Source organism: Tachysurus vachellii, chromosome 17 (assembly GCF_030014155.1).
Source record: "Tachysurus vachellii isolate PV-2020 chromosome 17, HZAU_Pvac_v1, whole genome shotgun sequence".
Classification (NCBI taxonomy): Eukaryota; Metazoa; Chordata; class Actinopteri; order Siluriformes; family Bagridae; genus Tachysurus; species Tachysurus vachellii.
The window spans coordinates 8,604,016-8,676,104 of NC_083476.1; the positions used below are offsets into that span (position 1 = coordinate 8,604,016).

Consider the following 72,089-nt stretch of genomic DNA (forward strand, 5'->3'; position numbering starts at 1 on the left):
TTGACAATTTAGTTTATAAACTTGAAAAGTGAAGACAAATTACTGTGGTGCTTAAAAGTTTGCAAATCCTTTAGATCTTTCAGCATTTCTGCATAAATATGACCCAAAACACCATCAGGTTCTGGCCTTAATCAAACAGAAATGCTGTGAAAGTACCTGAAGCAATCAGTTCATGCGTGGACTCACCAACATCCCAGCATTGAAGCTGTTCTGTACAGAAGAATGAGATAAACATTTTTCCAAGCCGTTATGCAGGACTGATCAACAGGTCCCGGAAACTTTACTTGCAGTTATTGCTGCACTGGTCACCCCGGATCCTTAAAACAAAGGTTCACATACTTTTGCCACATCGCAGATCTGTAATACTAGATCATTTTTCTGTTATATTTTTGTCACATTTGTTTAATTGGCTTCACTTTGTCTACTTTTGATGCTTGTGTGAAAATCTCCTGATGTTTTGGGTCATATTTATGATTGATGATATGATTTAAAAGTCAAGTCAAGTCAAGAAGCTTTTATTGTCATTTCAAACATGTATAGCTGTTGCAGTACACAGTGAAATGATACGTTTCTCCAGGATCACGGTGCTACATAAAATACATTTAATAAAAATGTAACTTCAATTTATGATTTTAATGTAACAATTTTTAGTGCAAATTTGAATGAGTTGCTTTCCTTTTTTCCTATTTTAGGATTTGAAAAGTAAGACATGAGACACATATTTAATCTGAATCGTATATGAAATGGAAATGAATTTATTTTACGTAAAATTGTTAAAAAAAAAAAGTGTTAGCTTAAGTATCCAGTCCAATCCCCCAGAACTATCCCTTTAAGAGCGCATTTTTCTTTAGACGGTCTAACCCCCCACCCTCACCCCCGCATAGATCAACCATCCCTTTAAAACACCATCGAATCACAACGAGGGAGGAAGAGAGAAGCCGTTGGTTTGTGTGTGTAACGGTAGGATATTCAGGCCTCGCGCACACTATTTCTCCAGCAGCCGACATTATAAATAGAAGCTCGGAGCGCGGACGCTTCATGAGACCTGAATGTGGCTCGATGCGGCACTATAATGAACGTATTTTAAACACAGGAAAAGCCTTTGTTTCATTCATAAAAAGAAACACACGTCGGCTCCGGACGCCCATTTGAGTGCTTATTGAACCTCGCTGTTGAAGACTCCCTTTTAATCCTGTCTTAATTGGCGGTTTGTAGGTCCGTTCGGTTTAAAAGGGAGAGAACGAAATGTCGGGTCGCAGCATCACGTATGGCGGTGAGAGGACGTGAGCAGCTCGAGGACACCGTCGAGAAGATGCCACGCGCCTTGCGCAAGCTCGTGCATCTCGTGCTACTGTGCCCGCTTCCCAAGGGCCTGCAGGTATGCTGCCTTTTTATCTTATCCCCCCCCCCCCCCCCCCCCCCCACACACACACCCACCCCTGTCTACCTTGGGCATGGGGAATTTCAATAGGAACATTTCTATTTGTTATACAATTACGTAATAAAATAAAAGAGATTTCCCATGAAGTTTAAACCATTTCTTTGGTGTTAATTAAAAGCAGCAACAGCTTATTATATTATTATTATTATTATTATTATTATTATTATTATTATTATTACTATTACTATTTATTATTGTAATTATAATAATAATTATTATTATAAGTATTATTTTTTATTATTATTATTTTTATTATTATTGTTATTATTATTATCATCATCGTCATCATCATCATTATTAGTATTATTATTATTATTATCATCATTATCATCATCATAATATTAATGATAATAATCATTATTATTATCAGTGTTATTATTATTATTATCACCATCATCATCATCATCATTATTATTATTATCATAATTATTATTATCATCATCATTATATTATTAACAGCAATGACTGAAATTTAAAAAAAATCACAATTGTTATGCTATTATTGAATAGTAATATCACATAATTTAAAGACTTGTCACCAAATGTAGCTTCTCTTAACAGTAAAAGTGCAAGTAAAACAATCATGGCACGTTACCTTTGGGTTTTTGTTTCATTTACATTTACAGCATTTAGCAGACACTCTTATCCAGAGTGACTTACATTTTTATTTCAGTTTATGCAATTGAGGGTTAAGGGCCTTGCTCAGGGGCCCTGCAGTGGCAACTTGGTGGACCTTGGATTCGAACCAGTGACCTTCAGATCAGTAGTCGAACGCCTTAACCACTGAGCTACCACATCCCCAATGTTTCCATTAACTATTTGAAAAAGAGTTCGTAAGAAATTATACACCTGTAAAAACATCTACACAGGTTTTAACAGGTAATATTGACAGTGTTCATTTAAAGTTATCATCTTTAAAGTTATCATTATATTGTCATTGATATTAATTGTTATATTGAAATTGTCATATTGCATTTAACTCTTATGCTGTTTAATGGATCCTCACAATAGTAAATTATTTGGGGTTGAACCTGAAGGAAACTTAAAGTTTGAGAGAAATAACGTATGAATGGAAACCAATTTATTATACAGACATAACTGCAGCTTTCAGGTGTGAAAATGTTCCCAATATGGACCTGTCTGGATCTCTATAGAATTTACAGATTCTTTGCTGCAAATTTAGGATACCTACTGTTTGTGCATAATTGTGTGGAGCTTACTAGTCTAGATATGTCTTTATGCAGTTATTATTATTAGATTATGCATATAGATGGATGTAAAAATGGTTTGTAGCCTATATTTAGTGAGGTCTGCTTTTAATTTAGCTTCGGAAGACACTGATTTAACCTGGTTAGGGTCACAGTGGATCTGGAACGTATCCTGGGCATGTGTGCGAGGGATAAACCCTGGATAGTATGCCAGTACAGTACAGATCACAATGTGCACATTTTACACACTCCTTCATACCTGGGCAATTTAGCATAGCCACTATAGCTTTTGGCATGCTTTTGGGAACCCATGCAGACATAAGAATAAGATACACAAAAACTCTACAAAGTCACTTTTTTATTCATGCAATTTGTTGCATTTTACAAACGTTTTTAATGGCCACACTCAGCTTATTGTGCAGAATGTGTGTCACATGCTACAAAGATTATTTAGATTTTCTGGTAAATGTTGTTGTCATTCATTCAGTTTGTGTGTATCAATCTGTGTGTTACCTGAGGGGGTGCTGGCAGGCGTTTAAGGTCATTTTTTCACCTGTTTCTCTTTATTCTGAATGTTTTGCTCTACTTATACCTGTCCCATTTTCTGTGAATTTATTTAATCAGTCTTTTTCTGTTTCTTTGTCACAATTTGCACAGTCCCGTATGCCTGCAGTGAAGGTGAAGTACCTGATGGTGGCATGGTTGGGTGTATTGGTGACCAGCTGGGTTGTCTACATACAGTACTCATCCTACTCTGAGCTGTGCAGGGGCCATGTCTGCACAATGCTCATTGTAAGCTACAGCACCACAGTTCCCAGAATATTTAACAAATTGGCTTATGTTATTCTTATGTTTAAAATATCATGTGCATAATACATAATTTCAGCTTCAGTGTGCTGACCAGACTGATGCTTTGGTTGCCCTGAAAGTGACTTGGCTAAAAAGTGATAACTGATGATATAAAAACATATGGCAAGTTAGGGCCTTTACACCGCACTTCATGTGTTTTCTCTGATCTGATAGCTATCTGATTTGTTAAAACTGTTCCATATACATTAGGCCACACTACTCCCACCCAAAATGCAAATATATTTTACCCCATTTCCGGGGTAATTGAAATGGAACAGGCTTTGGTGTATGTGGTTTTCAGAATGCGGTTATGCTACAAAAAACAGCATTTACTGTTTGCTGCATTTTCGCTGGCAGCAGCAGGTGCATTTTAAGACCCAGCGAGACACCTGGGTGAAAGATCGGAGCCAGCACTTGAGAGTGACGTACTTCTGTTTGGGAGGAGTAAAGCGCTGACGTTTGTGGCTTGAACAACCACATTTATTTACACTTGTCCAGTTTCATCTGAAACGCGTCCCAGACCTCCTCAAGTGGTTTGAACGATCGGATTTATATCCGTCTCGAAAATGTTTTGGGGGCATTTAGACCTGGTCTTTTTACAATTGGTTAGCTATCCGATCACAAAAAATGCATGAAGTGACCAGGTGTAAAAAGCCCCTTAGTTAGCAGCTAAAGTGCATTAACAGAAACTAAGATTCTATCAAGTCCTGGAAACATGATATGTGAATATGTCTGTAATACTTACATATTTGAGACAAGAAACTGGAGATTGTTGGATGACTGCTAACAAGATCTCACACATGATCAGGCTTTTACACATCGATTACAGGAACTCACATAGACATTGTATGTGTATTGTTTGTGTACATTGCGTTTACAGAGTAACAAGCATATTGCTTTATATTTAACATTTACATGTACTTACACATAATTTTACATACACTTTATTTATAACAGTAATTTATAAGTCATCCTATATTCCTACCATCTTATTTGATTAGTAACTATCATTTCATATGCTGCATTTTGACTGTATTTTGCACAACTATTTCCACTTATACACAAAAACACTCCTGTTTTATTCTTATGTTCTCATTTGATTTCATTCCATTTTGTTAAAATGTTCCATTTAAAACCTTTTCTATTTTCTTCTTCTTATTTTTTTTTTATAAACATAAAGCGATAAAAAAAGCATTTCACAGCATGCCATACCATGTATGGTTTTGTATATGAACACTAAAATTTGAATAAGATTTTGAATTACAATATGAAAACTTTGTTTTTTGTGTATGTATCAGTGCGAGCACTACCATAAGGGGATTATCTCTGGTTCTGTGTGTAAGTCTTTGTGTGAAGAGAAAACTCTAACTCTGCAACGCTGCCTCTCCACATCGCCTACACATCAGGTAAACATTCACAATCCCTATCACTCATTTAAATGGTAGTTTTGACTTAGTCATTGCAAAATACTACATACTACCTACTCATTTTAATATGCAATAAGGTACACAGTGTATGAGAGTTCCTTTAGACTGCTTCGACTGCTTTCAGTTACATTGACACAGAAAGTATTATTTTTGGTCATGTTTGGTTTGTATAAGGAGTGCAAGGAAACATAGCAGTGGCATATTTACTGTATGTTGCCAATAGCTGAGTTAAGGTACATTATATAGATATGTTTAAGAGTAAAACTTGGACAAGCTGATTGGAGCAAAGACAACTAAAGTACAAAATCAAATAATCGCATACCACACACTCACATATGCACTTAAACGTCTTTAGCTTTAATTTACTTAATTTTAAAAGTGCTGCAAAGTTTCCTGTTGGTTTAGTGCAGTTAACGTTAGTGTTAGATGTAGGCGCCATTATCAAGGATAGTAAGATAAACGTGTGTTTGTGTGTTTCAGGTATACAGTGCTGTGTGGAAAGAGAAAGCAGTTGTAGTAAAGTGTGGATTGCATGATGCTCAGCGTGATGCCAGTCTCTATGATAAACCCACACGTGGCACGTCCATGGATGAATTCCGAGAGATGCTGCACTCTTTTCTCAAGGTACTTCTGTTAATTGATTTTTTTACACAAATATTGGATTGTCATCTGCTTGCTATTGTCTACATCTATTATGCCCCCATCGCATTAAATTTAAAAATCATAAGAATGACAGCAATAGTGTGTAAACCTGCAAAAAACAAACAAAATCAAATACAAATTCAAGCAAGTAGAGCTTTTTATTTCTGAATCTTTTACCTAAAGTTCTCAAAACAATTGGTCTCTTAAATTTATTTAAAATCTATATTTTGTATTATATGATCCTTTTTTCAACAATTTTCAAATAAACAACTAATAGCTAAAAGCAAATTCTTTTATAGTCCATTTTAATAAAATTATCGACCGCCTGACAATACAGTTTTTGTTTTCCTTTTTATTTTATTGCCAAGAAAAATGCTGGTAAATGTACAGTAAAATGAAAAGAAAATTGAATAGTTGAAAATGTTTAATGTAAAGTTTTATGTATAATTTTGCAAGGCTCTAACTGAAAAACTAATCTTTCCTCTCTGTAGAACAGTCTGGGTGAACAGCTTTCTCTTGGCTCACTTGTCTTGCGTATTGTCTCACTGGCTGATGTCAACGCGGATGGCAAAGTATCTCTAGCAGAAGCAAAGTCAGTGTGGGCTCTACTGCGCATTAATGAGTTTGTCTTGACTCTGGTGCTACAGGATAAAGAGCATGCACCACGTCTACTGGGGTTCTGTGGCCAGCTTTACACCACAGAGCATGTGGCCCACAGCACCCTCTTCAGTGTAAACATACCATCCTGGCTCCAACCCCTTGTGCCCAAAGCTCTAAGCAGTTCGCTAAACCACTGGCTGGCTCCAGCCTGGCCACGCCGTGCACGAGTCGCAATTGGACTGCTAGAGATGGTCGAGGAACTCTTCCATGGTGCCTATGGCACATTCTACATGTGTGAAGCCACCCCCCAGCGAGTGGGCTACAGCACCAGCTACGACTGCAAGATGCCTGACCTGGGAGGTGTGGTACCGGAAGCAACCGTTCGGGCATTCATGAGAGGACGAGCTTGTCAAGTAAACACTGACTGCACATTTGGGAGTGACTGCACAGCCACTTGTGACCGCCTGGCTAAACAGTGCAACATGGAAGTGGTGCGACCAAATTTGGCTAAAGTTTGTGCCCTCCTGAGGGATTTCCTATTTTTTGGGACACCATCTGACTTACTGGATGACCTGGACAAGCAACTTCGCACCTGCATGACACTGAGTGGCCTGGCCTCGCAAATGGAGGTGCATCACTCACTTGTGTTAAACAACCTCAAAACACTGCTATGGAAGAAGATCTCAGACACCAAGTATTCTTGATCAAAAAATCTTGATAAGGTTGGTCAAAGCATGTACACAGAAACATGGAAGGAATTCAGTATACTGAAAGGAAACTCCAGTATATTGACCAGCAATCTATCATTCTAGAAGTGTATTTGAATGAACTAGTCTTGAGCCATAACCTTCAGTAAAGAAGCTTTAGTAAGATATCTTTAAAAGTGTGCCTCAGGAGATCTCTTTAATGAACCAGACATATAGAGAACAAATGGGCTTGTTTTCTTCCCATAATCCCAGATTTTACTACTTACTTCTGCAGACTTATATAAATACAAAATAATATGGGGTAGTTTTAGATGTTCTAAAAACTCTCTCTCAGATAGCCTGCATTTTTCCCCATTCATAGTTCCCAAAATATGTAGTTAATATTCCAACATTGGCTGTTTTTACCTTAATATCTATAAGAAACTGAGCATATTTGTCTTTGGCAAATGTTAAGAAACAAAATGTAGAAAAAAATAAATAAACACAAACATAAAAATAAGAAATCTAAATATTAAAAAGGGGTTACAAAAAACATATCTATAATTGGTGACCAGCCGTTGCCATTAAAAGGGGGTTAGTAAAACTCAGGTTTAATGTTGTGCAGTTTAATTGCTGTGAATTCTGCACATTCTCTCATTCTTTGGCTCTCAGTTGCTTTTGTCTCTCAGCTGTCTGTTATCCGAAATGTGGTCTTTTAATTATTTAAACAATTATTTAATTATTAATAATAGAATTATTTTAATTTAATACGTTATTTACTTAAGGCAATCAAAAATGACCTGTAAAATGACTTTTTTTGTGAAGTGAATATTTGAAAATCAAAAATTTACTCTTTTCTCCCTGTTGTCACATTTTGTAGATGGAGATGCAAATACAGCCTATTCGTTATCAAGTCAAACGAAAACAAAAGGAACAAAGTGGATGTAAGAACCTTGAACATGAATTAAGATTACAAGGCCAGAAACACAGACTAGAGACGATAATATTTCACACAAGATAAATGCTTTACAAAGAAAACACAAAAAATAGTGTTATTAATTACTGAAACAAGACACAGGAACAGATAATCATGCGGGCATACTTTATGATCAAGTCATGTGATGTGCTCGGGGTGATGAGAAATCTCTAGTTTCTGCCCCGTTGCTGGGGCTGACATGACACCTACACTCTAATGTAGAAGAGACAAAGAGAAAATTTTTAGTAAATGTTAGAATAGTCAAAGTGTTCATGAGTAGCTAATATTAGCAAAATATTCTCCAACAGTTTAAAACAAAAGAAGGCGGTTATAACACAAACTTTCCTCACAGGGCAGTATGCAAATATGCAAAGATACTTTCCAGGTCAAAGGTTTACATGGCAGATATTATATATTAATAAATATATTATCCAGTTAGACTGGACAGAAATTTTATTCCAGCTAGCTTCAGTGACTTGACTCTATTACAGTAGGTATACACAGGTATAGCTTTTATTCTGACTGATCTCAGTTAAAGAATTAGTGGATTATTGTGTTCCCTGCAACCTCCTGAACTCCGCCACCCCCTGCCTCTCTGCAGCACGTGTCAAAGTTTTACTGAAATACAGTTTGTGTTCTAGTTGAAATGTGGACCAGCAAAATAGTTCAGGAGCAGTGGACTTATTTGTATGGAAAAGCGACTCTGTGGTATTGTGCACATTAGAACAAATTTAATACTTAAAGATATTTCATACTTTTTTTTAATTAAGTTGTGAAACATAATTTGTGTTTGTGTGGCAGGCTGTCATTAGTATTTTCACTGCAACATATGCTGAGCTCCATGTCATTTTTGATTATACTAAGTGGTGAAGCAGAGTTTATAGTAGACTTACTTTATTATTTATTACTACTCTGTCTCTACTCTTTTGTGATTTCATTATGTAAGCCTCTGTATATTTGTAAATAAAATGTGGTTAAAATGCAACCAAATATTGTTCTTGTCCTTCAGCTGCTCTTTATTCAGGGTTGCTACAGCAGATCATATGATCCACACATTCTTTTGGCACAGGTTTTATCCCATTTTATCTGGGCCTGGGAACGGCACCCCTCACTGACTTCCCTGGTTCCCTGCCTAGTAATCAAACCCTGGCCATGGCTGTGCATTGTGCTGGAACAGTTTTTTTTAATGTCAGTGAATGTACAATAGCTAAAAAACACAGGGTGGGGGATAATGACAAATGACCAAAACAGTCTTAAGGAGTATGCCATCAGGCTTCCTTTTTGCTTAACCAATGCTGTATGGGATGGGACTTCACCCAATCTGTCAATGATTTCAGTGATTTTTGAGATTTGCCAACTTTTGTTGGTGTTTTATTAGAATCTAGAGAATTATGTCACAGCATCCATCACCTCATTAACTAGCCCTTTTATCAGCACACCTGAGTCAGAAAAAGCTTTCCAGGAGCTGTAACTTCACTTTTCCTTTGCTTCCATCCTGATCCACCTGGACACCGGGATCTATAATTTCCGAAGTGGAAGGGGAAACCTCGGATACAGAAATTGGTGATCTGGTCTCCTCCCAATGTTTGTCAGAGGGTAAGCTGCATTCCTGCACTTTTTACTCTCACTCTCACCTCTACAGAGGCCAGGTATGATGTGGGTGACCATGAGTTGTTGGCTGTTAAGAAAGCTCTGGACAAATGGTGACACTTGGTTGAAGGCTCCTTACATCCCTTCATTGTCTTTACCAATCACTGCATACTTGAATGCCTCTAACAGGGCAATTGTTTAAACCAATGTCCAGCTTGATTGCCTATGTTTTTAAGCCATTTTGACTGTACCTTTTCATATGACCCCAGTTCAAAAAACACTAAGCTAGATGCTCTCTCTAGATACCAGCTACCACCACAAACAGTTAGTGCACATTATCCTACCCAGCCAGAATGTGGCCCCCACTGGGGTAATCAAACCCTGGCCATGGCTTTAAATTGTGCTGGAACAGTTTTTTTAATCTCAGTGAATGTATAATAGCTAGAAACATGGGGTGGGGGCTAATGACAGACCAAAGCAGTGCTAAGCAGTATGCCATCAGGTTTCCTTTTTGCTTAACCAATGCTGTATGGGATGGGACTTCACCCAAATCTGTCAAGGAGAGTCAGTGATTTCTGGGATTTGCCAACTTTTGTTGGTGTTTTATTAGAATCTAGAGAGTTATGTCGCAGCGTCCATCGCCTCATTAACTAAGAAATCAACTAGCCCTTTTATGAACCATGAGGGATAAACAGGTGTCGAACTAGACCAGTACCAATATCAATTGGTACTGGTCTAGTTCGACACCTGTTTATCCCACATGGTTCGTATCCAGGTCCTGGGGTCACTTTTCGCATCTTCAACAGAACCTGGGGCATTATTTTGCCCTTTGTTTTTTCCCCTTTTCTAATTCTAATAAAAACAACCCTTGAAATTGCATTTAGGACTTTGTGTAGTGGATTAAACTATCATGCTCTCCTGCTGTAGACCTGGGTTTTTATTCCTGCCACTGGTAGTCAGTGTAACAGGGAACTCCCTGAGCATCTAGCTGATCTCAGTGTTTTGACAATGGTGTGATTGGTGGTGCCAGATTGTTGGATTGGCTACAAATACAAAGACCATTATGGGTTCCACTTGTGTCAGCTAAGAACAGAAAGCTGAGGCGTCAATGGGCAGACTCACCAAAACAGTTAGTTCAAGACGAGAAAAACATAGCCTGGTCTGATGAATCTCAAATTCTGAAGAAGGACACAGATGATGGTGTCAGAATTAGGTGTAAACAGCATGAATCCATGGACCCCACCTTCATTGTAGACCCATCATTTGGATACTCATCAATCATCACTTAAATGCCACAGCCTATTTGAGTTATTACTGACCATGTGCATTCAATAAGCGTCCCTTTATGGCCATAATTGCCATTTCACCCATATCCTTAAGTTTATTTCCAGCAGAATAATTCACCTTTGTTCACAATAATGTAACAAAGCAAGTCATTTCAAAGATTTTATGAATATGACAATGACATTGTTTTTCAGTGGTCTTCACAGTGACTGGTTTTAAATCCAATAGAACACCTTTGGGATGTGGTAAAAAAAAGAGAGGCATGATTACGCAACTGCTGGTTGGGGACCAATGCACTACATTACAATATATACAGTACAAATTATTTCCAGACATTTCATGAATACTGCTATTAGTGCATGTCTGTGTTCTCTTTTGCCAACTGTGTAGCACATTTTCAGTACTGTCTGTGAAATACCACTGTGTCCCACTTGAGTCCTGCTGACTTTATCCTGCAGAACATTATCCTTTATTCATCCTGTTGAAGCATACAAATAAAGTTTTCTGATTGTCTGGGAGTATGGTGCAAGTGTCCATGATGGAGTAAATGCATAGAGACCATCTGTGTATGTTAAACTTTCTTCAGAGTTAAAGCCTTTTCAAACTGATTTTTATTAAGCTTGTTTACTTTAGCAGTGGTCCAGCCTTTTCTCCTGTTTTGTTGAAAAGATCAAATGATGATATTTAAACAGATATTAGTCATTTTGAAAGACTGCAGTGGTAAAAATCACTAGATAAAAATAATGGCAGCTTAAAGTAAACCTCTACCATGATGCAATGAAATTTACTATATACTGTAGATAAAATCATAACTGCCATTTTGTGGGTAGAAGTCAAGGTTAGTTTTGAGCCTGTCAGTGGCACTTGTGAGCTGGTTGAGGCTGATCTACTGTTCTTGATATATAAGTTGCTCAAGGAGAGTCGGCACAAGGGAAAGTATTGTGGATTGTTCATCACCCAAGTGGAACTCCTGGGAATCAGTGAACCATCTGGACAGGTTTACACTTTGTACATAATGGAGCCACAAACTACATAAACTGTATACAGGTTTACATATAATTTGTTTGCTAATATGTGTTGTTGAGGTCTGAGTTTTACACTGGTGTGTAAAAATAATGAAAATGGTATGTGAATAGTTTAATTAAATAAGGTGACTTAATAAACAAAGGTGAGATACTGTACATTACTTCCCTACATTATTTACAAATGAATGGTAGGCCTACCCCAGACTATGAACAAAGTTACACATATCCACACTTATTGTTTAGAAGCCACTGTAACAGATTAAATGGTATTGCCAAGTAGCAAAGCATCGCCTTACAAATCAAAATGTGAAAGCATGATGTTTACACTGCAAATGAAGAATCTGGATAAAACACACAGTACATTTGGTTAAAACTATATTGGAGCCAACCACTACTGAGTATCTTTTTTAACTTTTTAAAAGAGCAACTTTTCAGTTTCTTACACAGTATCCACTGTATATATTTTTATATTTTAAATTGAAACAGAATGTTTCAGAATAATTTGAAATAATAATTTTTATAAGAATTTTACAAAGAAAGAAATTGTTAACTATCTTTAAAATAGAAGAATCTGACACTATATAAACTTTAAATTTAATGTTAAATCCTTTTTACTAGAGACTGGATTTTCCTTGATTCCCATCCCTTTTACAAAGAAGCAGCTTTGATATGAAGGTTTTAAGTTACTTTAACCATTTCTTATTTCGCAAAGTTTATCAAAATTGTTTTTGCATATCTATTTATTTATTCTGCTAAGGTACCAGTTAACCATTGTCTCATTTCATAAATGTAAGTATAAATGCCAATAACTTCAAGAAACCACCTGAACCATATTTAGAACGAGAAGTCATATTAAGCACCACCTCTGTTGGTATCTCTACAGAAGTCCAGAACCCTTTTATGGAGGTGGGAGCAGCCTAACATACTGTAAATGCATATCAGTTATGTGATTTTGAACATCGATTTAATTTTTGCATAATATCAGCTGTTGCATCCATTATCACTAGCTGAGAGATTGATATAATACACAATCAATGGCTAATGCACTATTTATTCCTATTATGTGGTTTTAAAGCCTTTTTTTTTTTTTTTTACAAATCCTTGTATCCAGAGTCTATGCAGTACAGACCTTAAAGCCTTGAAGTTTAAAACAGCACAATGCTAATCTATCTAAAATGGAAAGTACAGCTTTATTAATTACTATGTAAAATGCTAAACTGTCGTTTTATAACTTGTGCAAGTTTATTAGTTTTACCAATGTCAGACAATTAATTTAGAGCTTTAATCGTGTATGACATAGCCAGTGTCAACTACCTTAAACAGTAGCTAATACTTTATGTTAGTCATGAATTGTAAGTATCAGTAGCTAATGTAATGAAAGAACTGACAATATACTGATAAACAGCAGTCAACATTTACACTCATCAGACTAAATATTTTGAAAATCACTGCTCTCCATGATTTTGTTCTAACTCTGTATGAAAATTAGGTTATACAGTCAGTTCTTATTAAAATTTTGAAAATGATAGCTATGGCTTATACAATCACGTCCCTGAAAAACTGCAAAGAACTCCCCATCTAGGGTCTTATCATATGTAAAAAATTAACATCTATTGTAGAAACAACTGAAAACTATTCCGAAAACTATTTTGTAGAGATTTAGAATGTAAGCTTTTTAACATTTCTACAACTAGCCACTAGAGGGCTTCAGACATTTTGGCTTGACGTTTGACTCCTTGTTACAATAAACCCATAAATACAATCACATCTCAGTGTCATGCTGAAAAATTATGTGAAAATATGAAATACCATTTGAGACCAATGTTAAATACATAAATACTGATAACTTAAATATTTACTCCAATCCAATATGTTTATGCATAGAGGAGACGGAAAGAGACAGTATGTTAATCTGAGACTTTGCTTATCTTGACCATTTTATAAAGTAAGGTATTAGCACAAATGCAAACATAGCACATAAGTTCAATAAACGAGTTTTTTTTTTTACTGGAATACATTTTTTTTCAAAATAAAACAATAATTTGTGACACTCACTGCATCAACTTCTTTTAAAACACAACATTGTTCAAAAGTAAAGAAATCATCATGGTCAGAAGACCACTGCATACATAACAAAATATTTACACAGCCAAGTAATTGAAAATCAACTGAAAAATCAACTTTAAAAAAAAAAGGAACGCATAAACAGTATAATTACCACATAATGGTACGGTAGCACATCTCTTATAGAGTATCTTTCATGTATGAATCATCATAAGCTCTTCATCGTTGCACTGCTGAACACAAACTGCAGTTTCCTTCTCGCAGCTTTCAGGACTCTGCATCTCTGTAACATGCAGACTCAGACCTATCAGATTGTTTTGAATTACATTGTATATACATTGTACATTAGTGGCTCAGTAATTTTAAGTAAAGATTTATAGCTATGTAGCCACAATCGAAAGGCTCTTATAACACACATTGCAGCTATAAAATATACCTTTATTTTACATCATTATAGCACCACTGAACATAATTATAGCATCTTTTTCTGCTCAAATGTTGTTCAATTTTCCATTACAATTACTGTATCTTAAGATCATAAACTAAGCTTAACTCACACTTTCAGCCCTCAATCTCCTGAATGCATACTGTAGGCATAAACTACATGCAACTGACAAGTGATTGATCTGAACTTTACACTGCTTGAAATGAACCAAACCAGCTCTTAATAACCAAGATAAACAAAGGTGTCAGTCTTTAAAAATGCATTAAATTATTTTTTACTGTTTTATATACATTTCTTAAACATATAAAATAAATTTAAAAATGCATAAAAATATTTTATAAACATTTCTATGCATTCTTAAATATATTTTATATGTTTAAGAAATGTATATAAAAACAGTCACTAATCCTATTGTCACTTATAATCTGAAATTTCTTCAGTTATACATTGTGCATAATGACAATGTACACTGGAAAAAAATGCATTTTTTTATTATACATAGTTATATACATGTGTATTGGTAAAAATCCCATTCCAGATCTATTCCCCTTAAGCTGATATGATATAATAATAAAATAGTAACCTCCGCTCTATTAGGAATGAATTGTACTACATTTTGGTGCATAGCTGTGGAGATTTGCCAATTCGGACACAAGAGCATTATAATGGCCAGGCACTGAGGTGCGGAAAGAAGGCATGGGTGTAGCCAATGTTCCAGTTCATACCAAAAGGTGTTCAGTGGGGTTGAGGTAGGGGCACTGTGCAAGCCATTCAAATTCTTCTACATTTGTCTTGTCAAACAATGCCTTCATGGACCTTGCATTGTGAACAGATGCACTGTCATCATAAAACAGGTTGGGCCTTGTAATTCCTGTGGAAATATGCTAGACAATTGTGTGTTCCTTATTTGTGGAAGCAGTACAGGGAAGAACCACATACCGGCATGAGTGTCAGGTGCTCACATACTGGCCGTATAGTGTAACTTGACTAAAAACACGTTATCTTTATAGGATTGTGACATGAACCAAAGGTCAATTTTTAGAAATCTTAAAACATTTAGCTGCAGTTGACATCACAAGTTCTTCTCAGTGATACACAAATGTCCCTGAATGGTCACTATTTTAACAGGCAGGGTTGAGCATACTCAAGCATCCAACACTTCAACTGAGGGTCCCTGAGGGCGTCTGTCTACCACCCCCAGATGAACAGGCTGGTCGAGCATCACAACAGCATGCTGAAACAGGGTTAGACAAGAAAGGGAAGAACTGAGACCTTCTCACATACTTCCTCTTTGCCGCCCGAGAGACTCTGCAAGCATCCATTAACTTTTCGCTCTTTGAGCTCCTCTTTAGATGGCAACCTCAAGGACTGCTGGACTTGGTCTGCTAAGTTTGGTAGAAGCATTCTGCTCACTTATTGAATATGTCCATAGCTTCAAGTGCGAATCAACTGAGTGGCCCCAATCATAAGGGAGTATATGGAGAAGGTGCAAAGAGACCAGAAACGAGTCCGCAATCAACCAGCACAACCCCAAAACAATCAGGTGCCCTTGTCCCAAATTCTGCTTGCAAGTTCCTCACCTGCTGGACTGTACACAGTCCTCAAAAAGCCTGTTAAGCATGTAAGGCACCATTAATCTCCTAAAAAATGTATAGGACCATCCTCTTCCGTGTCTGCATTCACTGGTCCACCATGAGATTAAAACCCCTCTTGGAGTAGTCTCTGCCATCTTCTGCCAAGCCTTTGAAGGGGAAGAGCATCTGATCCTCTACTTAAGCTGAAAGCAGAGTCCCGCCAAAAAGAAATGCCTTGCCACGGACTGAGAGGCTCTGATGAATGAAGATGAGGTACTACAGTGGCATGCGAACGTTTAGGCACCCCTGGTCAAAATTTCTGTTTATGTGAACAGTTAAGCAAGTGGAAAATGAAATGATCTCCAAAAAGCATAAAGTTACAGATGACACATTCCCTTTATATTTTAAACAAAATAATTTTTTTAATTTCATCTACATTTTCAAAATAACAGAAAAGGAAAAAGGCCCGCAGCAACTTGGGCAACCTACATAGTTAGTAAACTCTTTTTGCATCCAGCCAAGAGGCTTTCAGATCTTGTTTCAGGGATTTTCGCCCCTTAATTTTGCCAAACTTAATGCAGCGGATGAAAGACACATCATGGTTACTTCCCTTTGACCTCGGAAAATGTCCAACAGAGCCATCGGCAAAGAATTGGCAGAAACCAGTTACACAGGACACAGGTACACCCATCTATTGTCCGGTAAAGTGGTCTTCATGGAAGAATTGTGGCCAAAAAGCTATACCTCTGACATGGAAACAATGCTAAGGTGCAGGTGCTCTGGACTGATGAGAATAACAATTGAAATATTTGGCTTTAGATGGAGGCAGGTTTTTTGCTTAAGGGCTGGAGTCCAATGCCCACACTGGGACGTGTCTCCAGAGGAGCAGTGGGAAGAGAAAAAAAGGGGGTTTAACCAGCTGGGTGGGGGGGTGTACAGTATCTCACAGAAGTCTGTACAACCCTCACATTTTTATAATATTTTATCATATCTTTTCATGTGACAACACTGAAGAAATGACACTTTGCTAAAATGTACAGTAGTGAGTGTACAGCTTGTATAACAGTGTAAAAATCCTAAGTGAAAATGTCCAAATTGGGCCCAATTAGCTATTTTCTCTTGGTTTCATGTGACTCGTTAGTGTTACAAGATCTCAGGTGTGAATGGGATGGAGGCTATAAGAAGATTGCCAAGACCCTGAAACTGAGCTGCAGCATGGTGGCCAAGACCATACAGAGGTTTAACAGGACAGGTTCCACTCAGAACAGGCTTCGCCATGGTTGACCAAAGAAGTTGAATGCACATGGTCAGTGCCATATCCAGAGGTTGTGTTTGGGAATTATACGTATGAATGGGTGGGGTGAAGGGGGTGGGGTGACAGTGTCAAATTGCATCAAATTGGTCTGCATAGCTGTCAACCCAGAAGGAAGCCTCTTTAAAAGATGATGCACAAGAAAGCCCACAAACAGTTTGCTGAAGACAAGAAGACCGACATGGATTACTGGAACCATGTCCTGTGGTCTGATGAGACCAAAATAAACGTATTTTTTTCAGATGGTGTTAAGCGTGTGTGGCGGCAACCAGGTGAGGAGTAAAAGACCAGTGTGTATTGCCTACCGTCATGCATGGTAGTGGGAGGGTCAGGGGCTACATGAGTGCTGCTGAGGAGCTACAGTTCATTGAGGGTACATACAACACCATGTACTGTGATCTACTGAAGCAGAGCATGATCCCCTCCCTTTGGAGACTGAGCCGCAAGGGAGTATTCCAACATGATAACCACCCCAAACACACCTCCAAGATGACCACTGCCTTCCTAAATAAGCTGAGGGTAAAGATGATAGACTGGCCAAGCATGTCTCCAGACCTAAATCCTATCCTATCCTAAATCCTCCTCAAACGGAAGGTGGAGGAATGCAAGGTCTTTAACATCCACCAGCTCTGTGATGTCATCATGGAGGAGTGGAAGAGGACTCCAGTGACAACCTGTGATGCTCTGGTGAACTCCAAGCCCAAGAGAGTTAAGGCAGTTCACTACTGTACATTGTAGCAAAGTGTAATTTCTTCAGTGTTGTCACATGAAAAGATATAATAAAATATTTACAAAAATGTAAGGGGTGTACTCACTTCAATGAGATACTGTAAATAAACAAACCATTCTGATCTGTGACCTACCCCATGGACAAGAAGCGAGGCGGCATTCCCACAGAAAACATGGAAGTGGAGTGGTGTCCCCCACAGGAACAGAAGCAAAAGCACATGTCCTCAATGCTGAGAAATGCAGGCAGATATTGCAGTGCAATCAGGAAGGTGTCTGATTGGTCCCAAATTTATTCTTTAAGATCTATCTTCAGCATAGAAAAGAGTGCTGGACATGATGGTTTGATCCCAAAGAGCCATGATCTCAAAATCGTTGAATATGTCTGAGATTAAATCAAGAGATAGAGGGATTTGAGGCAGTCTATATCCACAGAAGATCTGTGGTTAGTTCAACTGCAGAGTTCCTTCAAAAACTGTGCAAGTATACCTAGAAGAATTGATGCTGGCCAATGATAGTCACAGCAAATATTGATTTGATTTAGATTTTTCTTCTGTTCATTTACTTTGATACACCTTAGAATTTTATCAACACAACAAATGTTTTCATAAAGAGCAGACTCATTTACTGTGTTATTTTCTATACTCTGTTATATTACTAAAAACATTTTAGGAATTTGGGTTTTACCTACTATTTTATAATGTTAATCAGTTTTCTAAATTGTTTCTAAACGGTTTTCTAAATATGTTAAACATAAAAGGAATACTTTATTGAAAAAATGTCAGAGTAATAGTAATGGTTAATAAGTTTTGGATATATCATTCAGACAGAAATTACATAAAATACAGTCCAATAGGCTTGGAAAAAAATAATAGAGAATCATTAGGCTTATGTTAAGAAAATTTAATTGAATTAAACGTTTTGATTTTCATTTCAGTATTGACCTAGCTTGTTTCCATATAAAGTCAATGTTTGAGTGAAAAGGCAGCTTAGCCTTATTTACTTTCAATACAGACTACAAGTAATAGTACCTGCTTATTGTGTCTGAATTTCTGGCTCCTTTCCTCTGAGTTAAGGGCAATGTAGGGACTGAGAAGCGCACCTGGATCAATACAGGTGGACCAAGATCTGGTGGAGCAACACAAACAAATGCACACATATGCATATAGATGGTGGGTATACTAATGTATCCTTCAGTAAAGGTTCAAAATTAAATAAATTAAAGGAATACTACACAGGCATATAAACATTAAACTATGACTATCTGACACATTTAAATATGAAGAAAGATCCAACAACAGTCTTATGATGAGACCAATGTAAATGTGAGTGTGAGTGACTGCACTACAAAAGCAGTTTTAAAAGCAGATTAAATGTATATTAGTAAGCTGTATTATAGTTGCAGCAACACTAATTAGACCTACATAAACTGCACTGCTACCATATGACTGTACAGTACATTCTCTCTGAAAAAAATAGCCAGTTTTACAGTTTAAATATTCTTCCAAAATGTGTTATGCATATTGCATTTTACAGAGCTCAATAACTGCCTTTAGAGTTGCTTTTTTCCCTTTCTGTATGAAAAGTGAAAGCACTGCAAGTAGTTTATCAATTAAGATTTTATGCGAATAATTTAATGTGGGATGGGGGGCACGGTGGCTTAGTGGTTAGCACGTTCGCCTCACACCTCCAGGGTCGGGGTTCGATTCCCGCCTCCGCCTTGTGTGTGTGGAGTTTGCATGTTCTCCCCGTGCCTCGGGGGTTTCCTCCGGTTTCCTCCCCCGGTCCAAAGGCATGCATGGTAGGTTGATTGGCATCTCTGGAAAATTGTCCCTAGTGTGTGATTGTGTGAGTGAATGAGTGTGTGTGTGCCCTGCGATGGGTTGGCACTCCGTCCAGGGTGTATCCTGCCTTGATGCCCAATGACGCCTGAGATAGGCACAGGCTCCCCGTGACCCGAGGTAATTCGGATAAGCGGTAGAAGATGAATGAATGAATGAATTTAATGTGGGGGGATGTTGGCCAAAATTACTCCACTGACCAATTATATGTTCCTGTTTTGAGGATTCACACAGCTACAATGGCCAATCTGATTAGTCCTGCTAGTTCCTTGACCATGGACCAAGGAACTACCTTGACCAAGGAACTACCTTGAAGCTTCAAGATGAAGCTGGAAATGGTTATAAAAACCAGCAAAACTCTAAACCATCCTAAGAATATTGTGTAAGCCATTAAAATAAACCAAAAAATGTTGATCACAGGTGAGAATAGTCTGTCCAAGCGTCCAGATATGACACTGAATGAGTTCAAATAACCTGTGCAGACCTCATCATCAACAGCTCTTCAAATATCTGGCCTCTATCAGAGAGTAGGAAAAAATGCCACTTCTGAGAAAGGTTAACATAAAGCTTCACTTCTTGTTGGCTAAGGCAAGTAACATGAGCTTTTCAAAAAAGATTTTGATTTGCATTATTTTGGAGCAGTCCAAATACAGCAGAGTAACACAAGTCATATAATCAAAAACAAACAAAATCCAGACCCACATAGCCCTGTGTGAAAAAGTGTTTGTCCTCCCTGTTAAAACATAACTGTGGTTTATCTCACCGGAGTTCAATTTCTCTAGCCACACCCAGGCCTGATTACTGCCACACCGGTTTGCAATCAAGAAATCACTTATCTCACTTATGCACAATCTCTGAAAGCCAATGTTGACATTTGAAATCACCTAAACATACACGCCCCTAACCCAAATGGGTCCAACCCTTTTTGGTAGCTCTGCCCCACACATACATACGCAACCCAGGCAACTATTATGGCGGAACCTGCTGGGGCAGCTGGCCGAGGGTATGTTTTTATCAATAAATGAACTCAATGAGTAATACTATGGTAATACAGGTCAAATGGACGACGTTCAACACCTAGAACCCGAGGTAGAGGTAACGTTAGAGGCAGAGGTCGTAAAGTTGCTGCAGACAGGCGTGTGCACATGTTGCAGGCTCAAAGACTTGCAGTCAATCTTTCAATCGCTTTCGGCTAATGTCAGACATGCGCACTGAACACTCTCTCCATCGCATATTGAAAAGACACACCCCTTTCTGCTTATTGGCTACACGTTTGTTTTGTTAGTCGGCCCGACTCAGTTTTCTGCAGCATTTTTGGAACAACGTGCACCCCACCTTTAAATAAGACGTGACTTACAAAGTGAAGTTGACCAAAAGATCCTCAAATGCTACACATCATGCAGAGATCCAAAGAAATTCAGGAACAAATGAGAAAGAAAGTAAGTGAGATCTACTAGACTGGAAAAGGTTATAAAGCCATTTCTAAAGCTTTGGGACTCCAGCAAACCACAGTGAGAGCCATTATCCACAAATGGCAAAAACATGGAATAGTGGTGAACCTTCCCAGGAGTGGCTGGCCGACCAAGATTACCCCGAGAGCGTAGCAACGAAAACCCACTAATGTGGCTGAATTACAACAATTCTGCAAAGATGAGTGGACCAAAATTCCTCCATAGCGCTGTAACAGACTCATTACAGTTATCGCAAACGCTTGATTGCAGTTCTTGCTGCTAAGGGTGGCCCAACCAGTTATTAGGTTTAGGGGCAAACATGTTCTCACACAGGGCCATGTAGGTTTGTATTTTCCCTTAATAATACAAACCTTGATTTAAAAACTGCATGTTGTGTTTACTTGTTATCTTTGACTAATATTTAAATTTGTTTGATCTGAAACATTAAAGTGTGACAAACGTGCAAAAAAAAAAAATCAGGAAGGGGAGAACACTTTTTCACACCACTGTAGATAGCTACTTCTTGAGACAAACCTGGTTCAATCTGAGACAAACCCATGTATAGAGTGAAAACTTGCATCCCATCAAGATAATGACTTAAGGCACAGGGCAAGAACACAAAACCATGACCTAAACCCAACTGCTGTCCATCAACACGCTCACCTTCATTAATAAAAGTTGTGTTTAGGAAATGAGAGAAATGCCCAAATCAAAATGTGAAAAGCTCATACAGACTTTGAAGACAACTCACCGCTTTAACTGCAAAAGGACAATACACCAAATACTGACTACTGACTATATATATGATATTTCTGTGCTGTCAGAGATGTTATCTCTAATACGATTGGTCACAAAAATCCCTGTATCATCTTATTAACTCACTATCATTATTAAATATTGTATGCAATGACTATCGCCCAGTAGCCCTAACCTCCATAATGACGAGGTGCTTTGAGAGACGCAAGATCCTTCATCACTTCTTCACTATTCGATAACCTGGACTCCCTACTGTTTGCATAACGTCCCAACCACTCCACTGAGGACGTTATTGCACACCCGGCAATATATCTCACACATGGACACCAGAAAGAGAATGTTAAAATGCTGTTTGTAAACTATTGTCTACATACTCATCTCTAAGTTGGAGGTCCTGGGACTTAACCAAACCATATGTTCGATGGACTGCCTAACAGACCACAAACAGTATGGGTTGGCAAACATTTCTCACAAACAGCACTGGTGCCCCCAGAGTTGTGTTCTGAGCCCCCCTAGTGTACTCACTGTACACAAACGACTGCATGGCCACTCCCGACTCCACCACCATCACCAACTTTGCTGACGACACAGTTGTGGTAGGCCTGATCCCCAACAACGATAAGAGGGCCTACCCGTTTCTGAACTGCTCAACAAATACCATACTTGAACATTTGTTCATTGCACACTTTCACTACATGCACATCCTAGCACTTTAACAGTTACAGATGTCCATATACTGTTTCCTTTATGTCCGTTCTCATGCACATCACTGCATTACGCTATGTATGTTTCTGATTATATTTTCTTTCTCTAATTATATTTTTTCTGAACATATTTCATATTTTTATACATTTGTTTCATATATATTTATATTTTTCTGATATACTTTCCATGATTATATATATAAAATTTCCTCTTATGTTGTATTCACCTGTGCCTTATAATATTGGCTATTTTTTTGGACAGTCGTACAAAGCATTTCACTACATGACATACTGTGCATGATTGTGTATGTGACAAAATTTTAATTAAAATTTGAAGAAATTCAAGAACGTGGCTTGGTCAAGGTGATGACATTGCCGCCAAAGTCTCCATTCCTATCTATGGCATTTTACAGAACTTAAAAGATTTGCTGGTAATGGGTAGAAACACTTTGTGAGGACTAAGGAAAATGGCCAGATTGGTTTAAGCTGCCAGGAAAGATATAATAACAAAGATAATCATTTTTTACACAAAAAGTTACACAAAACATAATTGGGTTCTACTCCTTTCAGGAAAGAACAGGAATCTCCTGGTCTTCAACTGGCCAGGTACAGTGAATCTGTGCCCACGAGAGGCCCAGATGCTTGTTCTTGGCTGGAGTGGTACCTGATTTTATTCTGCTGTTGTAGTGCATCAGTGTTATTCACTTCCCTTGTCAGATTCACTTCCCTTGTTAGCAGGTGAGCTAACCAATAAGAGCATATGACTGAATCATGAAGTGATTCCATCCCTGCACACATGAATGCTCAAAAAAAATTCACAGCAAAAACAATGTGACTTTACATAATTCAGTGCAGAAACAGGACACTTCAGCTAAAGGATGTTAAACTTGTCACATATTCATAAGCACCTTACCCTGCGCAGTCAAAACAAACTGTATGGGGAGTATGTACTGTCTAAGCACATGATATCAGTAGGTTTAAAGAATCCAAAAATTATGACTATAATGCTAATAATGCAGCTCTATTCACAGGCAAATGTTTGAGCATCACTGTTTATTACATTTTTAAGACACTTGGTGTATCTGGCCTATGGCCTGTAAGCTGGACAAAAAAGCTCAATTTAATGCAAAAACAGTAAAAGGTGACAACCCAGAAGAATCTCCTGTACAAAATTAAAATAAATAAACTTTTCATTATAAAATGCACAAACAAAAACATTTGACACACAAAATGATAACAAAATCCCCTTACACCTTGACTTATTATCTGTCTCTATATTCATATATCATCAACAAATGCTCTGGTCTCAGCTTTGTGTTCACGCATACTTGTGTATTCTTGGATCTATTCTGCACACACTGTGATATAATTTCTCCCACACACTATTCCAAGAGGCAGGGAAGGTAGTCTGTTCTAATCCTCAGAGATTACTGTAGTTAAAGAACCTGTTCTAACTTTTCCTCAACTAAAGAAAATGCCTACTTGGAAACTAGCTGTTATGAGACAACCTATGATTGCAGAAATTGGTATATCACAAGAGTCCTTTCTGGGTCCTGGTTTCTGGGTACATATTCATATTTCTGCTTAAGGTCAGTCTGACAGGATCAGACTGCATTTACACCTACCTGAAATCTGATCACAGTGTGCACCTGATGACCTGTAAATGCTTGACTACCAATTGCAATGCTTGCCTTGTGCATTTACATATTATTGATATTGTGAAATGGCAGCTAATAATAAGCAAACCACAGAAAATGTGTATTCACGCAGCATACATGCAGCTGTTGAATTAAATGAATGAATAACTAAATGAATAAGGGCAGAGATCAGGAACAAATAAGTATGACAAACAAATAATTATGACAGTATGTTGACAGACAAACAAATCTGTAAACAGCTTAGCAAAAAAAGACTCCCTCTCTGCATTTTGCATGCTAGTAAACTTTTCAAGTATGTTAGCATACATTTTTGTGTGTGTAAAAAAAAAAAAAGAAGAAAAAATAGATATGGGGGAAAAAAAAGGTTACACATTATAGACACATATCAAATCCTTTCCAGCAAGATCCTTTGTGATTCACAGATCAAATGTGACAAAATACCTGTACTGTTATGAAAATATTTCTACATACATAGAATGTAAAAGGAACATTCATTCATTATTATTCAGTCATTCTGGTCAAACATGCTAGATCCAGATATGCTCACATCTAAGGTTTGGGTACAAACACTCAAATGCCGCAATCCACTAAACCAGTACAGTTTAGAGCTGATTGTACTTTTTGTGTACACAGGCCTTTGTAACGTACATTTGGCCCAGGCGACAAAGAAGTGATCAGATAAGGGGATTTTATACATAGAAATAGTGAGGTTTAATTCATGCTGAAATAGCTTCATTAGAACCACTGAAATGTAAAAAAAAAAAAAAAACAACTTTTAGATCTTCTCCATGCATATGAAATCATGTAATGGTAGGTGAGAAATAAGACGGCCAAATGAAAGAAAGTGCTCGGTTATAACTGGTTTTACGTGATCTAAATGAACGTGTCCTCTAGTTGTATGAATATATAAATGAACAAAACATGACAGCTTACAGTTCATCTGAACAGCAATATAACAGCATGTTTTTTTATGTGATACTGGCCAAGTTTCCATTTAAGCAGCTTATGGCACCATCATGTGGTATGGAGAGACACTGACTGATTTTAAATTGCACTAAAGAAAGGGAATAAAACAAGTAAATCCTTTACCCCAGTATTTTGAAGGATGGTATGTTAATATAGAAATGTTGACCCCACCAAAGTTTACTATCATACTTAGCTGACAGTGTAAGAAGAGTTAAAGTGCTGAGGTAGAAATATATTTTACTTTCTCTGCATCTACCGCAATGGTTCTCAGGGCGTTCATTAACGATTTAATAAATACTGTGAGATATAATGTGTTATAGAAGTCAACAAGCATGTGCAATGCAGAGGGGGCTTCCAAAATAAACGACTAATTTAGCATCTTATGGATATAGAAAGACACTTATATAGGCATGATCGTTGCACAGCCTGATTCACTTTAAACAGCTCTTCGTTTTAGCTTATGCTATATCAGGTGCATGTCAGACCTGCAAAAACGTCAGTGTTTTCAGACTTGGGGGTTCTCCGGGTGAAGGCCAGAGAAACTGATGCATTGTAGAAGATTAGAAAGGTGAGATGATAATGAATCTAAATGAGCTAAATCTCAGTCCTGCTTGCAGACTTCGTAGTATTCCATTTTGTGCTAAAAGGTTCTTACCAGAATATGTAGTTCTTGATAAAACATATGTTTGTTAGAACATTTACATTTTTTTGCCCCAATTCTTTTACCACTATAACCATATAAGAAGTGTTCAAGAAGAACTGCTCTTTATTCTGCATTAAAAAAAATCAATTTATGGTAAGTGAAACAAAACAGAAAATATCACATATATTTTATGAATAACAGTATGATGGAGTAATTCTAACCAATGTCCCTTTTAACAACAAAATATCTGAAACAACATGGATAGAAAGGGATTGGAATAAAGCACACAAAACATTTTCTGCATTAATTTTGAATGATGGCTGAGCAAATGGAATTTCTAGGGTGCAAGTGAGAGAACAAGAGGGATTGTATCACTACTGCATTATATCAGCATATTACCCACCTTAATACAAACAATAGAGAGAGTGCAAGGATGGAGTGCTAATGTGAACTTTCACCTGTACAGAGCCAACATGGACCCAAAGCTTTTATTCCAAACCAAATTTCAAAATCCTCAATTATCAGGTTATAGAGCTGGGTGCAAACTGACATTTTACCACTATTAATCATTTTGCATAACTTTATATTTTCTATATTTGCTCTACAGATCAAGATGAGGACTATCCTGCAGGCCCTTGCATTAAGAGCTATACCATTCAAAAGGTCTTTGTCTCACTGGGCAGAAAATAAGCAAAAAAGAAACCTTAAAAGGAATCACATTCTGGTCACCCATTAAATGTCACCCACCACAACTTTTGGAGCACTGGTCAAGTGATGGTTTGTTCACCATTCTTTGCTACTCTATCTGCTCGCCTGAGGGAGGTTTATTTAATAGCATTTTGATTTGAAGCATAAATACGTTACTCTCTGTGAATTACATAACTAGATGCATTAGGATATTTAAACAATTGTTGAAGACAAATATTTTAGCTACAAGATGCACTTATTTTAATAAATAACTCCTAACACAGATTTTGATCTGACTGATCCATTTGTTAAAACCCCGCTCCGGTCCAATGAACGGAATTAACAACTTACATACACCAAGAATGAAGAATGTACATGATGCTTCCCCTAAATAGGGTCAAAATGAATGAGAGCTTTTATATGAGAAACACACGAATCACCATAAATGTGCTAAAACATAGCAGTAATTTTTCATATACCCAAACACTCTGAAGTATTAGAGGCCAAAAGGAATACTGTAGATGGAAAGACATGCACAGGGTCTATGCTGGCTCTTTGCAGGTTCTGTCAGATGGAGAGGAAAGAAAAATAGAGAGAGGGCCTGTACTCACTGGCTGCATTGCTGCTGTCTCCTATCTGTCTTCTCTTCACCTGAGTCTACATCTGTCTCATCTATGCACCTTTCCGACTCTTCCTCTCTCCCTTCACTGGTTTTTCTGGTATCTTTCTGTGTATTTCTAAGCTGCAGGTGAGTGGACTTGTGAGCTGACAGAGCTACAACTGAGGGCTGATCTCTGCGCAGGTGGACCAAGCTAGCACCTGCACGTGGCTGGGATATGGCAAGGGGTAGGGGGACGCATGAAAGGTGAGAGGGGTAATGAGGCAGGTGCCTAGATAGGTGTGCAGGATTTGAGGATGCATGTCTGCTGTTAGAGGTCAGATTAGGAGGTTGGTCCCATTGTCCTTTCCTTTCCCAACTGTACAGATCGAATGAATCAGACCTGCTCTCAGCAGGACCTTCCTGGCAATCTTTCTTGGCAACCATGAGAGTCTGTGAAGAGGAACTAAGAAAGTGTTTTTCTACTGGAGGGGGAGAGGGACACACAGTGCTAATAGCCTCTATAAGAGGAATTCTACTCCTGTTCTGCAAACTGCTTGACAGGTCTTCTGAACATTTTTCCCTAGCTGAACCTATACTGCAGTTATCATGCTTCATCAGAAACAGGTTCTGGTGCTGTGCAGCACTCTTGGGATCCTGTGGATCAGTTACATTAATAACAAATGTTTCAGAATCAGTTCTGTCTGTGAACTTTAATGTTACCTTTTGAGCCCAGTCCTTGTCTGTTTCTAAGCTGATATCCTTGCACTCATGCAAAGTTCTCTCATGCAATTGATCACCCTTACTGTCCTCTTCCAAAGTGCAGCAGCTGGCAAATGATGAAGGTGGTCCCTTAATGTTCAGGGGAATGCCCTGCGTTTGCTCTTTCTGACTTAAGTCCATGCTCAATGAAGCTCTTGAAAGATCAGAAGACTTTGTATAAAGCTCCTCTATTTTAACATTTTTCGCTCCAATTGTATTGAAGGCAGTTTCTTCTGCACCTCCAGCATTATCCTGCTTCTGGGTAGTCACTGATGTAGAAGACCCTTTTGCTTTCTCAGCCAAGAACCGACGAATCTCTTGCTCAATGCTGTCATCGCTGTCCACTGAGCTGCTCTCCTCATCAACATGTGTAGATTGGACTCCATGGACTGCCATCTTGAATCCAGAGCCCTGGACTTCCTTTGTGGAGATTTTAGGATTTTTGCTATTTTTCTGTGACTTCAAACATTTAGGTTTAGCTCCTTTGTCCTGTCTGGATATGCTCATCAGCCCTTTGCTGCTTTTTATAACACCAGGTTTCACAGATGCAAGAACCAAATTTTGATCCTTGACAGATTTGTGTTTTTTTAAGGTGTCCGTACCTGGTTGTTGGATGGGTTTCTGGCCCTTTCGTGCTTTAAGTTTCATGTCCCGGACTTTCTTCTTCACCTTTTTCTTCGTCTTGAGCAAATCTTTAATTGCTGCATCAAGATCCTCATCACTGTCCAAAGAGCTACTCTTTTCACTGCTGTAGTTCCTCTCAGAGCCAAAAAAATACTCTGAGGGACTGGTTCCAAGGCTAGAAACCTTGTTTATGGATGTGAATCCTTCTGTAATGCTGTGATGGGGAGAGCAATGTGCATAGTCAATAGTCTTTACAATATTCGAGCTACAAGTGTGCCATGTAACAGGAGGGAACTCACTCTGGGTTTGGGGTTTGGGTTGAGGCTCCTCTTTCAATGTATTACCAGAAATTCCTTGTTTACAACTTATGCCATCTTCTTTCCGTTTCCTTTTTCGTGAAAAGGACAGCCTTAGTGCTTTGCTCTGATCCTCCTCCACCTTGATCTGTTGAGGAGCTTTAGTGGCTGTGGATACTCCAGGGTAGTCAGTTGTGGATGCCTGTTCATGCAGCTTTGCTTTATGCTCCAGAAATTTACGAATCTCTTGCTCAATTCCATCCTCACTGTCCACAGAGCTCTCATCACTTTTTTCATATTTCTGCAGTGAAACACCAGTGGGAAGGAAAGATGCGGTCTCTGTTGTTGGGGTACTGGCCAGGTCCAAGTTGGGCTCAAATGCTGAAGGCATCACAGTCTTGGAGATGTCCAAGATGGCCTCGGCACACATCAGCTCAGCAGTAGTGTTGACTGTGAGCGTAGAATGAATTTGCTGTCCAATATTTGGCTCTTCACCTCTAGTGGAGCACAATGAATCTCCACCTGCCACCACACAACATGTAGGCAGCATGCTGAAAGAGAGGCCTACAGGATTAGGAGAAGCACACTTAATTTCTTTAGGTTCCACTGCATTTTTCTTTCTGTTCTTTTTCTTAGCTAGTTTTTTAAGAGGCTTAACAGCAATGTGATCAGCCATCAAACAACTTTGCTTTGGGTGAGGTTTGTGTTCCTTTTCCTTTTGCCTTTCCTGTTGGTAGTTCCTTATTGCCTCTTCAATGCCATCATCACTACTAGAGTCCAGCACTTCCTTCAGCTGAACGCACGTCAAGCCCTCATGACGCTCCTTCTCTTTTTGCTGAAACTTCTGTATGGCTTCTTCAATCCCATCATCACTGCTTGAATCCATTAAATCTTCCTCTTTAATTTTGAGTGAATGTGAAGTACAATCCACTTGTGGCAAACTGGAAGATGTTCCAGAGGAAGGTGGAGCTTTTGCAGGCAAAGCTTTAAAGGCACCTGTTTTTCCAAACGGGGTCTCTTTGATTGTTTTTTTCTTTTTCTTCAAGCCTCCCAATGGCTGGATTCCTTTTGAACCTTTCAGGGTAGTGTTGCTACTAGTTAGCACCTTGGTGGAATGTATGACCTGTTTAGGTGCATCTGCCATACAATATTCTTCCTCTTGGACTTTTGTTATCTGTATTGGGTCCTCCACCGGCTCCCTTTTATGCTTTTGGTCCACTTTTTCTTTCAGGTACTCCTGAATCGCCTCCTCAATTCCTCGATCTACAGAATCATCGCTATCTGAACCTTCAGTGGCATCAGAGCCAAATGCATGAAGCTTACTGCTGTCTGTCGCTGCACGTCGAGTCCTTGCTAGCGTGTCCATGTGACAAGACTTGTGGCCACCACATGATGGCTTGGGCAGGTTGAGGGCAGACTGGGCACTAGAGTTGACCTCATTGTTCATATCTGAGGACTGTGTGCTGCAAAGGCTGTCAATGATCATTTGGACTTTGTGCGGGATGGGGGTTCCGCTAGAAGATACAAAGTCACTGTCTGAAGCACTATCATTGAAGCAAAGTGGCAGGCTCAAGCTCTTACCGGACCTCCATTCTGAGTGAACTGCCACCACAGGAGGAACCGTTTTCAGAAACATTATAGAAGGACAGAAGAGGGGGAAGGTGTTGCCTGGAACCTCTATCTGTGACCTCGTAACATTCTAAAAAAAGAGAAAAACAAAAAAGTTCCAATTAAAAAACACACTTTCATTTGTTATAGCATTCAACATATTAATATTTTAAAATTTTACTTTTGGAACTATTGTCTGGTCACGCAATGCTACATCACAGCTTTGTATCATTTAGCCTCTAACTGGTTGCCAAGCCATAATGATCTTCTAGAGCAATCTGAAAGTGTCTGTTCAGCTGAAGTAAACTTGTATTTTGCGGTAATCCATGTGATTAATTGTCAGTCCAATTCATCACTCAGATTATAACCAAACAGCATCATGTTATGTCTGCTCGGGTCCTATTGCGACCAGTACATCTCTTTTTGACCTCTTTGCTAGCCAGCTTTGTGCTCCAAAATACTGCCTGCAGACTCAGAGAGGTTCTGCCTATGATGGTGGCTGAACAACATGAAATCGCCTTCAAAAAGCGAGTCTGATCTCCCAAGATAACCAGTTCATAACTAAACAACATTTAGCTATATGGACAAAAACATTGTTCGTGTTTATCACATAAAATCCCAGGTATCAGAAATTAGTTGCAAACTGAAGCAGAAATTTAGCTAAATTTTCACCTTGTGAAAGAATTCCGTTACTGCCGAGAAGAAAAAATATATATTTTGATTTTTTTTGTACATCAAATACTTGATACAAGTGTTAAGGTGTGACAAATCGGTGTTAATGTAATGCGTTCGTGTCTAAAACAATGATGATAGTGTTAAATTTTGATGTTACAGGTGATTCTCCGCCGATGTCTTTATAATGTTTACTTCCTCTGTGCGGTTTATCCAGCAGGTGAATCAGTCTCATTCCGATATTATGATTAAATCACAGAAAGTTTTTTTTTATTTATTCCAGCAGCTATTAATAAGTGAAACGTTTATTCCGTGACCCATTCTTACTAATACGTTTTACCAAAAAAAAACAAAAAAAACAAAAAAAAAAAAAAACGCACATTTTACTACCTATGATCAGACGGAGTGAAAGTTGTTTAATTAAACTGAAGGAACGTTCATAAAAGACCTTTAAGGTTACAGACACAGCGGCTGCGTCGTGCTCGTGTTCCCTATCAGGAGCCTTTAGCACACACGGCTTCAGCTCCGAACGCCCGAAAAAAAAAAAAAAACATTAAAATCTACTTATTCTTTTCCACAAACTACTTTCATATCCACGACATCGTTATTATAAACGCGGACAGTTCTACTGAAGTGTTTAGTAACATATTTACTTCATAAATACCCAGCTTTCTTTGTTTAAGTCCACCAATTCGGTAGGCTTTAGAGCCCGAGTCTCGCACCGCGCTGTCGCTGTATCGCTAGCGGCTCAGGCTGCACCGCTCGCCGCTCAGCAGAGCTAAGACACACCGCAGAGGAACCGGCTTCCGTTCCGCTGCCAATTGGTGCACTGAAACCTCCACGTTTATTACCGGCTTACCTCCAATCCAAAAAGCTACCTGTTAGATAACTAGCAACACAGAGACTCCAGGCAACGTGCTACGTGAATAATAAAATGCTAAAATATAAACGAAGACACAAACTAGTTTAGGAACTGGCGAGGGGCGGAAGCCTCAGGACGGAAGGCTCAGCGCGGCCTCGCCACTACGCAAGCCGGCTCGTTCTCTGGAACCCCCCTTTGTATCGTAAACATTATCAAACTGAAACCGAATAGGCAAATATAAAGAACTAAATCGACGTGCTTACCCGAAGACTGGTCGAACTCACGCGTTCATGTGCTGGCACTGTGGTTTCGAGGAGAGTCGCTAAATTATTACATAAATTATTATTTTTGTGTCTTCACACGACACCGACGCGCGCAGAAAATGCACGTTCTCGAGCAGCCGCGCTTCCTACTTACCATGGAGAGCTCACTTAAAGCTACAGTATCCCTGAAAAGCAACTTTATATACTGAATATATGTGTATATATATATATATATATATATATATATATATATATATATATATATATATATATATATATATATGTTTGTGTGTGTGTATATATAAATTTCCTGATTCAAAACAAAATACTACAAATGTATGAAACGATACCAATGCAATTCAATTTAACTTTTTTTTTTAAATAGTGCTGTTATTGTTGACAATGATCTATAAATCAAAATATCAAAAAATCTGAATAAAAATATAAAATAAACTGAAATTTTTATTTATTCCTTATGAGCAAACAAGAGGAAACTGTGGCAAAGAAAAACGTCATTAGGAAGAAACCTTAAGAGGAAGCAGCATCAACCAGGGAACCCTTGGGTTACACCAGACATTGGGATTATAAATAATGTCCTGGAGCTTTTGAGCAACTTATAAATCATCATAATTCTAAATTCTTTTCAGACTGAACACTAATTCCTTCCTGTCAAAACCATCAGATGTTAGATAATGAATACCTGAGTACAAAACTGACCACTGCAACAGCAGGTCAAAGTGGTTGTAATCACAGCAGTCCTATATGTCTCTAGGTATAGTCCATGTGAGGCCATAATCAGCAGCATTTTCCTAGTTGGAATATGGAAATTATTAGTAGTGACTTAAAATCGAATACATCATTATTATTGCAACTAGTGGTGAAAAATGGGAACTGTAACAAGTACCAAATATAGCTGCAAGCAGCGATACCGGGGTCAAGCCGATCAGATGCACTCAGAACATGTCGCTGATGAACCATACCAAGTTTCGTAGCGATATGGCATTGCATTAGTAAAATACTGAACTTAACTTGAAAATTCAAAATGGCCGTCCGAAAACCGTTTGGTATTGTTTGACTCAGCATGCCTCAAGGAGTCTAACAACACCTCAACGACTCAAGTTTGCAGAAGTTATACTCAACAATGACTCAAGTTTGCAGAAGTTATAAGCGAAAATAGCTGTTTTTAAAATCAAAGTGGCGGACAGGAAGTAGGTTTCACTATGATATTTTTGGGATCGTCGGACTCAGCCTGAGCCACAACAAGAAGTCTGTGTGTCTGTGTGTGTGTGTGTGTCTGTGCGTGTGTGTGTGTGTGTGAGTGTGTCTGTGTGTGTGTGAGTGTGTGTGTGTGTGTGTGTGATGCCCATTGTACCTATATAAATATACAACGTGATTGTATATGTGTGAGTGTGAGTGTGTGTGTGAGTGTGTCTGTGTGAGTGTGAGTGTGTGTGAGTGTGAGTGTCTGTGTGTGTCTGTGTGTCTGTGTGTGTGTGTGTGTGTAAATGTGTGTGTAAGTGTGTGTGTGTGTGTGTTCCTAGTATGTGAAAACATACTTGGCAATAAAGTGTGTGTGTGAGTGTGTGTGTGAGTGTGTCTGTGTGAGTGTGTGAGTGTCTGTGTGTGTGTGTGAGTGTCTGTGTGTGTTTGTGTGTGTGTGAGAGAGAGTGTGTGTGTGTGTGTAAATGTGTGTGTATGTGAGTGTGTGTGTGAGTATGTGAGTGTGCGAGTGTGAGTAAGTGTGCGAGTGAGTGTGTGTGTGTGTTCCTCGTATGTGAAAACATACTTGGCAATAAAGACCTTTCTGATTCTGATTCTGATTCTGATGTTGCAAGAATTTTGCCTCTAGGCCTTACGAGTCAGCACAAAATTGGGTTTTTGGACTGTTGGTGGCACTAGAGGGTTTGAGCTAGACACACCAAAGTTGTGTGTAACTTCTACAGTACTACTAACTAACTACAGTAACTTCTAAGACTGGCCTCTACATGTGTGCCAAATTTCATAACTTTCCTACGTACGGTTCTATGGGCTGCCATTGATTTCAATGGCGGAAGAGGAAGAATAATAATAATAATAATAAATATAGCTGCAAGCAGCGATACCGGGGTCAAGCCGATCAGATGCGCTCAGAACATGTCGCTGATGAACCATACCAAGTTTCGTAGCTATATGGCATTGTATTGGTAAAATACTGAACTTGACGTGAAAATTCAAAATGTGTGTGTGTAAGTGTGTGTAGGTGTGTGTGTGTAAGTGAGTGTGTGTAAGTGTGAGTGTGTGTGTGAGTGTGTGTGTAAGTGTGAGTGTGTGAGTGTGTGTGTAAGTGTGAGTGTGTGTGTAAGTGTTTGTGTAAGTGTGTGTATGTGTGTGTGTGTGTGTGTGTGAGTGTCTGTGAGTGAGTGTGAGAGTCAGTGAAGGTGTTTGTGAGTATGTGAATGAGTGTGCGAGTGTGAGCAAGTGTGCGAGTGTGAGTGTGTGTAAGTGCGAGTGTGTGCTAGTGTGAGTGAGTGTGTAACTGTGAGTGTGCGAGTGAGTATGTGAGTGTGCGAGTGTGAGTAAGTGTGCGAGTGTGAATGAGTGTGTTTGTGTGTGTGTGTAAATGTGTGTGTAAGTGTGTGTGTGTTCCTCGTATGTGAAAATATACTTGGCAATAAAGTGTGTGTGTGAGTGTGTCTGTGTGAGTGTGAGTGTGTATGTGTGTGTCTGTGTGTCTGTGTGTGTGTGTGTGTGTGTGAGTGTGTGTGTAAGTGTGAGTGTGTGAGTGTGTGTGTAAGTGTGAGTGTGTGTGTAAGTGTGAGTGTGTGTGTAAGTGTTTGTGTAAGTGTGTGTGAGTGTCTGTGAGTGAGTGTGAGTGTGTGAGTCAGTGAAGGTGTTTGTGAGTATGTGAATGAGTGTGCGAGTGTGAGCAAGTGTGCGAGTGTGAGTGTGTGTAAGTGTGAGTGTGTGCGAGTGTGAGTGAGTGTGTAACTGTGAGTGTGTGTATGTGAGTGTGAGTGTGTATGTGAGTATGTGAGTGTGCGAGTGTGAGTAAGTGTGCGAGTGTGAATGAGTGTGTTTGTGTGTGTGTGTGTGTGTAAATGTGTGTGTAAGTGTGTGTGTGTTCCTCTTATGTGAAAACATACTTGGCAATAAAGTGTGAGTGTGAGTGTGTATGTGTGTGTGTGAAAATTCAAAATGTGTGTGTGTAAGTGTTTGTAGGTGTGTGTGTGTAAGTGAGTGTGTGTAAGTGTGAGTGTGTGTGTAAGTGTGAGTGTGTGAGTGTGTGTGTAAGTGTGAGTGTGTGTGTAAGTGTTTGTGTAAGTGTGTGTATGTGTGTGTGTGTGTGTGTGTGTGTGTCTGTGAGTGAGTGTGAGTGTGTGAGTCAGTGAAGGTGTTTGTGAGTATGTGAATGAGTGTGCGAGTGTGAGCAAGTGTGCGAGTGTGAGTGTGTGTAAGTGCGAGTGTGTGCTAGTGTGAGTGAGTGTGTAACTGTGAGTGTGTGTATGTGAGTGTGAGTGTGTATGTGAGTGTGCGAGTGAGTATGTGAGTGTGCGAGTGTGAGTAAGTGTGCGAGTGTGAATGAGTGTGTTTGTGTGTGTGTGTAAATGTGTGTGTAAGTGTGTGTGTGTTCCTCATATGTGAAAATATACTTGGCAATAAAGTGTGTGTGTGAGTGTGTCTGTGTGAGTGTGAGTGTGTATGTGTGTGTCTGTGTGTCTGTGTGTGTGTGTGTGTGTGTGTGTGTGTGAGTGTGTGTGTAAGTGTGAGTGTGTGTGTAAGTGTTTGTGTAAGTGTGTGTGAGTGTCTGTGAGTGAGTGTGAGTGTGTGAGTCAGTGAAGGTGTTTGTGAGTATGTGAATGAGTGTGCGAGTGTGAGCAAGTGTGCGAGTGTGAGTGTGTGTAAGTGTGAGTGTGTGCGAGTGTGAGTGAGTGTGTAACTGTGAGTGTGTGTATGTGAGTGTGAGTGTGTATGTGAGTATGTGAGTGTGCGAGTGTAAGTGTGCGAGTGTGAATGAGTGTGTTTGTGTGTGTGTGTAAATGTGTGTGTAAGTGTGTGTGTGTTCCTCGTATGTGAAAACATACTTGGCAATAAAGTGTGAGTGTGAGTGTGTATGTGTGTGTGTCTCTGTGTGTCTGTGTGTGTGTGTAAATGTGTGTGTATGTGAGTATGTGTGTGAGTATGTGAGTGTGCGAGTGTGGAAACTTGGTATGGTTCATCAGCGACATGTTCTGAGCGCATCTGACCGGCTTGACCCCGTGTGTGTGTGTGTGAGTGTGCGTGTGTGTGTGTGTGTGCATGTGTGTGTGAGTGTGTGTGTATGTGTTTCTGTGCGTCTGTGTGTGTGTGTGTGTTTGTGTGCGTGTGTGTGTGTGTGTCTGTGTGTGTGAGTGTGTGTGTGTGTGAGAGTGTGTGTGAGAGCGTGTGTGTGTGTGAGAGAGAGTGTGTGTGTGTGTGTGTAAATGCGTGTGTGTGTGAGTATGTGAGTGTGCGAGTGTGTGTGTAAATGTGTGTGTAAGTGTGTGTGTTCTTCGTCTGTGTGAGTGTGTGTGTCTGTGTGAGTGTCTGTGTGTGTCTGTGTGTGTGAGTGTCTGTGTGTGTGTGAGAGGGTGTGTGAGTGTGAGTGTGTGTGTGTGTGTGTGTGTGTGAGTGTGTGTGAGTGTGTGTGTCTGTGTGAGTGTGTGTGAGTGTGTGTGTGTGTGAGAGAGAGTGTGTGTGTGTGTAAATGCGTGTGTATGTGAGTGTGTGTGAGTATGTGTGTAAATGTGTGTGTAAGTGTGTGTGTTCCTTGTCTGTGTGAGTGTGTGTCTGTGTGAGTGTCTGTGTGTGTGTGTGTGTGTGTGTGTGTGTGTGTGTGTGTGTGTGAGTGTCTGTGTGTGTCTGTGTGTGTGTGAGAGGGTGTGTGAGTGTGAGTGTGTGTGTGAGTGTCTGTGTGTGTCTGTGTGTCTGTGTGTGTGTGTGTGTGTGAGTGTGTGTGAGTGTGTGTGTGAGTGTGAGTGCGTGTCTGTGTGTGTGTCTGTGTGTGTGTCTGTGTGTGTGTGTGAGTGTGTGTGTGTGAGTGTCTGTGTGTGTCTGTGTGTATGTGTGTGTGTGAGAGTGTGTGTGTGTGAGTATGTGAGTGTGCGAGTGTGAGTAAGTGTGTGTGTAAATGTGTGTGTAAGTGTGTGTGTGTTCCTCATAAAGACCTTTCTGATTCTGGTTCTGATTCTGCAAGAATTTTGCCTCTAGGCCTTACGATTCAGCACAAAATTGGGTTTTTGGACTGTTGGTGGCACTAGACGGTTTGAGCTAGACACACCAAAGTTGCTACAGTAACTTCTAAGACTGGCCTCTACATGTGTGCCAAATTTCATAACTTTCCTACGTACGGTTCTATGGGCTGCCATTGACTTCAATGGCGGAAGACGTAATAATAATAATAATAATAATAATAATAATAATAATAATAATAACAATAGGTGTCTACGCCCCTTCGGGGCTTGACCCCTAATAAGAAAACTAACGAAAACAATAGGTGTCTACGCCCCTTCGGGGCTTGACCCCTAATAATTAAAGCTGCAAGCTGCATTTCCCGGGTTCAAACGTTTAAGGCCTTTAGGGAGTTTAAGGCCTTAAAGGATTTTCACATACACAAAGTGACCCGCAAGTTACAGAGGGTGGCACCCGCTCCTAACCTAGTGTCTCTAATACAGAAAAGCTTACCAATGTGTTGCACAATATATGTCATGTGAAGTACTCACCTGTCCAGTTTTCCCTAAAATAAACAAAGTCATATCCATAAAGCGAAGAAACACAAGCATCCAGATGCAGAACGAGTGACCCGCAAGTCACATACACAAAGTGACCCGCAAGTCACGTACACAAAGTGACCCGCAAGTCACATACACAAAATAACTAAGAAATTGGGATACATGAACAGTCTGACATACTAAAACCGAATGAACAACAATAGAGCCCTCTAATTGAAGCTGAATGTGCTTGGAGGAGAGCACTAACTCAGGGCTCAGAGATTCTAGAATCAGAAGAAGAATTCTAGATTCTAGAACTGTGTTCGGACTGTGATGCCACACAGGATAATGAAGATTGACAGGAGATGTCCAATGGTAGGAATCTGAAAAGCTAGATAGTGGAGCAAAGAGAGAGAGAGAGAACAAGAACAAACAATCGCCGCAGTTTTTGAACTGTGACCTCAGTTTGACCTCTTTCACATGTGTCCCAAGTTTGGTGTTGATAGCTCATTTAGTTCTTGAGTTATTGACATTGACATATATTGACATACGGTTTAGGAGTTATGGGCACAAACGCGTTGAGGGGCGCTGAAGCACCCCAGATTGGCCGATTTCGCTGAGTCCTTGGCCCTGAGTAACTGTGACCAGTACTACCATCTGACCAAGTGTAAGGCCTAGAGAGCTTAAACTTGGTCAGATGGTAGTACTGGTCACAGCAAGCAGCATTTCCCGGGTTCAAGCATATAAGGCATTTAAGGCCTTTAGGGAGTTTAAGACTTTAAAGGATTTTCACATACACAAAGTGACCCGCAAGTTACAGAGGGTGCCACAATATATGTCATGTCATGCGAAGAAACACAAGCATCCAGATGCAGAACGAGTGACCCGCAAGTCACATACACAAAGTGACCGAATTCTTAAGATTCTGATTCTGATTCTGATTCTGAGACTTTGCCTTACGAGTCAGCACAAAATTGGGTTTTTGGACTGTTGGTGGTGCTAGAGGGCTTTTTTTAAAAAGGCCTGTTTTTGGTGATTTCTCCGTTATAGCGCGGTTTTTGAACTGTGACCTCAGTTTGACCTCTTTCACATGTGTCCCAAGTTTGGTGTTGATAGCTCATTTAGTTCTTGAGTTATTGACATTTTAGTAAAACTGGCTCCTCACAGTCCGAACGTTTTGGGGCCCCTTAAGGACCCTGAATCAAAATTTCAACTTTTTTTCCATAATTATTGACATTGAGACTCCAGAGAATATTACTGCACTGGATTGGTCTCAACCAGGCGAAAAACCTAGGACTAGTTTGCAAAAGTAGGTTTCAGATAAAATGCGCTATAGCGAAAGAATTTAATGGTGGAAATGAAATTGGAGATATACGTTTTTTAAGTCATGAGCCAAGGATTCCAATGATATAAAGCACTTGAGATTTGGACATAGGGGTTTTAGGGGTTTAGGGGTTATGGGGACAAACGCGTTGAGGGGCGCTGAAGCGCCCCAAATTGTCCGATTCCACTGAGACCTTGGCCCTGAGTAACTGTGACCAGTACCACCATCTGACCAAGTTTGAGCTCTCTAGGCCTTATGGTTTGGGCTGCACGATCGTTTCTAGGGCGGAATAATAATAATAATAATAATAATAATAATAATAATAATAATAAAATCCTAACAAAAACAATAGGTTTCCAGCGCTTCACGCTTGAACCCTAAACATCTGAGCAAATACAATAGTGTTCCAGCGCTTCGCGCTTGAACCCTAATAATAATAATAAAAATCAGAACAAATACAATAGTGTTCCAGCGCTTCGTGCTTGAACCCTAATAATAATAACAATAAGAAGAAGAAAACTAACGATAACAATAGGTGTCTACGCCCCTTCGGGCTTGACCCCTAATAATGGCCATAGAGGCAGGAATCATGTAGCTCCTTGCTTGCTCTATGAATATTTTCAGTGGTGGAGCATTAGAGAGACAGTTAATGACAGGGTTGTCAGAGCTGTTGTCTGGATCTTGGTGGATATTCAAGATCTTAATTTAATTTATAGCAAGTAGTGGAATTGTATTTAGTTCCTAGTTTCTTGTTGTCTTATGTAGCTTTATGTCTTTATGTAGCACTAAGGCCCTGAGGAAAGTTGTTTCATTTAACTATGTACTGAACCAGCTATATATGGTTGAAATGACAATAAAAATCTTCTTGACTCGAATACATGGTGTGACTGAGAGGCTATCCAGAGTTCTAAATGAGAAAGTTTATTTTTTATTTGCATCTAATAAGAATCTAGGATTATATTGTTAACTTCTATTAGGGTGGAGAGATATGCTAACCCAGCAACAGTAAATTTGTTTTGGCACCATTTATTTTTAACTTCACATTGGTCTTGTTAAGATGCAAGCATGACTATTATACCTGGATACTAGATTTTTATCTATTTGTTTCTTTAAAATGGTTTTATGGAACTCAGACAGTGGTCAGAGGGTGTATCAAAGTTAATAAAATTTTAAAACTGGGTACAGTAGTTGGTGTGATTGTATGCTTGATATAGTAGGATGTACAGAGTGCATATAGTATGATTAAAACAATAAGGTATTTTGGGTCCACTTGAACAGTGCTAGTAGACTGGAGGACTTGAGCTGCAGGGTGGGGTGTGATAAGTGCTTAAAATAGGTGGGTGCAGGACAATTTGTGGCTTTTGTAGGCAAGAATCTGTTAAATTTGATAAAGACAGCTACAGGATGACGGTGAAGAAAGTATAGCAATGAGATTGTGTGGGAGAATTAGGGCAGAATAAAAAGTGTGTATACAATCTAACTGTGTCAGGACAAAGATCTGTACATGGATATAAAAAAAAAAAGCTTTACATGTTCCCAGGAGCACAGTGGTCATCACTGAAATTGAGTACAGTAAGTTTAGAGCTATCAGGACTATTCTTTGCTTAACTTAGTAACCAGGCTCGAAAGTCCTTATACATGGAAGTGACCAAGAATCAGTGGTCACTCTAACAGAAGTTCTAAACAGAGAACCCACTGAATGGATAAATGTCTGAGAAATACTCAATTATTCAGGCCGTTCTGACTATAAGCATGTGGCAGACACGCTGAGATCAAAAGAAAAAAGTTTTTCTATTAGAATTTCTGTGACAGAAATGGAACTTTTGGGGTTGATTCTAACTTTACATCTGGCAAAAATAGGTACGTCTCATCAAGTGATAATGCCAACCCATGGTGAAATATAGTTAAAATATGGTGAAATATATGGGTGTTTCTTAGTAGCAGAGGCAGGTGGTGAAATTTGGTGAAATACTGTATATGGGTGCTTCTCAGTGGCAGAGGCAGGTGGTTAAGAAATGGTTGAAATCTGGTGAAATATAGGGGTGCATCTCAGTGGCAGAGACAGAGAGACTAGTCAGAGTTGAGGGATGGGTGAATGAGGCCACTGAAAAAAACCTGCTCGGAAGTGCATGCAATGTCTGAAGCATACAGCCAAGACAACACTGTAGTGGCTTCAAGACAAATCTCTGGTTGTACATGAATGGGCCAACACACACAACACTAATAGTGACTGCATTTCAGAGAATCTCCAACAGCGACTTAAAAGAAAATGCCCAGATACTCTGCAAAGAAAGAGACTGATCCTTCAAAACATCATTTAATTTAGGAATCTATTATTGACCAGTGCCTCCCAGTGTGCCGCTCTCTGTGTCAGGGTTTACACTACAGACAAGCCAGAGCAATCCTTTTACAGATATAAAATAAATAAGCAAAAACAAAGATAAAGGCTCAAAAATTGTTCAACTTGCTTAGATAGACTGCTTGTCTCCCCAACAGGTAGAGGGGGAGTTGATGATTGTGGATGATCGTTTAGTTGATGATTGTGGATGAGGTGAACTAGTTAAATGCCACTATCACAAAATGAGAAAGACAGATGCAGATGCATTCAAGAATGGTTTTATTAATCCAGGGGCAGGAAGACAATTCCAAAATGAAGGGTAAGATCCAGAAAAAAATAAATAAATAAATAACAGGTAGTGGGGCACGGTGGCTTAGTGGTTAGCACGTTCGCCTCACACCTCCATGGTTGGGGGGTCGATTCCCGCCTCCGCCTTGTGTGTGTGGAGTTTGCATGTTCTCCCCGTGCCTCGGGGGTTTCCTCAGGGTACTCCGGTTTCCTCCCCCGGTCCAAATACATGCATGGTAGGTTGATTGACATCTCTGGAAAAATTGTCCGTAGTGTGTGATTGCGTGAGTGAATGAGAGTGTGTGTGTGCCCTGCGATGGGTTGGCACTCCGTCCAGGGTGTATCCTGCCTTGATGCCCGATGACACCTGAGATAGGCACAGGCTCCCCGTGACCCGAGGTGGTTTGGATAAGCGGTAGAAAATGAGTGAGTGAGTGCGTGAGAATAACAGGTAACTAGCATGGTCAAAACCAGGATAAATAAAACAGTAATATAAGGCTTGGCATTCATCAGGGGTAGAATGCACACATTAAGTCATTGTGAGTGAAAATCACTTTTACAGTATATGTGTGTGAGACTGGAAAATTGCTCAGTAGTCTGGTGATTGTCAGCAGTGGTGTAGTCTGAGGCAGCCATAACTGTTGTTCATGGTAAATAGTTTTAAAGCAGAATGTTTAATAATGCCCTACCAACTACAATTCTTTTATTTTTGAGTTGAGACCTTTCCCCAACCCAAGCCCTAAAAATAGGCCTTTTTTTGTTTATCAGCATAGTATTGCTGATATTTGCAAAGTTCTGGGGAATCTCTGCAGCAAGAAAACAGAGATCAGATGAACAGTTGTGGTCAGATGAGAGCAAAGTGAAAGCTTTTAAATACATAACATTAGCATGTTTGGCAACAAAAGGAAACTACCAGTGTTGTATAAAGTACTAGAAAGCAATACGTGAGTAAAAGTACAAGTATCGTACAAGAAAAAGACTTTGGTAGAAGTGAAAGTTACCTTTTAAAATATTATTCAAGTAAAAGTCTTAAAGTATCTGATATATACTGTACTTAAGTATCAAAAGTAATTTTCTGACATTTAATGTACTTAAGTATTTGAAGTAAAAGTAAAAAGTTTTTTTTTGTTTTTTTTAAAAGCAAACGGTTAGAACTTTGATTGTGAACTTTATTGTGGCTTTCTTATAGTAAAGCATAAAGCATATTCAGGGTTCCCATATCTTCTTAATCTCACTCATCAAATCAAAATCACAGTCTTTTCCAGGACTTTTCAGGCACAATTCTCTTAAGTTCAATGAATACAGCACATTTTTAGAGCAGACATCAAAGAAAAAACAGAAACAGAAACTTCACTTTTGTATGAACTTCAGGTAAAAATGAAAAATAAATAATAACTTATTTCTTTAAAAAAAAAAAATGACCTGCTGGTAGGGAGAACATTTTGGTCATGTGGTATGAGCATTTGTAGGGCTTACTCCCCAGGTGACCATCTCACACACACACCAGGCCACCTATGTCCAGCAGCTACTAATACGCCAGTCATTAGTTGAAACTGAAAAGGTGTCTGTTCATCTTCAAAAGAAGCTGGTTTTCAAAGTTGACAGAATTCAGTCTTACTCTTCTTGGACTATCGTCGGGGTGGTCGTCTACGATAACTGGAGGTCCTCCAGTAGGTGATTCCATCTCGGTTTCAGTTGTGCTTCCTCCTCCTTTGGCAACATTACGCTGAAATAGAGCATGCAGAGTTGCGTAATGCAATCTAGGAGCAGTGATTCGCCAAACCTCCCTTATTGCAGTCGCACACATTTCTTCTGATTTTATTTTGTAGTAACAAGTAACGAAGATGCTTAGTGGAAATATTTCGGAGTAAAAGTATACATTCCATCTAGGAAATGTAGTGGAGTAAAAGTGAAAGTTAACATAAATTTAAATAGCGAAGTAAAGTACAGATACGTGAAATTACTTAAGTACAGTAACGAAGTATTTGTACTCCGTTACATTACAACACTGGAAACTACATATAGTGACATCTGATGCACAGTAAATATGGTGGTGCATAATTGATGCTTTGGGGATGTTTGTGGCTGGTGGTGTTGTGGCTCTTGTGGCAAATGTTGGCAGAATGAATTCTGTTATATAATCGTATATTTCAACTCAAAACTACAAGAAGATTCAGACTTAACCTTATACATAGCTTTCAATTAGATCAACATACTTCCAAATTTACATTTCCAGCTGCCCTCATCCAGAGCGACTTACATTTTATACAACTGAGTGTTAAGGGCCTTGCTCAGGGGCCCAGCAGTAGCAGCCTGGTGGAGGTGGGAATCAAACTCACAACTGTTTAATAAGTAGTCCAGGACCTTAACCACTAGGCTACCACATCCCACTCAAATTACCATCAAATAGTTAAAGGATTTAAAAGCAACATTCATGAAAGTGCATCTTCCTTTGATTATTATAGTATTCCTTAAATGAAAAACATCAATAATTAGCATACTGTAAAATTCTGTATATTTGCAAAATATTAATGTTAATATTAAAGAATATATGAATATTGAAGGATGATGGATCATGCCCACATAATTAACTGCTTAAATCCATTAACTGGAGCTACTACTGACATGGTGGAATTAACAAAGCTGACTAAGTATATTTAGTTTAATTTGGAATTGCCAGAATTTTATTAGAGGCAATAGTATTAGAATTAGGTAGAAAGTGGAAAAAAGTCAGCCTCAGACTCATCATCTAGTTATCTTTTTAACTGATACTTAAATAGATAGAATGTAAACACTTTATGATAAATAAGTCTGTGTGAATGCAATTACAAAAATTTACTTGCATAGTTTCACATATAAGTCTTTTTAGCAACTACAATACAGTTTCCCTGCTGAGCACTGGGCTCCTGTTTGCTCTGCAATGTCAGTGGTGGCTCCAGCTTTTTTACTTATAGAGCATCTCACACTCCAAAATCAGTTGACCAAATGAGATTTATAATGAATGTGTCTATATTTATTATTTATTTATTTATTTATTTATGATTAAAGACTCTAAATTCAACTTCACTCACTGTGTGTGTGTTTGCGTGCGTGCATACGTGTGTGTGTGTTGCCTTGCCAGGGACTATGACTCAGAGTATACCTTACAGATCATCCTTTTCATGTAACTCTTAAAAGGATAAAGCAACTACTGGATATATTTGAGTGAATGATCTGCCAACTAATAGTGCAATAATTTAGAATTAATATACATATGAATTCATTTTACAAATAAATAATTAATGTTTTTTGTTTGTTTGTTTTTTATGAAGTCTAAAAACTTGCTAAATTTAAAAAAAAAAACTACTGCTATATTTTACTTGCAGTTTAGAACATCCACATGTATCACTGAATTCATTCAAAACTTAAAATTTTTTTTTGATAAATGTTCTACTGATTTCAGACATCACTATTTTCTTTAAATAGTTTAGAGCTTATATTAACAGTGCATTTTATCTCAGCGATCTGATTACAGTTTGAGTTCAGTGGGTTGTTTGAGTTAAATCACAAGGTGGTGCTGTTTAATAGCACTATGATGAAATCTGGTGGCCATATTGTGGAGTGGAGTCATATTGATTGTGAATAAGAGGACTGCAAATGCTGTTCATGCATAGAAAACATGAATTAGTATTGATTCTGCTGAAGGACTGAGCAGGGTTACAAATTTAATTTGACAATTTGTAGGGATATTATTATATCACAAATATTATTATCACAGGAATTAACAAATTACAGGAAGTAACAAATTACAATGAATACAAATGCCCTTTGAATGCAGAACAGTTGTTTGGTTTTGTACATAAGAACATGAGATTTTATAGAAATTCTGCTGAAATCCCTTAACACAGACCTACAGCACTCAGAATGTTATTATGACTATTGGTATTAATAACTTCAGTCAGTTTCCTGGGAGAGAAACAAGTGCACAAGACAAAAAAGTATCTTGGTTTTTTGCTTTGTTTTAAAAATCTTCTGAGATTTTAATGTAATAAAACTGTAAAGCCAGTAACATAAATCTAATTCAATTATAACTAGAGTATTTCTTAACAGCCCTATTAGTTTGGTAACATAGATGAGGTCTGTATAAGGACGTGATGGTTCAGTGGTTAAGGATTCGGGTTACTGATCAGAAGGTCGGGGGTTCAAGCCCACAAGCTGCTGAGACATCAATGTTGGGTCCTTGAGCAAGGCCCTTAACCTCACATGCTCCAGGGGCACTGTACTATGGCCGACCCTGTGTTCTGACCCCAGGGCTCATAATAACCTGGGATATGCAAAAACCTAAAGCATTTCTCTGTATGTTACAATTTTATTAATATTGTAGTGTTACAAATCAGTCTCTTCAAGTATCCAAAACAAAACTGAAAATGTAAGCTGCCTTTCTTGTTTTTGTTTTGCAATAAATTTAATGTCACATTTAATTTTGTATAATTTTATTGTGACAATTCATGTCTTCATTATTACTGATTTGGTGAACTTGTTGAAATGTTTGTATGGTGATCAAGTAATATGAATATAGGCTCTTTTGGTGTACGTGCAACCTTGATTCAGAAGGATCTGGTCAGCCTCTCAACCTGAAGCGATTTGTTTATAATCTAACTGATAAATCTGTCATGAATTTTATTTAGGAATCAGACTCACATCAACTAAAATCTTCTCCCCTTCTTTCTTTTTTTTGATTATCACTAAAATGGAAGTAGTTTTAACTAGCACTTTGATTAGCACTCTAGAAGATCATAATGGCTTGATGCCCTGACTGTGGCTAAATGATCATGATCATGAAGTCATGATCTATTCTGCAATAATTGGACATATACATTGATTAGGCATAACCTCAAAACGTCACTGTGCTCCTCAAAACATTCCTGAACCATTTTTGCTTTTTGGAAGGGAGTATTATCCTGCTGAAAGAGGACACAGCCATCAGGGAATACTGTTTCCATGAATAGGTGTACATGTTCTGCAACAATGCTTATGGTACGTATGGCAGGACCCAAGGTTTCCCAGCAGAACATTGTCCAAAGCATCACACTGCCTCTGCCAGCTTGCCTTCTTCCCATAGTGCCTCCTGGTGCCAATTGCAAATTGTTCACTTGCTGCCTAATATATCCCACCCACTAACAGGTGGCATGATGAAGAGGTAATCAGTAAAGACCTCACAGCACTGAAAGCTATTGATGCAGAAACAGATAATATAACTCATTTTTAAAATGGGCTACAATGTGGCCTAGAGATATAGTGTTAAATAGCTAATTTCTTGATGTACCTTTTATGTGAACTGAGTTAAAATAGGCACAGCAGAGATGGAGCTCCTTGGATAAATTATCCCTACTAGTTTGTTGTAATACTTTTCAAATTCTGATACAAAAGCACAACACAACATTTTCAGAAAACAAATTCTGGCTTGCTGTTCAAATGGCTTGCTGTTCAAAATGACTAATTTCTTCTATGTTTTGAAGCCGGGAGTTACAGCTGATGTCAAGGTGGTTGTGAAAACAGTAACAGTAACAGTAAAAAAAACACACAATATAACATAAGCAGACACTTGCACCTATACTATATGGAAAACTAGACTATCTTTCACAGAGCCCTGACCTCAACTCCACTGTAACAATTTGGGATGAACTGGAATACAGACTGTGCCCCAGGGTCTCCTCACTTAACATCAGTACCTAACCACATTCATTCTGTTGTGGCTGGGTGATCAAATCCCAAAGGTCTTGCTAATGCCTAGTGGGGATCAATCTAGTCATTCAAATCTTTTGTAAAGCCTTCTCTGAAGAGTGGACATTTTATAACAGCAAAGAGGGGACTATCTGGAATGGAATGTTCCAGTTAAGCATATGGGGTGGCGGTCAGGTGTCTATATAAATTTGGCCATATCATGTATGTGAGCTAGATATTGCACATGTTCAAGATTGCATGCAAGTGTTTAAATGAGCCTGTACTGTACACGGCACATGCAAATAAATGTTTAACAAAGATGCCTATAAAAATAATACATTAATTTTTTTCTATATAATAAATATTATAAAGAACAGTAAACAGAAATAAACTAAACAAAGCTAATATTTGGTGACAGCCCTATTGTGCATAAGTAGTTTCAGTACATTTTTGTGTACGGGTTTTCAGCTGCTTCTTGTTTTTTCATGCAAAACCCAGCATCATTTATTATGATTTTTGTCTGAAAAGTGATAATTTACATAACACATTCTTTTCCTTACTGACATACAAATGCTTTCGTGCAAGATAAAATTTTTGTTGCCAGTAGCCTGGTCATGTAATTTTGTAGGGCTCTGGCAGTAATCCTCTTGTTGCTCACCACACAAAGGAGCAAATATAGGTCTTGCTGCTGGGTTGTTGGCCTTCTACAGCCAAGTCCAGCTCTCATTGTGTAATGGGCCATCTCCTGGTATCTCCTCTATGCCCTTGAAACTGTGCTGGGAGAAACACCAAACCTCTTTGCAATGGCACGTATGGATGTACTATCCTGGAGGAGCTGGACTACCTCTCAGTTCAACAATTTTTCTCAAAGTCAGAATAGACGTAGCACGTTTTGAGTTTTCCCGTGTGTGTGGCTGGTAAACTTGCTTGAAAAAATTAATTCAGAACAGATTTGATGTTAAGTTCATCATGCCAATCACACACAACAGATTCATCGACGCAGGGGTGGCATGTGATTGATTCCACAAAATTTCAGAGCTCTTTCCCAATGTCATCAGTATGTGTGGTGTATTTCGACCACGGTTTAAACATTTTCTTCATCACTATCCCAGGAAGGATTTACTGTTAAATTCAGAATTTAAACCTGTCCTGGAGGAGCTGGACTACCTGTACAACTTGATTAAGTTACTGCCTGATGCTACAATTAGTGAAAAGGACCCTAAGAAAACACAAAATCTGTCAGGATAGATATGGATTGATCAATTGTCGGTAAACCATTCCTTTTTTGGGATATCCACAGCTGAGGAGAGGACAGTCCCGGGGCGATGTTGCAGGGCACCGAGAAAACAACAAAGAAGACAAATCAGGCCTGCAACAGCCTCCGCAGGCAAGAAGTGAGGAGGTGTCCTCCACAGGAAACAGGAAGCGGCACGGCATCCACCACCAGAACAGATGTGGAGCGATGTCTACCAAAACAATAATAAAATAAAATAAACGGGCAGGGCATCCAAAAGAGCAGAATAATCCAAAAGATGCTGACCTGATTATATAGTGCCAGGCTAGAGGTTTTCCTGCTGGGTCTGAGAGTGTTGGAATCCCTCTGTCACAAATGGGGGTGTCTTCATGATAAAATACAGACCCAAATGAAGGGATAGCTAAAAACATGATTTATTAAATAAAACATAACACTACAAAAAGGACACACTAGGAGAAAGAAAAGAAAACCGAAACTCAAAGAAACAGGCCAGAGACACGAAGACAACACAAAGACAAGGATTCCATGCTGCCCAAGGCAATGCTGCCGGAATAAAAAGGGAGACAATTAGACACATGAGGAACAGGTGTGCTGATGTGGGAAGGAATTAGACATGGGAGGGGCAGACACATGTGAACATGAAACTTCAACAAAAAACACGTGGCACCAGCAAAAAGTCCGGGCTAGATCCTGAAACAAGGTATACCATCACTTATACAAGGGCACTGATACAATGATTATTGCAATCCAAATTCTGTTTGGACGTATTTAAATTTGGATAAAATGAAAACTAAAAGACTTTTAAATCACATGAGCGAATATTGTAATAACAATAGAATATAGATTGTCAGAAAATGCGGGTGTCTTCATGGGTAGGAATTAAACCCAAATGCAGGGATAACATAGAAGGGGGTTTATTAAGAAAAATACAAACACATGGAAAGACACTGGGGAAGACAAAAGGAACTGAAATAACAAGACAGAAAACCAGAAGACATAACAACAAACCAAAGACTCAACAAAAAACACACACTAGTATAGTGTGTGTATACTAAAGTATGTATAGTAAAGATAACTAGTATAAATAGGCATGGCAATTATTGAAAACACAAGAGACATGTGTGCAGAGGAGGAACGGATAAGGATAGGGTGTGGCTAACACTCACTCACTCATTTTCTACCGCTTATCCGAACTACCTCGGGTCACTATCTCAGGCGTCATCAAGGCAGGATACACCCTGGACGGAGTGCCAACCCATCGCAGGGCACACACACACACACACACTTTCTCATTCACTCACACACTACGGACAATTTTCCAGAGATGCCAATCAACCTACCATGCATGTCTTTGGACCGGGGGAGGAAACCGGAGTACCCGGAGGAAACCCCCGAGGCACGGGGAGAACATACAAACTCCACACACACAAGGCGGAGGCGGGAATCGAACCCCCAACTAAAAGGTCAAATTTGCTTAAAAGGTCAAATTTAACGGCGGATTCCAATGGTCTTAATAATAAGACGACACTGCACCGCGCATCAGCATGATTATGTCAATGACATTACTAAATGGGATTAGGAATACTTCAAGAAACCACTGAGGGTAAACACAATCCACCATGCCATCTGCAGATGCAAACTAAAACTCTATCATGCAAAAAGAAAGCCATATATGAACATGGTCAATCATGTCCTGTGGGCCAAGGCTCATTTAAAATGGACTGTCTCAAAGTGGAGAAAGTGTTCTGTGGTCAGACGAGTCCAAATTGAACATTCTTGTTGGAAATCACAGATGCTGTGTCCTCCGGGCTACACAAGAGGGAGACTTTACAGCATGTTATCAGTGTTCAGTTCAACCAGTTTCATCCAGTTTTCATTTTATTCAAATTTAAAGAAAGTCCCATTTTTTTTCTGAATTTTTCGGTTGTATTAACAGACACACAGAGTGCTTTTGTGTAATGAGGTAGGAAAAGTTAAGAATCCTTAAGCTTAAGAGAAGAAGTTATTGTGTGTGTAGCAATGCTTTTGAGGTGTTTACCTCGGGAAAGGGGGAAACAGGATATGCATTTGTTGAGTCCATGATTATAGACTGTGGCCCTTGTCCATCCTAACATGCACAACTTAACATTTATGCTCACTCTCAGAAGTACTACATGGATATGGAAAGACATATTGTCTTTCCTACAGATAATTTGAGCTTTAGGATGTATATGTACATGAGGCATGATAAAAAACAATAGCTGCAGTTATAAAACCCCTGGTGAGATGGCTGACTGTGATATCTGAAAGGATGAATGTTCTTGCTAATGGTAGGTTCACAAACATTTTACGTTTATTCCGGAGAGAAGGTTGGTTTAGAGAGTACTGTAGGAGAAACAGAAGATACAATATCATTTTCCCTGAAATGGGCAATTTATTACCAAAAAATATGATGTTTTAAGATTATTTAGTTAGAAGGCAGGTGAAATAGCTAAATTGGATCACACCGTTAAAGGTGTCATTTAAAGTTTCTGTGGATTGTGTCTGCCCTGAAAATGTTTTTAACTAGAATGGCTTGGAAAGTCCCGTTGTGATCTATGACATATGAAATTCTAAATGTCGCACACCATTGGCTTATACTGTACCTGGTGAGATTAGCGACATGCTGTTATTATACCACAAAGTCACACTTGTACCTGCATGAATGAAGCCCTTAGTCTCTTAATGAAACAGTGTTGGTAGAAGGGGATTTTCAGATTTAGTATTTCATAACTGTTGCAAGCATACAGCATGTCACGGCTCAAAAGCTATTACGAGTAACACTGGAATGCAAATGAAATATTGATGTTTCTTTTTTATGGTGGCATCTGCAGTATGGGGTCATGAAATATTAAAACGTGGCAGGAGGAGGCCAAGTCTATACTTCAGATGTGTGTGTTTGAGAGAAATGAAATTAAGCATAGCTTTGCAGAGCGGCAGAGAAAGAAATAGAAACAGAGACAGTGAAAGGAAGAAAGAGAATATCCCAAATATTCTGGGAAGCTGGGTATTTGGAAGGAGCATAAAGACAAAATCATACTGTATATAAAACTGTACTGTATATAAAAATCCAGACTTCTATTGCTACCCCTGTCTCCTACAAAAAGACAATATTATTCCACAGTATTTTGTATCTGATGAAACCACAAGTTTTCAAATGTGATGCCAACCTTAAAAGATAATTATCTCTTGGATCACAGGATCACATTTTCTGACAGGGTCATAAAAACAGTGTGATTGTATAGTGTATAAAATACTAAAATAGAACAAAAGAAGTACAGTATATCCATTTTCTCATAGCATGAAATGTCAAGGGATAGCTAGAGATTTCCTCTCCTCTTTCTGCTCCTGCAGATATGCATTCATTCAGTTTAGGGTTTACCTCATGGAGAGCTAGTGATCTGTCTAGTTTCAAACTTACAATTCTTGTATAACATTTATAAAGTTAAGGTCAGCCCTTTCTGTAACTAAGCAGCTTCCCTTAATTTAGCATTTACTAGCATTTAATATATACATTTTTGTTAACCTCTGAATCATTCTGCTTCTACCATCTGCTGATTACATCATTGATAAAAATTACTGTAGCAATCCAATTCCAGAGGCAGTCATGCAATCATAAGCCACGACATTACCTCTGTTGTCACCACATTACTGTCATTCATCACATCATACGTGTATGTTACACACACTACTGCTGCTGTATATTGCACAAAAGCATAATATTGCACAATATCGTTATTTGCACTACCATGCACTCTCACACTTTATGTACAAAACTGATCAGTTATATTCCGTTTTCATATACTCATACTGCCTATTATATCACATCTGCATTGTCTTGTATAGTCTGTATTGTCTTGTCTTGTATAGTATAGTGTTATTTATGTCTGTAAGTTTAAGAGTCACAAACAGCTGGAACCAAATTCCTTGTGTTTGTCAACACACTTGGCAAATAAACCTGATTCTGATTCTGATTGTTCTTGAATTGATGTGTTTTGGATCATGAGCAGATTTTTTATTTTCTGTACTTTAGCATTTTTCATTTCTTTGTCTCTACAACATAAGAAGCATTCGGCCATTTTTGTCCACACAGTTTGTTTGTGAGAAAAAAAAAACTGAACAGAATTTTAGGTTAATAGTCTGTAACCTAGTAAACCAGTGTTAATGTATTCATTGATACTTAAAAGCATTTTTGTACATCGCTCTGGATAAGAGTGTCTGTCAAATGCCGTAAATGCAAAGTTTACCCTGTTATTTTAAATCATTGAGAATAGTGTTCTCTTAATTTTTTATACATGTTTAGGTCAAAAGTTCATTAAGAATGATGTTCTAAGTGTTTAAAGATCTTATGAGACACAAACACACAATCATCCTCCCTATTAATATTAATAAACCATATGTTAGAAGTTAATCACACACACATACAGACAGAAGATAGAAAGATAGAAATCTTGTATATAAGAAGAATTTACATTGCGCAAAAGAGCATCAGAATTTAAAATAAATTCTGAATTTAACAGTAAATCCTTCCTGGGATAGTGATGAAGAAAATGTTTAAACCGTGGTCGAAATACACCACACATACTGATGACATTGGGAAAGAGCTCTGAAATTTTGTGGAATCAATCACATGCCACCCCTGCGTCGATGAATCTGTTGTGTGTGATTGGCATGATGAACTTAACATCAAATCTGTTCTGAATTAATTTTTTCAAGCAAGTTTACCAGCCACACACACGGGAAAACTCAAAACGTGCTACGTCTATTCTGACTTTGAGAAAAATTGTTGAACTGAGAGTCAGTGACTAAAGCATTTTTTAAATCATGTTCCTGTTGACAAAGAAGTTGTTTACAGACTAGAAAGGTTGATGAACCGAGTGCAAGACTATGATTTTGGATGAATTTGGATTCTTTATTCAATGTAAATGTCCTGTATTCTTTACACACATGTGCAGCAAGTTCATGTTATCTGCCATGTTTGCTCATCCTTTTGACTGCAAATCTAGTCATGTATTATGTATCTTAACCTATGTAACCAATATATCTGTCTCTAAATTAGTTAAAAAGGAAAATGTTGATGATGAAGTCATTAATATTTTTGATTAACTGATTGAATATTTAACACACAAAAATTAAAACCTTACTCACATCACAAGTTGTCTGAGATTAAACGTATAGCAAAAAATAGTATATTAAAGAAGGAGAAGAGATCAGAAGAGCACAGTAATTCTTAGTCTTATTTCTGATACTTCTATATTTTTTGTAATAATAATTTATCAATTTGTTTAAAGCAGCACCAAAGCTCATCCAGCAAGTTTGGTCATACATCACACAGCCATTATCTAATCAAAGATCCTGGTAGCCTCTCCTAATTCAATATAAGTAAGCAGGGAATTGTTTAATTTCTCAAAGTAATAGGCGCACAGACTACACACTAGATATAAAGTCTCACACTGGGTTATAGACCTGGGAAGAAATTTTCTTTATTATGTCTTTTTTGTGTAAGAGGAAAATACAGACAGTCTGCACCTGACAGTGTGACACAAGCAATCACATTGACCATCATTACTGTGACGAATCCTTGCAATCCAACCAAGCACAAAGATAGAATTAAAGCAGACATTACATCATTCTATAAGGGTAGAAAAAATAAAATTGCAATCAGGTCAAAAAGTAAAAAATTCACTTCCTTGAACGAGTAAAATACAAGTAGTTACGTTAGACACTCTGAGTCAGCAACAACAGAGTACTTTAAAGACTTAAAAAGTCTTTACATAAACACTGAACATACAGTAAAGAAATGAATCAGATGATCGGCGTACATTTAATTTTCTTTTTTCAAACAATATACACAATATACACATACAATATAAAATGTTTAAAAGTGACTTTTGGTCCCTATCATTGGTGTGTGGCCAACATACTTAAAAAGTTTTTGTTATATAATAATAATAATAATAATAATAATAATAATAATAATAATAATAATAATAATAGGGGGAAGGAGCCTGAGCTGGTCCGGGAGGTTCAGAGATACCGACTACAGATAGTTGGGCTCGCCTCCACGCACAGCTTGGGGTCTGGAACCCAACTCCTCGAGAGAGGCTGGACTCTTTACTACTCTGGAGTTGCCCGCGGTGAGAGGCGGCGGGCTGGGGTGGGCTTGCTCATAGCCCCCAGCTCAGCCGCCATGTGTTGGAGTTTACCCCAGTGAACGAGAGGGTCGTTTCCCTGCGCCTTCGGGTCGGGGATAGGTCTCTCACTGTTATTTGCGCTTATGGGCCAAATGGCAGTGTAGAGTACCCAACCTTCTTGGCGTCTCTGGGAGGGGTGCTGGAAAGTGCTACGACCGGGGACTCCGTCGTTCTACTGGGTGACTTCAACACTCACGTAGGCAGCGACAGTGACACCTGGAGGGGCGTGATTGGGAGGAACGCCCCCCCCGACCTGAACCAGAGTGGTGTTCTGTTATTGGACTTCTGTGCTAGTCACAGTTTGGCCATAACGAACACCATGTTCAAGCATAAGGGTGTCCATCAGTGCACGTAGCACCAGGACACCCTAGATCGGAGGTCGATGATTGACTTTGTGGTTGTTTCATCTGACCTCTGGCCGTATGTCTTGGACACTCGGGTAAAGAGAGGGGCGGAGCTGTCAACTGATCACCACCTGGTGGTGAGTTGGATCTGATGGCAGGGGAGGAAGTTGGACAGACTTGGCAGACCCAAACGTACTGTGAGGGTCTGCTGGGAATGTTTGGCAGAGTCTCCTGTCAGAGAGCTCTTCAACTCCCACCTCCGGCAGAGCTTCAACCAGATCCCGAGCTGTGGCCGTAAGGTCTCCGGTGCCTGTCGTGGCGGCAATCCCCGAACACGGTGGTGGACCCCGGATGTAAGGGATGCTGTCAAGCTGAAGAAGGAGTTCTATTGAGCCTGGTTGGCTCGGGGAACTCCGGAGGCAGCTGATAGGTACCGGAGGGCCAAGCGAGCTTCAGCCCGGGTGGTTGCGGAAGCAAAAACTCGGGTCTGGGAGGAGTTCGGTGAGGCCATGGAGAAGGTCTATCGGTCGGCCTTGAAGAAATTCTGGCAAACCGTCCGGCGCCTCAGGAGGGGGAAGCAGTGCCCTGCGCACACTGTTTACAGTGGGAGTGGGAATCTGCTGACTTCGACTGGGGACATTCTCGGACGGTGGAAGGAGTACTTCGAGGTTCTCCTCAACCCCACCGACATGTCTTCTACTGAGGAAGCAGAGGCCGAGGGCTCAGTTGTGGACTCGTCGATCCCCCAAGCTGAGGTCACTGAGGTAGTTGAGAAGCTCCTCAGTGGCAAGGCACTGGTTTAAAAAATGCGGGTTTCATCCCGGCTGTGGAACACTGGACCATCTCTATACCCTCGCCAGGTTGCTGGAGGGTTCATGGGAGTTTGCCCAACCAGTCCACATGTGCTTTGTGGATCTGGAGAAGGCATTCTACTGTGTCCCTTGTGGTGACCTGTGGGGGGTACTCTGGGATTATGGGGTCTGGGGCCCTCTGCTAATGGCTGTCCGGTCCCTATATGACCGGAGCAGTAGTTTGGTTCGCATTGCCGGCAGTAAGTCAGACTTTTTCCCAGTGCATGTTGGACTTTGGCAGGGCTGCCCTTTGTCACCGGTCCTGTTCATTATTTATATGGACAGGATTTCTAGGCGCAGTCGGGGGCCGGAGGGAGTCCGGTTTGGGGACCACGGGATTTCGTCTCTGCTTTTTGCAGATGATGTTGTCCTGTTGGCTTCCTCAAATCAGGACATCCAGTGTGCACTGGGACAGTTTGCAGCCGAGTGAGAATCAGTACCTCCAAGTCCGAGGCCATGGTTCTCAGCGGAAAAGGGTGGCGTGTCCCCTTCAGGTTGGTGGAGAGCTCCTGCCTCAAGTGGAGGAGTTTAAGTATCTTGGGGTCTTGTTCATGAGTGAGGGAAGGATGGAGCGGGAGATCGACAGGCGGATCGGTGTATCTTCTGCAGTGATGCGGTCGATATACCGGTGTGTTGTGGTGAAGAAAGAGCTGAGGCGCAAGGCAAAGCTCTCTATTTACCAGTCGATCTACTTTCCTACTCTCACCTATGGTCATGAGCTTTGGGTTATGACCGAAAGGACAAGATCCCGGATACAGGCGGCCGAAATGAGTTTCCTCCGCAGGGTGGCTGGGCGCTCCCTTAGAGACAGGGTGAGGAGCTCGGTCACTCGGGAGGAGCTCAGAGTAGAGCCGCTGCTCCTCCGCATCGAGAGGAGTCCCTGGGGAGGAGGCCCCGGTAAGACCTAGGACACGCTGGAGGGACTATGTCTCTCGGCTGGCCTGGGAACGCCTTGGTATTCCCCCGGAAGAGCTGGAGGAAGTGTCTGGGGAGAGGGAAGTCTGGGCGTCCCTGCTTAGACTGCTGCCCCCACGACCCGTTCCCGGATAAGTGGTAGAAAATGGATGGATGAATGGATAATAATAATAATAATAATAATAATAATAATAATAATAATAATAATAAATGCCTGTCTCTGTATAGTGAGATAAATCGCCAAGCATTTAGTTTATAGCTGTCACAATCTGAGGAACAAAGAAATTCTCTTTGAGAACCACAATCAGAAATCACAAAATAATTTTCTTCTGACCTGTAGTTAAGTGAACGTAATTAAAAAAAAGAAGTTAAAGACTGAAAAGCAAACTACCAAATTAAAGAAAAAAATTGGTTGTTTTAGCATTGATTGTATAACAACATTTTTTAAAATTGTGGTGCATCCTCTACACAAATCAAAAGAACTAATGAGCTCATATGTATGATTCACATTATTAAAATGCATTTTGACACACAATTATTTGGGATTATTATTTTAGACCCCTAAACTGCAATTTCTATGCTATTTATTTATTTATTTTATTTTATTTTATTTAGGATTCCCATGTGGAGTTGTGATTTACTTTTTTCATTAATTTTACTTCTATTATGCTATTAATAATTTTCTATTAATTATTATTATTGTTGTTGTTGTTATTATTATTATTATTATTATTGTTATTATTATTTTTAATATTATTATTATTATTATTATTATTTTTATTATTATTATTATTGTACATACATTGGGCATTAATTATCAAGCTCAATATAAAAAGTGTAATAGGTCAATTGTTTGTGACATACTTATTAATCCATATATTCTGCATGCTTATTACTAACTGACCTGACATTTCATGCTCCTAGCTTTCTGTTTTGAGGACATTACTAGATTCAAATAAAATTGTAAATCTGGCAAAAAACTTTACATTGGTTTAGCTCATTTAAACTGAACGACTGAATGACGTTTGACCAGATATTAGTTTGATCAAACACATATGGCAAAGATGAAATTTTTCAAAATTGTGCACAGGTTTGATGAATAAGGGTATAGGTGAGCCAGTTAGAAGGCCGTATGTAGGCAGCATGTTTGAGCTCCCATGAAAGGGGAAGCGGAAACAAAGAGAATCAAAAAATAATTTGAGAATTCACCTTCAAAAGAACCATTAAATGTGTCCTTTGAGAAGTTCTGATTAATATTAAAGACCAAATTGTTGCATTGTCAGAATTCGTCCTTAGATAAGCAAATAAACCAGTGAGAAATATTGAGAAAACACATTTCATGTGCAGCATGCTAAAAGTTATGAAAACCAAATAAAATTAAGATAGAAATAAAGTGAGCTATCCCATCCTGTTTTTCTCAGGTTAGATTCCACATCCACAGCAACCATAACTAGTATAAAGCAATTACTAAAAATAAATGTAAGTCTATAAGCATTGGTCAAGACAAAAAGTAACAACATACCAAGGTAACAACTTACTAATCACAAAAACAGAACAACCATCCTGGGTGCCAAAATCTAGCAAAAAACACAAACATGTGTATATATATATAGATCATAGAATTATAAACATTCCAACCATAATGCTTGCATGGCTAAAAACTGTTCATGCAAAACAAAACATATTCACTGTTAGTCACAAACACAAGTGTTAAAGGTCCCACATGAAAGTTCTACCTGAACGTACTCTTTAGTGGGCATCAGTATACTGCATGTAGAAACATTAATGCTGAGTGGATGTCAGCCTTGATATGTCAGTCAAAATGTTAGCACAACTCTGAATGGTGCTATTCTTTCATTTAATGCATTTAATGTCTTTGGTCCAAAAGGCTACATTGCTTTACATACACTGATACACTAGGGCTTTAGAAATGGTAGGTTCAAGTATAATCTCAAGGGATAATAACAGCAGAACATAACCAACAGTCAGTGCCCTTATTAGCTCAATTTTGATGAGTACATTATTTGTCTTCAGCAAATGTATTTCAGCATTTATTTTTGCTTTTACACAGATAAAGTTATGTGCTTGTGTATGCTTATGCATAAAGATAGACAGCTAGAGAGAGTGAGGAAGTGAGAGCGTGTATATATAGGAGGCCTGATGGTGAAACGAGTGGCACTTTAAATCTCCTCCATTTTGTAAGAGTTATTGTCTGTATGGAGTTTTGAGTGTTCACTTAATTTCTGCGCTGGGTTCTGCTGCTTCCTCCCACCTCCCAAAAACATGCTGGGCAGGTGGCTTGGCTTTGTTACATCGTTCTTAGTTGTGAATGTGTGTGTGAGAGTGAGAGTGCATGGTGCCACAACCAGGCATTCCATCCAGTATCCATCCACAACTTGTGTGTGACCAGGATAAAAATGGATACTAAATGCTTAGTGATGTTTTAATTTTTATGATTGAATCTTAAAATATCAGTGAATGAGGTGAAAGAGGGTAACATTGTAGAGCACTTGGTGTCCATTGTTCCAAGCATAGAGTGCACGATCCCGTGGGTTGTAATCCAGCATGGAGATGTGAGAGTACTTATTCTGCAACGGGACATCAATGTACTCATAGGTAGAGGTGTTGGTGTGGTAGGCATAGTAGACCTTTGTCCCTCCAGAGTACCCATTGGTTACATAGAGTGTGCCACAAATCATAAAGGATTCACCTGCACTGCGCTTTGGATGATTGGTCGTCCATGACTTGATGACCTGTAGGGTAACTGGGTTGAGCTTGCTGATGACAATGTTGCCTGCATTTTGATTTGTGGCATAGACAGCCCAAAGCCCATGTTCATCCACCATTAGGTCAATGTCAGAGTGGCCACCCCATGCATAGTGGTACACATTGTTGTACCCAGCACTGTCCAGCCTCTGGGATTTGCTAATGGTAGAGGTCTTGAAGTCAAACTTGATGATAACATGGCTGTGGAATTTGCTGAAATAAATTGAACCGTTGTAAATCACTTGGCCTGTTCCAGACCACGGGTGTGGAAGGCGGTGGGATGTGAAATTGTCTGATGTCATAAAGTCTGACATTGAACGATACTCCCGCACGAAGCGGTTGTTGTGGTACCCATCCATATACCATACCTGTAGATAAAAAATAAAATATCTCATAAAATAGCATCTCTTAGAAACCTTTCTTTTCATACAACAAAGGGGATAAAACAAAACTTGTCATGGAACCTACATGTATCATTTCAAATCTTTCTGCATTAAAACACTGCTACGTATGACCAAATCCTAGCACTGCCCCCAAGTCCTGCCTGTCTGAGAAAGTGGGGCATCTACTGTACAAGAGGGAAAATCAAGAAACAAAAGAAAATTGAGAAATATAAGTCCTAAAGAGAAGTGGAGATGACACTTTCATATAGATCATAACTACAATCTGTAGATTCATAAAGCTTAACCACTCTTTATTTCACACAGTAGAGGGTGAGAGAGAGAAGGGGAATGAGCCAACAAGAATAGTAGTGTAAATATAAAATATGCTTCTTGAGTGCCAGACCTATCCACTTATTTAATAATTTGCCTCAAAAATTGGATAGCATACAGTATATGCTCTATGCTTGTTTCTCTTTTATGAAATGCAACCCCAGCATTTCTTTTGCAGAGTTGACTGTTTTTCCACAAGGCTTTATCTGTGAGAATGCATTTATAAGAGATATGCATGCATGGTTAGGATCTGCAAAACCAGCTTGATTGTATTTTGTTAACGGACATTATAAACACGGTGAAACATTCTCTCACACATACAAGACATGCTGAAATGTACAGCATTTCAGCACAATAAGGTTTCATAAATTCCATCTGGTTGGAAGTTCTTGCAGCACTAATAACATAAATGTTTGAAAAAAAAGCAAAGCAAAGCAAATTGTATCAGAGTGCTATTAGAGTAAACCATTTAACAGTAGTAGCATTGGTCAGGGTTTGCCTTTACACCCATATCATACAGTGACTACAATCAATTTCAGAATTACCAGCATCCTCTCTCAAAAAATGAGCAAAAACTATTCACTCAAATCGGATAAGCGGTAGAAAATGAATGAATGAATGAATGTATTCACTCAGATCAACCTGTATTTTTTTGTAATTTCTGCTGCCTGTATTGACAACATTATTCTAACTGCTCAAAGCTTAACATACCATAGCTGTGGATAGGAACGCATTCTACATTAACTGCTTCACTACTATAGACTTATGCATTGACTGTAAAACAGTGGTTTCACAATTATCAGCACTTACATGATTACTGACTGATAAAGCTTCACTTGGAGAAAGGTACTGTATTAAGCTTTAACAGCAAGGGACATGTGTAGAGGGATCTCGATACACTAAGGGATTTAATCCCCTCCTTGCAGAACATTTTAATCCAGAACAATTTGTCCTTTAAATTCTCCAGGTTGTGCGAACAGCATGCCTTCTTCAATTCAGATTGCAACTTACAACCTTGGAATACAATTTAAATCTGGAGACTTAAATCTGGGGCCTTACAATTTAAATCTGGGGACTTAAGAAATGACTGTACTGCACATACATCAGGAGGTGCAGCGCAATTTATTTTGTTTGATTTTACATTTTACTAAGGTTGTAACTGATCCCACAAACTGCAACTGGGACCACCAACAAGCCGCATTCTGCAGGATGCTCAGGTTACTGTACCTTAGTGGAATGAATCAATTATACAGCTGTCACAAAGCTCAGGACTTAAGAAGAAATGCATGTTCAGTAACAAAGAGACAAAGATTAATAAATAAATAAATAATATTTTTTAAAGCAGACACTCAGAATGGCTAATATGCTATTTAAATTCAATGTTATTACTACAGGTTTTTACTACTATTATCAATTTTCTACTATTATCAATTTTCAGCTTAAGATATGACAAATTTTAAGCAGGGACATAAGATGATTTAATGGACGAGAAATTGAGATTATTCAAATTATTTGCATCTTCTTAGACCAGCGGTTGGAACATTTTTTTGAGTAAAGATGCATCTGAACTACTGCTTCCCAACCTGGGGTCACCCTTTTTGATTGTCTTGTGCTGCAGTCTCCTATTCTGCAAGCAGAATCTATCAATGCACAAGGTATTTTCAGTTCTTAGTTATTACATAATGTGGTAAATATGGCAACAAGTGAAAGCTAGCCAATAACTATCCATTATATTATTGAAGACAGTATGGTGTACTTTCACAACACAGAGTGTGGTTAATATGTCTCATAGCTGTGGCTGCAGCACTTTGTTAATGTCATAGCCAAGAGGTATGTGAGGCTTTGTTGAAGAGCATGACAAGTCTTCAAAATGTGTTCTTTGTGGTGAGCAGAATTATAGTACAAAGCTGAGCAAAATGAAGAGGAATCAGGAAACAAAACAGGAATTTACAAATTGGACCCACAGTCAGAAACATCAGAAGGAAGCGTTTCATGTAAAAAGGTCTAAGACCCACAGGTCTAGACTGCCATCTTAAATACAAGCACTTGTATTTAAGGTTGAAAAAGTGAATAATGGCTATATATTACTGCATGATTAAACACAATCAAATGAATGACTTTAATTACTTTATTCAACATCACTTCCACCTAAGTCATCTAGAATCTTATAAAATAGCACTTGATCAAGCATGGTTTTTAAACAGTGAACTAGAAGTCAGAAATCAGTCCTAAAGATAAGCATTCTCTCCAGTTTAGATCAGTCTCCTCCAATCTACTCCTCTTTACATAGACTTTACAGGGACATTATGAATAAATAATAAGTTGTAAATAATAATTCAGGTATTTGATATTGCTTTCAATGGCAGTGCATGTTTTTACAGCCTAAAACAACCAAGTAAGTTAGGGTTAGCTTCCATTTTTGTTGTACTCAATTTTCACCCCACATGCACATTTGTCCGAGTAGTGGGCAAGGAGCTATGTCTAAGAATTTTGATATTAACTTGTCACTTTTGTCTCTGTTTGTATGTTTAAATCAATACAAATTGTTGTTATTATTGGTATTTATATACACTCACTTTAATATCTCCCTCTGGAGCCAGTGGGTCAGTCATCCAGGCTCCAAAGCGAGATCCAGATGTCTTAATAGTTACAGGGTCACTGATGCCAGTCAACTTTCCACATGCTGCAAACACACATCAAATAACAAATCCTTTTTTGCATTTGTGTGAGATTATGTAAACTCCTAGTAATTTAATTTAACAACTGAAATTTATTTACCATTACAGAGGTCCCTGGCTACAACATTTGAGAAGCCCTGAGGTATTTACATTTGTTATGCGTGTTAATCTGTCAAGGACTTTTGCTGTTGTTCTCGAATACATTACTACTAGAATACATTAATACTAGAACACAGTAATGATCTTTTTATTGGTTTACCAGCTAAAACTCTGAACATATTTTGACAAAGCTGCTAGAACAAATAACATCATTAACAAATCAGATTTGCTGTATTCTGTATATCACAACTGAGCTGTTACCAGTTACACTGTTTATTATCACTTCCCATATTCAACATAAGCTCCTTTTTATTAATTTTAAAGTCTTTCACTGTCTGGCTTCTGTTATCTCTTTGAGCTTCTACTGTACATACCTACCAAACAGCTTGCACCATCAGGTCCTTGGGCAACAAACTGACATTGTTTGACATTGCAGACTAACTAGTGAAACAACCCCCAAACTATGGAATGTCTTATGCCAAGCTCTTTGCAAATGCAATTCTATTGCTTCTTTTAAAATCCCATTTTTCATGTTATATTATATTGCCAAATACCATGTTGATATTTAATTTACATTATTGATTGTACAGCATTTAATAACTGTAACAGGCAGCTAATTTGTTAAACTCATTATTCAAATATTTATTATTATAATAATACTTTTTGTTGTTTTCACACTGATGTCAGTATGATAAAGACATTTGATTGATAAGCCATATACAAATCTCAAACATAATAAAAAGAGAGATATTGAACTGTAATTGGTGTTTAGATTTTATTTTTAATTAATGTTTTAATTAATATTTGTTGACAGTACAGTCCACTGTCCATTATCATCTTTATTAAGAATGCTGTTCATTCCTCCAGTACAATTCCAGAGTTTGGTAGAATCTATGTCAAGGGGCAATCTAAATGAGAAAGGTACAGGCTCAGTTTGACTGTTTGTACATTTATCGAAAATGTCTAAACATTTTATCTAAAAACATACGACATTCCTGGCTTGTAAATGACCCTAACTTAAATAACAGAAGACTAAACCTTGCTATATTTATGTTTACAAAAAAACCACTAGGAAAAAGCACAATTTATGAAAAAAATGTGTCAAATTGTGTATATGCACATACCAAGTTTCTGCATACATGCATGTAGTCTTTCCTCTAAGCTGGTGATGTGCAAATGCAATTCATCATAGTCATACGATCCCATTTCTTGCTGAAGCAATGCCAGACTGGCAGTCACATTCTGAACTTCCTGCTTGAACTGTAGAACAAGCTGTGTGTTCGCCTTGTACTCTTCCAACACAGGAATCAGTGGCCTCAATTCTGCCATTTTCTCTTTCATGGCCTGCAAAAATCCAACAAATTGTCTCAGACCTGCTACATGTTTTGATACTCGGTTAAGGAATCACTTTGACCTCCTAAACAAAATTTCAGCTCAAGAATTCATTATATCAGTCTCTGGAAGGTATAAATGATCGAAATCAACAACACTGTAGAAGCTAGGAAATGGTTGCATCAACATGGCTTGTTTATTTGATTAATTAATTAATGAATACTGCAAAGTCCATAAATGGTGAACAAGCTGGCTGTAGTTTACTGACCTAGTTTATTTTTAGGTGTTTCATTGGAAGGAAGACAAGGTTAGCAAGAGCTTTCAGATTGTAGAAGGTTTTTCATTTTTCTTACAGTACCCTGTCTGGTCAGATTAGAGAATCAATGAAAAGTCTGGTTTAAAAAAGTTCAATGAAAGAAATATATATTTACAATCAAATGGAAAAATAAATGTAGCTTATATGAAGCACCACTATGAAGCAAAACACTAATTTGAATTGTCTTATTGATAGTCAAAAATAAATTATTAATGGTTAAGCACTAAAAGGTAACTGTTCATTACTATTATCATTCATGTTGTCATTGTTCATTCATGTTAGTTGCTTATCCAGACAATTGTAATCAAGGATCTGGACCCTTTTAATAAAATAAATACATTTTAATTGGTCAATTTTTCACCCCTGCAATAGGTGAAATCTATGAGAGCTCAGCGTCTGGTTCTGAGGGAATGAAAGGACGATAATGAAATAAACAGTTTAGCTAGAAATGTGCTAGAGTATGAGGTGGTCTATCTTCAAAAAGCATTTTTTACACAACTCCATTCTATGAATAAAATGGCCAAACTGTCAAATGGTCAAAAAAAGTACTTCAGGAATGATTATGAAGTTTTATAATGGAAGAACTTATGTGCAATTCTACACACCTGTGATGAGCCCTGTGAAGAAATTAATACAGATTTCATAAGATTTATAAAGATTATAAAGAGTGAAAACCAACACTTTGCAATGCCAAAGAGTAAAAAAGTGGCCATAATTGCATAAACAATTTTGCAATTATGCAAAAAAAAAAAAAAGTGTTTGTATTTATCCCGAATGAGCAAGTCTGAGGATAAATACAAACACATTTAAATATATCTAATATTAATCCTCTAAAAAATTAATAATCTTTTTGTATTATATTAATCTTTTTATTAACCTTTTGTTTTATGTTTATGTTCTGTAAAACTGCTCTGAGACTGTCAATTGTTAAATGTATTATACAAATAAATTTGAATTTAAATTTGAATTTGGAGCCCAATCTCGTCTGGTTGGATCTGTGAATCTTTAAATTGACAAGTGATTCTTTTTTTTCCCCACACATACTTGTATATTTCTGATTCTGTATTTCTGATTCTTTTTAGGGGTCAAGCCCCGAAGGGGCATAGACCCCTATTGTTATCGTTAGTTTTCTTCTTCTTCTTCTTCTTCTTCTTCTTCTTCTTCTTATTATTATTATTATTATTATTCCGTCCGTCATTGAAGTCAATGGCAGCCCATAGAACCGTACGTAGGAAAGTTATGAAATTTGGCACACATGTAGAGGCCAGTCTTAGAAGTTACTGTAGCAACTTTGATGTGTCTAGCTCAAACCCTCTAGCGCCACCAACAGTCCAAAAACCCAATTTTGTGCTGAATCGTAAGGCCTAGAGCAAAATTCTTGCAACATCAGAATCAGAATCAGAATCAGAAAGGTCTTTATGAGGGACACACACACACACTTACACACACATTTACACACACACTTACTCACACTCGCACACTCACATACTCACACACACACACACTCTCACACACACACACATACAGACACACAGACACTCAGACACACACTCAGACACACACTCACACAGACACACGCACACACGCACTCACACACACACTCACACACACTCACACACACACACAGACACACACAGACACTCACACACACACACCCTCTCACACACACACAGACACACACAGACACTCACACACACACACACACACAGACACACACACTCACACAGACACACACTCACACAGACGAGGAACACACACACTTACACACATTTACACACACACTCGCACACTCACATACTCACACACACTCACATACACACACATTTACACACACACACTCTCTCACACACACACACTCACACACACACACTCACACACACACACAGACACACACACTCACACACACACACACACACACACACACATACACTTACACACACATTTACACACACATTTACACACATTTACACACACATTTACACACACACACACTCACAATCGAAAACATACTCACACTCGCACACTCATATACTCACACACACGCACTCACACACACACACTCACACAGACACACTCACACACACACACAGACACACACAGACACTCACACACACACACTCACACACACACACAGACGAGGAACACACACACTTACACACACATTTACACACACACTCACATACTCACACACACACTCACATACACACACATTTACACACACACACTCACACAGACACACACACGCACTCACACACACACACTCACACAGACACACGCACACACCCTCTCACACACACACAGACAAACACACAGACACTCACACACACACACACACACAGACGAGGAACACACACACTTACACACACATTTACACACACACTCACATACACATTTACACACACACTCACATACTCACACACACACACACTCACACACACATTTACACACACACACTCTCTCACACACACACACACTCTCACACACACTCTCTCTCTCACACACACACACACACACACTCACACAGACACACTCACACACACACACTCTCTCACACACACACACACACACTCACACACACATACACACACACACACACACACTTTATTGTCAAGTATGTTTTCACATACGAGGAACACACACACACTGACACACACATTGACACACACACACACAGACAAACAGACACACACACTCACACTCACACTCACACTCACACAGACACACACACACAGACATGCACACAAACACACACACACACACAGAGACACACACACACACTCACACACGGACACACACACACACACACACACACACACACACACACACACGGGGTCAAGCCGATCAGATGCGCTCAGAACATGTCGCTGATGAAACATACCAAGTTTCCACACTCGCACACTCACATACTCACTCGCACACTCACATACTCACACACATACTCACATACACACACATTTACACACACACACACTCTCACACACACACACACACACACACACACACAGAAACACTCACAGACACACAGACACACACACGTGCACACTCACACTCACACAGACACACTCACACACACACTTTATTGCCAAGTATGTTTTCACATACGAGGAACACTCACACTTACACACACTCACTTACACACACACACACCTACACACATTTTGAATTTTCACGTCAAGTTCAGTATTTTACCAATACAATGCCATATCGCTACGAAACTTGGTATGGTTCATCAGCGACATGTTCTGAGCGCATCTGATCGGCTTGACCCCGGTATCGCTGCTTGCAGCTATATTTATTAGGGGTCAAGCCCCGAAGGGGCGTAGACACCTATTGTTATCGTTAGTTTTTTTCTTATTATTATTATTATTATTCTTCCGTCCGTCATTGAAGTCAATGGCAGCCCATAGAACCGTACGTAGGAAAGTTATGAAATTTGGCACACATGTAGAGGCCAGTCTTAGAAGTTACTGTAGCAACTTTGATGTGTCTAGCTCAAACCCTCTAGCGCCACCAACAGTCCAAAAACCCAATTTTGTGCTGAATCGTAAGGCCTAGAGCAAAATTCTTGCAACATCAGAATCAGAATCAGAATCAGAAAGGTCTTTATGAGGGACACACACACACTTACACACACATTTACACACACACTTACTCACACTCGCACACTCACATACTCACACACACACACACTCTCACACACACACACATACAGACACACAGACACTCAGACACACACTCAGACACACACTCACACAGACACACGCACACACGCACTCACACACACACTCACACACACTCACACACACACACAGACACACACAGACACTCACACACACACACCCTCTCACACACACACAGACACACACAGACACTCACACACACACACACACACAGACACACACACTCACACAGACACACACTCACACAGACGAGGAACACACACACTTACACACATTTACACACACACTCGCACACTCACATACTCACACACACTCACATACACACACATTTACACACACACACTCTCTCACACACACACACTCTCACACACACACACTCACACACACACACAGACACACACACTCACACACACACACACACACACACATACACTTACACACACATTTACACACACATTTACACACATTTACACACACATTTACACACACACACACTCACAATCGAAAACATACTCACACTCGCACACTCATATACTCACACACACGCACTCACACACACACACTCACACAGACACACTCACACACACACACAGACACACACAGACACTCACACACACACACTCACACACACACACAGACGAGGAACACACACACTTACACACACATTTACACACACACTCACATACTCACACACACACTCACATACACACACATTTACACACACACACTCACACAGACACACACACGCACTCACACACACACACTCACACAGACACACGCACACACCCTCTCACACACACACAGACAAACACACAGACACTCACACACACACACACACACAGACGAGGAACACACACACTTACACACACATTTACACACACACTCACATACACATTTACACACACACTCACATACTCACACACACACACACTCACACACACATTTACACACACACACTCTCTCACACACACACACACTCTCACACACACTCTCTCTCTCACACACACACACACACACACTCACACAGACACACTCACACACACACACACTCTCTCACACACACACACACACACACTCACACACACATACACACACACACACACACTTTATTGTCAAGTATGTTTTCACATACGAGGAACACACACACACTGACACACACATTGACACACACACACACAGACAAACAGACACACACACTCACACTCACACTCACACTCACACAGACACACACACACAGACATGCACACAAACACACACACACACACAGAGACACACACACACACTCACACACGGACACACACACACACACACACACACACACACACACGGGGTCAAGCCGATCAGATGCGCTCAGAACATGTCGCTGATGAAACATACCAAGTTTCCACACTCGCACACTCACATACTCACTCGCACACTCACATACTCACACACATACTCACATACACACACATTTACACACACACACACTCTCACACACACACACACACACACACACACACACACACACACAGAAACACTCACAGACACACAGACACACACACGTGCACACTCACACTCACACAGACACACTCACACACACACTTTATTGCCAAGTATGTTTTCACATACGAGGAACACTCACACTTACACACACTCACTTACACACACACACCTACACACATTTTGAATTTTCACGTCAAGTTCAGTATTTTACCAATACAATGCCATATCGCTACGAAACTTGGTATGGTTCATCAGCGACATGTTCTGAGCGCATCTGATCGGCTTGACCCCGGTATCGCTGCTTGCAGCTATATTTATTAGGGGTCAAGCCCCGAAGGGGCGTAGACACCTATTGTTATCGTTAGTTTTCTTCTTCTTATTATTATTATTATTCTTCCGTCCGTCATTGAAGTCAATGGCAGCCCATAGAACCGTACGTAGGAAAGTTATGAAATTTGGCACACATGTAGAGGCCAGTCTTAGAAGTACTGTAGCAACTTTGATGTGTCTAGCTCAAACCCTCTAGCGCCACCAACAGTCCAAAAACCCAATTTTGTGCTGAATCGTAAGGCCTAGAGGCAAAATTCTTGCAACATCAGAACCAGAATCACAAAGGTCTTTATTCACACACACACACACACACTCTCACACACACACACACACACACACACAGACACACACACTCACACACACACACACACACACATACACTTACACACACATTTACACACACATTTACACACATTTACACACACATTTACACACACACTTACTCACAATCGAAAACATACTCACAATCGAAAACATACTCACACTCGCACACTCACATACTCACACACACGCACTCACACACACACACTCACACAGACACACTCACACACACACACACAGACACACACAGACACTCACACACACACTCACACACACACACAGCCGAGGAACACACACACTTACACACACATTTACACACACACTCACATACTCACACACACACTCACATACACACACATTTACACACACACACTCACACAGACACACACACGCACTCACACACACACACTCACACAGACACACGCACACACCCTCTCACACACACACAGACAAACACACAGACACTCACACACACACACACACAGACGAGGAACACACACACTTACACACACATTTACACACACACTCACATACACATTTACACACACACTCACATACTCACACACACACACTCACACACACATTTACACACACACACTCTCTCACACACACACACACTCTCACACACACTCTCTCTCTCACACACACACACACACACACACACACACACTCACACACACACACACTCTCTCACACACACACACACACACACACACACACACACACACACACACACACACACTTTATTGTCAAGTATGTTTTCACATACGAGGAACACACACACACTGACACACACATTGACACACACACACACACTCACACTCACACTCACACTCACACAGACACACACACACACAGACACACAGACATGCACACAAACACACACACACAGAGACACACACACACACTCACACACGGACACACACACACACACACACACACACACGGGGTCAAGCCGATCAGATGCGCTCAGAACATGTCGCTGATGAAACATACCAAGTTTCCACACTCGCACACTCACATACTCACTCGCACACTCACATACTCACACACATACTCACATACACACACATTTACACACACACACACTCTCACACACACACACACACACACACACACACACACACACACACACACAGAAACACTCACAGACACACAGACACACACACGTGCACACTCACACTCACACAGACA

General features: G+C 39.2%; 3 protein-coding genes across 5 annotated transcripts in view; 1 reads left to right on the top strand and 2 right to left on the bottom strand.

Annotated features, from left to right (window-relative positions):
- Window positions 1-944: 944 nt before the first annotated feature.
- On the top strand, window positions 945-8,712 carry dipk1b (divergent protein kinase domain 1B). Of its 2 annotated transcripts, XM_060891706.1 has the most exons (6): window positions 945-1,378; window positions 3,307-3,441; window positions 4,797-4,904; window positions 5,406-5,549; window positions 6,059-6,889; window positions 7,734-8,712. In XM_060891706.1, exons 1-5 carry the CDS (start codon window positions 1,268-1,270, stop codon window positions 6,869-6,871), a joined length of 1,311 nt encoding a protein of 436 aa, XP_060747689.1. In that variant the 5' UTR covers window positions 945-1,267; the 3' UTR covers window positions 6,872-6,889; window positions 7,734-8,712. The 2 variants fall into 2 exon arrangements, with proteins under 2 accessions (XP_060747689.1, XP_060747688.1); XM_060891705.1 differs by having other exon boundaries at window positions 6,059-8,712.
- A 5,198-nt stretch (window positions 8,713-13,910) lies between these two features.
- On the bottom strand, window positions 13,911-32,383 carry ppp1r26 (protein phosphatase 1, regulatory subunit 26). Its single transcript, XM_060890562.1, has 4 exons — window positions 32,241-32,383; window positions 27,167-30,534; window positions 18,881-18,977; window positions 13,911-14,075 (listed from the first exon to the last, which is right to left on the bottom strand). The coding sequence occupies exons 2-4, from the start codon at window positions 30,469-30,471 to the stop codon at window positions 14,001-14,003; spliced, it is 3,477 nt and encodes a 1,158-aa protein (XP_060746545.1). The 5' UTR covers window positions 30,472-30,534; window positions 32,241-32,383; the 3' UTR covers window positions 13,911-14,000.
- Window positions 32,384-58,067: 25,684 nt separating this feature from the next.
- olfm1b (olfactomedin 1b) overlaps window positions 58,068-72,089 on the bottom strand; it is a 45,293-nt gene continuing 31,271 nt past the window's right edge. For both annotated transcript variants that reach the window (XM_060890813.1, XM_060890812.1), the window contains exons 4-6: window positions 64,556-64,775; window positions 63,231-63,337; window positions 58,068-60,309 (exon numbers count right to left, since the gene is read on the bottom strand). In XM_060890813.1, the coding sequence (XP_060746796.1) occupies window positions 59,647-60,309; window positions 63,231-63,337; window positions 64,556-64,775 (990 nt within the window). In that variant the 3' untranslated portion in view covers window positions 58,068-59,646. The remainder of the gene's footprint in view (window positions 60,310-63,230; window positions 63,338-64,555; window positions 64,776-72,089) is intronic.

Bases quoted from the DNA above. Each gene is read 5' to 3' on its own strand.
- dipk1b (XM_060891705.1), top strand. From the start codon at position 1,268: ATGGCGGTGAGAGGACGTGAGCAGCTCGAGGACACCGTCGAGAAGATG. The intron at 1,379-3,306 runs GTATGCTGCCTT...CAATTTGCACAG, and splicing joins CGCTTCCCAAGGGCCTGCAG to TCCCGTATGCCTGCAGTGAA. The intron at 5,550-6,058 runs GTACTTCTGTTA...TCCTCTCTGTAG, and splicing joins TGCTGCACTCTTTTCTCAAG to AACAGTCTGGGTGAACAGCT.
- ppp1r26 (XM_060890562.1), bottom strand. From the start codon at position 30,471: ATGTTTCTGAAAACGGTTCCTCCTGTGGTGGCAGTTCACTCAGAATGG. The intron at 18,978-27,166 runs GTGAGTACAGGC...TTGCTCCACCAG, and splicing joins AGACAGCAGCAATGCAGCCA to ATCTTGGTCCACCTGTATTG. The intron at 14,076-18,880 runs GTACTATTACTT...TGCATGTTACAG, and splicing joins AATTCAGACACAATAAGCAG to AGATGCAGAGTCCTGAAAGC.